At 42.3% G+C, this 63501-nt stretch overlaps 4 protein-coding genes across 5 annotated transcripts; 1 reads left to right on the top strand and 3 right to left on the bottom strand.

Moving 5' to 3' along the window:
• Positions 1-2904: 2904 nt before the first annotated feature.
• Positions 2905-13621, bottom strand: LOC115777780 (beta-1,3-glucosyltransferase-like; the record flags this gene model as incomplete). Its single annotated transcript, XM_030725766.1, has 9 exons — positions 13468-13621; positions 12308-12434; positions 11759-11796; positions 11626-11665; positions 10380-10489; positions 4132-4208; positions 3901-4012; positions 3614-3747; positions 2905-2968 (listed from the first exon to the last, which is right to left on the bottom strand). Coding segments are annotated over exons 1-9 (753 nt in total), but the record flags the coding sequence as incomplete, so codon positions are not given.
• A 12321-nt stretch (positions 13622-25942) lies between these two features.
• Positions 25943-27675, top strand: LOC115777784 (mesenteric estrogen-dependent adipogenesis protein-like). 2 transcript variants are annotated; one of them, XM_030725772.1, is made up of 5 exons: positions 25943-26236; positions 26349-26452; positions 26751-26866; positions 26963-27130; positions 27220-27675. In XM_030725772.1, exons 1-5 carry the CDS (start codon positions 26037-26039, stop codon positions 27232-27234), a joined length of 603 nt encoding a protein of 200 aa, XP_030581632.1. In that variant the 5' UTR covers positions 25943-26036; the 3' UTR covers positions 27235-27675. The 2 variants fall into 2 exon arrangements, with proteins under 2 accessions (XP_030581632.1, XP_030581631.1); XM_030725771.1 differs by having other exon boundaries at positions 26316-26452; positions 27220-27669.
• On the bottom strand, positions 27595-30616 carry LOC115777785 (arachidonate 5-lipoxygenase-activating protein-like). The gene is made up of 5 exons (XM_030725773.1): positions 30496-30616; positions 30342-30423; positions 28913-28983; positions 28010-28091; positions 27595-27931 (listed from the first exon to the last, which is right to left on the bottom strand). The coding sequence occupies exons 1-5, from the start codon at positions 30566-30568 to the stop codon at positions 27769-27771; spliced, it is 471 nt and encodes a 156-aa protein (XP_030581633.1). The 5' UTR covers positions 30569-30616; the 3' UTR covers positions 27595-27768.
• Positions 30617-33525: 2909 nt separating this feature from the next.
• LOC115777779 (uncharacterized) lies at positions 33526-36406 on the bottom strand. Its single transcript, XM_030725765.1, has 6 exons — positions 36234-36406; positions 36016-36152; positions 35604-35697; positions 35103-35432; positions 34910-35023; positions 33526-33810 (listed from the first exon to the last, which is right to left on the bottom strand). Exons 1-6 carry the CDS (start codon positions 36243-36245, stop codon positions 33526-33528), a joined length of 972 nt encoding a protein of 323 aa, XP_030581625.1. The 5' UTR covers positions 36246-36406.
• Between the last annotated feature and the right edge of the window lie 27095 nt (positions 36407-63501).

Raw genomic sequence — 63501 nt, 5'->3', positions numbered from 1 at the left:
CAGACCTCATACAAAATTAGAAGAACTGAAATGCAAGTTTTAACGCAGTATAATTGCACAAGTAAAGTTGTACATACGCAGTGGGGCAGGTAGGTTGTAAACGTGTTGGTAGCACAGTTGTCTCAGCTCTGTGCAAAACTCTGGAACTGCTGTCAGCTTTGGGCCATTTCCTTCCTCCCAAATAAACAAAAGCAATCTGGAAAAGCCGACACACATGAAGAATCCACAGTTAAAACCTTCTTTTAACTACATTTTATTAGTAACAGTACTTGTCACTTAAAAAGTAAAAAGGTGGAAAAATTCCGTGTTAGGAAGACAGTAATTACTATAAAACCTGTTCAACTTTAAATGTGTTTGGAAGTAAAACATATTTAAAGTTTGAGGACCTGGATGAGCTTGTTAATATCTTTGGAATGTTCTGGATCCTTTAATAATTTATCTCTCACAGACATGCACATAAACTTTAAATAACAAACACTTAAATGGAAAATGATGCATTCTTCATTGTCCTTGAATGTGTGAAAAGGGACGCACATTTCAAAGTTTCCTAAGCGCAGCTGCACGTGCTCATTCAAATGTTCAGAATGCAGCAGGCAGGCCTCTGACCTAAACTAAACACAGAGAACACACCAGGCTGCCTGCCACCGCTTTCTGATATGCTTCAGAATTTAATTCAAGATCCTTCTGGTAACATTCAAATCATTCTACTGCATGGCACCACGCAGATCACTTATTGTACCAGGCAGCCGTGCTTTTGCTGTTTCAGCTTCTTACTCTTGTTATTATGGCAGCTGAGTCGGTACCAAAAACTCACATTAAAGACGGGCATGTTTTATGATTGACTCTCTGTAATAGCTTTAGTTTTATTATTTTTTATTTTTATTATTCTTGTTTTCCATCTTGTTAAAGAATATTATTACTTGCTGTTTCTAATTAACTTTAAAGCACTGTCTCTGGAGCTTGAAAAGGCGACTGGACTTCTTTTGTTTCTTGAAGACGTTTCACCTCTCATCCGAAAGGCTTCTTCAGTTCTCAACCAAATGGTGGAGAGACCCAGGTATTTAAACCCCTGTGGCGGTAGTCCCCTGGAGGTGGTTATGACCCTCTATTGATCATGTGCTTGAACACATGTGCCCAGGTGTGAAGGGGGCGGGGTCATATTTAATCAGTGGTTTCAGTTGAAACCAACTTAGGACTCCGCTCCATTGTTTCTGTGGCCTATTGAGGTCACTGGAACAAAGGTGTGAATGGGGGTGAGACGTCTGGGAAGGGAGCTCAGGACAGCACTGTAAGCGGGGGAAAGTTGGTGACGTAATCCACCTCCTCTGTTCAATGATGGTTGTTCACAGTGGACATAGATGGCTTCTTTCACTCCTCTTTCAAACCATCTGTTTTCCCTGTCCAAAATGTGGACATTGGCATCCTCAAAAGAGTGCCCTTTTCCTTCAGATGCAGATGTACTGCTGAATCTTGTCCTGTCGAAGTGGCTCTTCTATGTTGTGCCATTCGTTTGTGAAGAGGCTGTTTGGTTTCACCAATGTAGAGGTCCGAGCAGTGAAAGAAGAGGAGTGAAAGGAGTGAAAGAAGCCATCTATGTCCACTGTGAACAACCATCATTGAACAGAGGAGGTGGATTACGTCACCAACTTTCCCCCGCTTACAGTGCTGTCCTGAGCTCCCTTCCCAGACGTCTCAACCCCCATTCACACCTTTGTTCCAGTGACCTCAATAGGCCACAGGAAACAATGGAGCGGAGTCCTAAGTTGGTTTCAACTGAAACCACTGATTAAATATGACCCACGCCCCCTTCACACCTGGGCACATGTGTTCAAGCACATGATCAATAGAGGGTCATAACCACCTCCAGGGGACTACGCCCACAGGGGTTTAAATACCTGGGTCTCGCCACCATTTGGTTGAGAACTGAAGAAGCCTTTCGGATGAGAGGTGAAACGTCTTCAAGAAACAAAAAGAAGTCCAGTCGCCTTTTTCAAGCTCCAGAGACTACTATGACTGGATAACTGAGAATCTACACAGACTTTAAAGCACTGTGTAACTACAGTTTTGTAAAGATGGAAACTGACATTTCTTCCTTTTGTTTTTTTTACTTTTATTGCAAAAAAGTATAATTTAATCGTGTGGAAATGAACCTTTTCACAGGACTCTGTGCAATCCTGTGAAAAAATGAAGTACAACCAATGATTCACCAGCCTGTAGAACCAGCGTTAGCAGCAATAACCTGAAGTAATCGATTTCTGTATGACTATCAGTGTCTCGCATTATTCTGGAGATATTTGGCCCACTCTTCTTTACAGCATTGCTTCAGTTCATTGAATTTGTGGTTATTCGCATATATGCACAGCTCTCTTCACTTTGGTCTTGACATTCTCCCAGAACTCATATGGTTTCTTTGGACGCAACATTGCAAAGCTAAGCTGCGCTGCCACATTCACATGAGATGGAGCTTTTGTTTTTTGTTTTTTGCAGTTTCTCGTACTTCTTATCAAAGCAGTAAGGGTGTACGTAGTTTTTCACAGGACTGCACTGAGTCCTGTGCTTTTTTCACATGACTGTAAATGCTGATTGCTCCATTGTATATATTCACCTCCCTGATACAAATACAGGAGCAGAGCTGAGGCATTGAAAAATAATAAAAAGAGCTGCAGAACCAAAGCTGCAGAATAGAAAGCTAAGGGGAATTACTGGAGCTTCTGAGCCAGGTGGTGAGGAAATGCTATTACTGTTATAATGTCTAAGGACTTCAGCTCAGCAGGCAGCCTGAAACACACTGACGTCGTTTTTCACAGAAGTTGTAAAGGCACAAAGTAGAACGGATCTAGAGCAGGTCAGAACAGTGGTTATCTTATAATTGATTCACAAAACTCCAAGAAAGTCTCAAAGTACCTCGTGCTTCAGATCGATGGTAAAATCTGACTTCAGTTTCTCATACTGTATCCGCTCAGTGAGTCTGAAACACATACAAGTTCAAGAAAGAAGGGGAAGAAGCAGAGATGAAATAGGTCCTTTACTATATACTGAAATGCACAATAGGGAGTCAAAGTTATCCTCTTAGAGCGTATGTTTTCAGTTTTTGTGTGATCAGATTACACAGGAATTGAAAATTAACTAAAGCTCCAGACATCTATCAATTAAACATAACCAAAGTTTCTGCTTGTGAGGTTATCAGATATGCCAGTAATTTCAGTGAGTCCAAAGCCTAATACAAGATATATAAGACTTAATTAAAACTGTGACTGAAGCAACACCACACTAGTCCAAGAGTCCAAGAAATAAATATGGAGTATGAAATTAACATGACAGGGGCATTTCTTTCTTTTTTGGCATTTTTAGGGGGGATGACACGCATGTGGTCATATGGGTCGCCAACTCAACCAGGTGAGCAAGAGCAGCACCTGGACAGTTCTAGAGCTGTATAAAAAATGACAGCATGTCATCCTTTTTTTTTTTTTTTAACTGTCAACTCTGACCTTCATTCCCATTGGTCCTTATTTTTATTGGCTGAAACTAGGTTCGCTTTTACACTATGGTCTGCTACATGTGTCAAAGAAGAGAGGCGAGCACCACGGTGACATATTTTCCTTCTCACACTCACCTGTGCAGCGGTGCACTGAGAGCCCAGCCTGCTGCGGTTTCAGGGTAACCGAAGGAACCGGGGTCCTCAGAGAAGGCATAGTGGTGAATGATGGAGGCCTCATTGTCATGGAGACGCTTACCCAAAAACCATTCCTGTGAATTACAAAAGGTAATTTTGTTGCCACTGCTGTTTACAACATCAATTATCATCATTATATGCATACACCAAGTGTAAACAGTCAGCACTGTTAGGGACGTGCTTTCGTGTGTGCGTGGTGTGTGTGTGTGTGTGTGTGTGTATCTCACCTCTTGAACTGAATACCTGTTGAGGACCTTCAGCAGAGCAGACAGTGTGACCTTTGTTTCCTCCTCTATGAAGAATAACCAGGAAGCAGAATGGCCATAGCTGGCAAAGAGCCTGGGAATATCGACAGGGAGCCGTTGGGTTTTTAGGGTTTACCAACATGAAATCATTAAGGTTAAATGAACTACTTAATTTTCTTGGTCTTAATCTTCATATGTGTGCTCAACACTTGCCGAGGAAGTGCAGGGAGGATACTCCAATCCCCTTCATACTGTGACAGCTCGTGGAGAAGAACAACCACCGGAACGCCCTGCATGAAACATAACAGCTGAATTTGATCCTCCATTTCCCAGTCACATGAAAAATACAGCACTAAAACCTCTTAGTTATTCATTTAATATGATTTCAATTTCTCTGCATGTGCATCTGTGTATGTGTGTACCTGAGTATTTGTTACTCCAATCTATCAGTGGTTTCCTAGTATGGACAGTACACGATCCCATAGATATAACATGTTTCACATACATATGACAACCTAATTCTTAAAAAGTCCAAACACTTCAAAGGTGTTATTAAATGCAAATTTTAACATCTATTGTAAAACAACAACATTTTATCAAATGCGGATTAAAATAAATGAACAAGTGAGGTTTAAACCCAATGGCTCTGATTTATTAGTTCTATTTATTCTTTAAAACATACATGTCAACTTTAAACTTAATTACAAAATGTATAATTAAACTTTTGATTTATTTATTGTAAGACACACCTTGTGGCCTACCCTGCAGTACCTTTGGACCCCACCAGGGGGATGCAGCCCACAATAACAAAATTACGTGTTTTTGGACGTTTTTCTTTTATTTGTTTTTTTTTTTAGACATGAATTTTATTTGTTTGGACCTTAAAAGGCAAATTCTATTATCTGAAAACACAAAGACATCTGAAACATGACAAGAGGCCCAACTTCACCTGAAGAGAAGCGACATGTAGGTCAATTGTTAGGTTTTTATGGGGTTTTGAGTGTAGTAAAATACCCTTCTGTAAGTATTGGGGAAATCACAGTCACTTTATGGCATTTGCCATTTTATTTCACACTTCAAAAGATCAGCAGCAGCAGAGCTGGGGAGCTACTATCTGATATCAGTGCTTTATACAACCAGAACAAGCTGCTTCTTATACACATCCATAACCAAGTTCTGGTTTAGATTTTACTGCTCTTAACTCAATCTGTTCTAGTTTTGGTTTGCTGCCATCAAGGCAGTATGTTCTGTAGTAAATCCTAATCAGATTACATTGGGTTTACAGGGTTTTATAGGAAAAAAAAAGATTTAATTTAAAAAAGGAAATTAGTACAATTTCATTTTAATTTGGACATATAAACAGCATTTTGTTCCTGTTTTGCTGTTTTTTTTTCTTTTTTGGGGGGGGGGGGGGGGGGCAGTTGTAAATCATTATTTCAGCAATTTACTTCCATGCGCTCCTCTTCACTAAGGACCACCTTGCAAACACCCTCTGATAAATAGCAGGATATAGAATATGAACAGTGCCTATAGTGTAGATCAGGGCTCTTCAACTCCAGGCCTCGAGAGCCGGTGTCCTGCAGCTTTTAGATGTCCCTGATCCAACACACCTGAATAATGGCTGAATTACCTCCTCAGTACGCAGTCAAGTTCTCTAGAGTCCTGCTAATGACTTCTATATTTGACTCAGGTGTGTTGAAGCAGAGACACATCTAAAACCTGCAGGACACCGGCTCTCGAGGCCTGGAGTTGAAGAGCCCTGGTGTAGATGATTACAACCTCAAAATGAGACTAAAAAGAGGAAAAGAGTTGATTGAGAGGCTTCCCTCTTATAGGGGTTCCTCTTCACCAAGTGACTCATGCAAAAGAAGTCATGAGACTCTTTCATGTAATTGCAAAAATGCAACTGGGAGGAATAAATGGGGCATGGACAAAAACAACTGAAGTCAAAGTCAGTGAGGAGATTAAGTCCATCAAGTTACAAATATTATTACAGAACCAAGACTAAAAGGCCTTTCAATGCCTGCCAGCAAGGAAAGTATTTCAGGCCTGCCTGCAAGCCTGAAAATCACAGTTACATCAGCATGTGTAAACGAACTAATGCAAGTACTGCTGCAGAACATGATCTATGACCAAAAGGCTTCATTTTGATATAATTCAGTGTTCAATCACATAATGTTCTTTGCTAGTGTATTAAATAAAGCCATTATCTGATCTGTTGCCTCTCCTTCTCCTTTATTTTGTACAATTGAGTGCTGTGTTGGGAATTTTTATCACTTTGATATCGGTATTTACTGTTATTATTTTTATCACATATTAAAGTATATTAGTCGCACACACACTGCATTAATGAACACTGTATTCTTCAAGGTAATTGGGGGGTAAAGGTAAGGCCTGTTATATCTGTTACTCATACATGCTCAAGGCCTTGGTGGGATGCAGGAACATCCCCCCAATGCAGTGTAATCTCTACAGTCACAGGGTCGTGACTCCTGAAAGCGACAGTTTCTGCAGCACTGAAAATCAGAGAGGGGGATATATTTTTAGCAGAGGCAGGGATTTAGAGACCAGGAATGACAACATAAAACAGGAAATATTTATACAGAGACCCAGAGTCATGATAACAAACACAAATCTTGTTTTTTTTTTTTTTTGGGGGGGGGGGGGCTATAGTCTTGCTGTTGTGAGATGTGGATGAAAAGGAGAGAACAGGTCAAATGATGGTTGAATGGTTGATAAGATTAAAAGGACAAAGCCCTGCCAATGACATAATGGAATAAAAGTGTGCCAGCCATTACTAAACTTTTATCTCTCTTCATAAATGTTAAGTCATGACATGAAAAATGTGCTGAAATAAATCAAAACTAAGATGCTGATGATGATAATTTAGTGCCATTGTGACCACAGCTGTGTAAATATGAATTACTGCATGAAGATAAAAACTAAGTGTAAAAACAGACATTTTGTGAGAAAAGCTGGCAAAATGTCAGAATCAGGGTTATAATAGTTTTGGATTTTACATTATAGTTTAGTTTTAGTTAGTTTTTACTTTTTTTCTCTAATTCAGTTAGTTTTAATTAGTTTCAGAGTGGTTTTGCTCGTTTTATTAGTTTTATTTTTGGTTTTATGCTTAGTTTTAGTTAGTTTCAGTATTAGTTTTAGTATTTTCATACTTAATCAGGTACGCTTTAAAGATACCCTTTAAAGAAATAAATTCAGCAACCAACTGTTCACAGACAGCAGAACTACATGCTAAATGTGTGTAATATTAAGGACACACATGAATATCAACAGGGAGAAACTGCTAACAATATGAACTCCAAAACTCGAAATTCTACAATAAACTCCCAATAAAGTTCAGCCTCAGTGCAGCAGATTAACAACAGCTACATGTGGTGTTGACAAAAACAAACTCCTTGAAGGAGTCAAAGCTCAAATCCAGCTGCATCCTGATGTTCTCTCCACTGATGCTGCTTCTGTTTGGAGCTAGCTTGGTTAGATGCTCGCTGATTAGACTTGCAGGGTCTTTGCGGCCTATGTAGCCTACGGAAGTGTCCGACCTCATGTCCGCATTTATGCATGTATAGCTGGATTGCGTGTGTTAATTACCTTGTGGTTGTGTGCTGGGGGTTTTTTGGTCCTCGCTCTTTGTGCTCAGTTTTTAGGGTGCAAACATATTTGTCCCTGTTTTTTCACTTCTTCATTTCTTCACGTCCATTCCCATAGTTTCAGCAGCTCCCTCCAGGAATTTGCTGACATTTGTGAGTCCTTATATGATGCTTTGATTATTAGTCCTGATTGTTATTATCTGACTGATAAAGTAGCCGGAAACGCACAAAGACTAAACACAACGTTGTGGGCTGCGTTGACCCGACGAGTAGTCACGTTTCTCTGGAGGTGCAGGCCGGGTTGTCTTGTAGGATGAGAGCGGTTTCCGTAGCTGCCTTGTGTGCGCTTCTCAGGTCTACTTTGATGTTGGTGTTTTTTTCCTGACTAAGAAGTGTTCCGTACATCATCCACAACATCATCCACAACAAGACACTCGCTGCTATCTGTGCTATCATAGTAAAAAAAAAAAAAAAAAACACCACATGGGACTCTCTGAGGAGCAGCGCGGTGTGCGCACGCACGCACATGCGCACCCATTTGCCCGACGGCGTTCCGAGCTTAAACTCGGAGAGAGGAAAAAAATGATTTCATATCAATCCACAAGACTTTTGAAAAAATAACAATATCTATAATTTCAGTTAGTTTTAGTTAGTTTTGTAAACTCACAATTCAGTTTTAGTTAGTTGTCGTTTCTTCCTTTTAATTTTAGTTTTATTTATTTCAGTTAACGACAATGTTTTTTCAATTTCAGTTTTCGTTATTTCGTTCGTTTTCGTTAACTATAATAACCCTGGTCAGAATCAGCATTTAACCCCTTTAAACAGAGAAAATCAGCATTGGAGTAAAAGTCACTCTAAACACGCACTACACACAATCTGCCCTCAAACATCCTCTTTAATTCAACTTCTATCTCCCTGCAATAAACATCACATCTAGAAAGAAGCTTCTGCTTTATGCACTCATCTACCTCTCTAAGACACAGGCCTCATTTCCAACCACTTTCACAGAACCTTAGAAGAAACGTTATCGAGATGCACAAAGCTTTAAAAGCCTTTCCGCAGACCTGTGTGTTCACTGAGCCACAAAAAGATCAACTGGTTACAAAAGGTGAAAAAAAAAAAAATCACACTCACTAAGAGTTTCAAGATCATACCCACACCTGGTGACAAAGTTAGAGGGGCAAGGTTGAGATGGTTTGGACATGTGCAGAGGAGGGAGAGTGGATATACTGAATAAAGGATGTTGAAGATGGAGCTGCCAGGCAGGAGGAAAAGAGGAAGACTCATGAATGTTGTGAAGGAGGATATACAGAAGGTTTGGCGTAAAAAAAGAGAGAGAGAGTAAAAGTACAGCTGAGGTGAAAAGAACTAAGAACAACAGCAAAACACCTGCAAAAATCTATTCAACCTCCTAAATTTATGTGATCAAAAAAAAAGAAAAACATTGAAAACAATTTCAACAGAATGACAAAGGAAAGGCTAACACACTCTCACCTACACCTACAGCCACTTCAGAATCACCAATCAACCTGGGAGGAAGCCACAGTACCAGGAGAAAGAGAAGGCTCCAACCAACCAACAAGGTTCAAACTCAGAATGCCAACCACTGCTCCACTATGCTGCCAAACACACACACACACACACACACACACACTGTGGTGTTAATTAATCACCAACATACCAAAAACATTTCAGGTTTTTAAGATGTAACTTTAGAAATCTGTTCACAGAGCCCCTACTGCCTGCTTTTGCCATTTATTGCTTCAGGGAGTCTTTCCTTGATTGAAAATGCAGTTGGGGAAAGAATCAAAGACTCATGCATGACTGTCGATTTCACAGTTCCACTTCCCTTCAAAGGAAAATAAACAACTGTGGCTACAGCACCCCATCATGTCCACAAACTTGTCATCTCATTCCACTGGTAACAATTTGCTTTTCAGAGCCACCCTGCAGGCACATACTATTAAACACCTACTGCATGAAAACAGCATGCCTGGCTTCCATCAGAGGCTCCATGGAAAGGAGGACACCTATTGGTGCCAGCTTAATACCACAACAAAGTAAAAATCTGTTTTAAAATTTACTGACATCCAATAAAAACTAAACTACTTACAGCATTACTGTCTTGCTCTTGCTGACACATTAAAATGCAGGCATAAGAACAATTATAAAAATCTGCCAGAGAAACCAGAGTAACTCATTTATGCACTTTAAACTAAGGAACCATGGAGATGGCTTCATTCTTTGCCCAATAACATCAGCGATGCTTACTAATACCAAACACAAACTGAGAAATGAATCATTATTCTAATCAGAAAAAAAAAATGACCATTAAATCATTCATAATGATTATGTTAAAAGGAAGTGAACCACTGGATTTAATGACCGCGTATGGCAGCAATAACCACCAAACTGTGTTTCAATTATCTGCGGATTAGACCTGCGTGGTGCTCAGGAGGACCACTGCGTCCTGCAGTACTGCTTTGGCTCAGCCATAATGGGGTCAATATATCAGCATCTGCATTTGATTAAGGTCTGAGCTCTGACTGCATTTAGTTTTACTTTGTTTGTCCACCTGCAATCACTCAGCTGTGCTACAGGCCGGCAGGCTGCCGACCTGACACTGGCTGCTCTGCAATTTGATAAACGGGTGAATCAATGTTTCACCTTATGATTACAAATGATTTCACATGATTAACTTCCTTTATTCACTGTCAGTGTGAATAAAGGAAGATTATAAGGAGAATGTTGATATTTTCTTATGAAGGATGTATCCGAGTACCTTCTGTAAGACACATGTCTGAAAATGTACGGAACACTAGGAAGATCAAGACAAATCCCGCTAGATGTTACCTGCCCAAGTTGAGCTGCCTGCTGCAGGATCTCCAACTTCCTTTGACCACTGCGATGAGCATGGTAGGAGTTCCTCTGACTCTGGATCACTATCACTATCTCCTCCAACCCTGTGAAAAGTCATGCATAGAATATGTATACTGACGGCCAGACAGGAAGGCAAAGAGAAAGTGTTAGGCTAAGAACTGCGCTAGTGTTTTCTTCAAATTTCATATAATCAAACTGTCAACAATATTTATGTACACCAATCAAGCAAAACATATGACCACCTGTCTAATATTGTGTTGGACGTGTCAAAGTAACTTCCACATGGATGGCAGGACCCAAGTTTTTCCAGCAGAACATTGCCCAAAGCGTCACACTGCCTCTGCCAACCTGCGTCCTTCCCATATGCAACCTGATGCTGCACATGTACCCGCCCATCCACGTGATATAAAGAAAATGTGAGCCATCTTCCTCCATTGCTCCGTGGTCGAGTTCTGATGCTTACGTGCCCATTGTTGGTGCTTTCGTGGTGGACAGGGGTCAGCATGGGCACCCTGACTCATCTGTGGCTTTGCATTGTGTAGTTTGAAACCTTTGTATCAGAACCAGCATTAACATTTTCAGCGATCTGAGCTACAGTAGCTCGTCTGTTGGATTGGACCACATGGGCCAGCCTTCGTTCCCCATGTGCACTGATGAACCTTGGCCACCCATGACCCTGTTACTGGTTCACCCCTGTTCCTTCCTTGGACCACTTTTGGTAGATACTGACCCCTGCTCAGCAGGAATGACCCACAAGAGCTGCAGTTTTGGAAATGCTCTGACCCAGTCATGTAGCCATCACAGTTTGGCCCTTGGCAAACTCGCTCAAATCCTTACACCTGCCTGTTTTTCTTCTTCTTCTAACACATCAACTTTGAGGACAAAACGTTCCCTTGCTCCCTAATATATCCCACCCACTAACAGGTGTCATGATGAAGAGATGATCTTTGTTATCCACTTCACCAGTCAGTGGTCATAATGTTATGCTTGATCGGCGTAAGTATGCTCTAAGCCCTCCTCACATTAGATTTAATTGTTGTAATGAATTCAGTTGAGATTTTCATTCTTACTCTACAAGTACACAGCAGTAACAGTAATTGAGATTTCATGTTAGACATAAGAAAAAAAGAATATGACAGATGCATCCTTCTAATATGCACTATAAAACTGATTTACTTTCCTTAATCGTATAGTACAAAAATGATCACCCCTCACTCACCAACAGAGCTCTGAGCCGAGTGTTTCCTGTGCTCTGCTGCCTGTGAACATTGTCAGAGAGATTCACATAAACACACTGCTGTGGCACATGACAAAGCATTAATTACAGCAAGAATCGAAAGGGTAGCACTCACATTAGCAGGTCCTGCGTGTTTTTCTCCAGCAAAGGCACCTTAGTGTGGAAAGAAAAAAGACACACTATCAAGAAGACCCAGCAATTATTTGAGAGTAGACAAATAATACTTTTTGAGTTTAAATTAAACCAGTATCTACACTCAAGAGCCAGTTTATTTGGCGCACCTGTTATGCTGTTCATCCATATAAATATTAATCAGCCAATCACATGGCAGCAATTCAATTTATTTATTTAAACACGTAAACATGGTCAAGATGACCTGTTTAAGTTTAAACTGAGTATCAGAATGAGGAAGGTGGCATGGGTGGGCTTTTCTGAGCATTTCAGAAACTGCTGATCCACTGGGATTTTCCCACATAAAACATCTCCAAGGTTTTTACTTTGAATGATGTGATAAGGAGAAAATATCCAGTGAGCAGCAGTTCTTTGAGAGAAAATGCCTTGCTGGTGTCAGAAAAGAATGGCCAGACTGCTACGAGCTGATAGGAAGGCAACTCAAATAACCACCTGTTAGAATCTATGTACGCAGAAAAGCACACGGACTCACCAAAATTGAGCCACAGAACACTGGAAAAATGGATGGATGGATGGATGGACATGAAACACAGATCCATTGTGCCTTGGATGTAAAGGATGCACCCCCTCCTAATAGTTAGAGGCCATGCATTTGTCCCCTTGATCAAAAGAGGAAGCAAGAAACAAAATGACTCAGCTCAATCACTGAATCCTTTGTAGTAAACATATTATACCTGCCAAACACATGTGCAGGCAGGTTGATCACAGTGAAGGAGCCATTTTATCCTGGCCACAACCTTTTCACACTACTGCCCTCTGGAAGGTGCTACAAAGGAACAAGGGCCTGTACTTCCAGACTACAGAAAACCGTCGATCTAAATGATGTCCAAGTGGGAACTCTTTCTCATAACATTGTGCACTGCTTCCACTCAGAGCATCCTGTGCAATATCACTAAGCACTGTACAAGGGATATGTAATTCCTGTGTGTGTGTATTGTGTATATTTATACTTTACATTAAAATTATTTTATATATATATATATATATATATATATATATATAGATATATATATATATAATATATATATATATATATATATATTTGCTATCAAAAGACACATTTTGAATAAATCTGCATATCTGAGTCCAAAAATAAAGGTGTTACCAAATATTAAGTATAAAATGTTCAAAAATTAAAACTTTCGTGCCACATGAATGCAGGGGTATTACTAAATAATAATACCAAGGTTTTGTTACATTTATTTGTTTTATAGAAATAAACTAAAACTGTTGATGTATTTATTTATTTATCGACAACAAAACAAACATTTATGAAGTGGAGGGAAAAATAATAATCAGCATTTAGCAGCCTGGTATCTTTGAAAATATAAACGCTAGCTTCTGTTTCATTTGAAGTCCTGTCCTTTCCGCTTCTGAATTTCAAAATAAAGCTGTGCAATCTATTTCCCATTTTTTATTCTTAAAAAGCCATTATGATTTTGCTAACTTAACAGGTGACAAGCTGAAAAAATTGCTTTTCCAAAAATTTAACGCACTGCTTCGTAACGTTATATTTCACTAACTACAATTCGAAAAGACAAATTAAACTCACTTCCGGCCGCAGTCGCAGTGTATCCAGCTTTGTGTAGCGGGTAAGCTAACACTACGTCTTCCTCGGTTCCCTTCACTTACCGAGACAAATAAGAAGCACAGCGACCAGTTTGCATGCGTAAACCACATCATGGTGTGACATGTCTCCCAGTGCTGCTGCTTTAATCACCGTGTTTTCATGGCGAACTGGAGAAATCAGGTTTGCTACATCCCTGTACTGAATGTGTGAGCGTTCAAGGAGTGCGAGTTAGTGCGGTGCTATAGCGACCTCTAGCGGACAATGAATGAGTAATTTGTAGAAACAAGATGTAAATGATTTTATATTTGGCCATAATAAATATTAATTTTGCCCAAATAATTGTACTTTTTACTCAACTACAGTTATTTGACAGCTATACTACAGTCGTGGGGAAAAAAGAAAGTATGCCCTCTTTCAATCTAAGGTTTTACCTGTCAGGATCTAATCCGGTCCTCTGCTTCCATAGGAATCGAGAGAAAGTAGCAGCCAGATGCTGCTAATCAATTGCTGTTTATTAAACAAGTGTGACCACCTTTTGGCAGGTTGCGGGTCTGGTGCATTCAGGTGTGTGTTAACACAATGCAGAGAAGGAAAGAGGTCAACATCGATTTTAGATATGCAATTGTTGCTCGCCATCAATGTGGGAAGGGTGATAAGGTCATTTCCAAACACTCTGAAGTCCATCATTCTACAGTGAGAAAGTGTCATGATCCTCCTGTGCTGGCTCACCCTTTATCTCCCTCTCCTCTCCTCTCTTTTCTCTCTCTCTCCTCTGTGTGTGTGTGTGTGTCTGTGTGTATGTGTGCCTGTGTGTGATATAACCCCCACCTTGTATTTTAGTGGTGAGCCTTCCTCTGTTTCCTGCCCTTGGAGTCCTTAAGTCTGCACCAGAGGTTGTGACAGATTATTCACAAGAGGAAAACATTCAAGACATTGGCCAGTCTTTTTAGGAGTGGATGTCTCAACAAATTCACCCCAAGGTGAGGTTATGAAATGCTCAAGAAATTGCAAAAAAAAATTTAATTAAAAAAAAAAAGTTACATGTCAGACTCTACAGGCCTCAGCATGTTAAAGTGTCAAAGTCCATGGCAGCACGATTGGAGCAAAGACTGAACAAGTATGGCTTGTTTTACCTGAAAAAAGTCTCTTCTCTCTCAAAGGAACGCGGCAGCACAGCTTAGGTTTACAAAGCTGCATCTGAACAAACCACAAGTTTTCTGAAACAAAGTCCTTTGGACAGATGAGACCAAAGATGTTTGGCCATAATACATAGCACCATGTTTGGAGAAAACCAAACACAGCATATCAGCACAATGATATCAAGCACGGTGGTGGAGGGGTGATGAATTGGGCTTGTTTTGCAGCCACTGAATCAACCACGAACTCCTCGGTACACCAAAGTATTCTAGAATCAAACCTGACAGCTAAGCTTAGCCAAAATGGGGTCATGCAAAGAACAATGATCCCAAACACAGCAGCAAATCTACAACAAAATGGCTTAAAAAGAAAAGTGTCAAAGTCTAGACCTCAACCTGACTGAAGTACAGGGCCTTAAGAGAGCTGTATATGAACAAATGCCCACAATCCTCAATGATCTGAAACAATGTTGTAAAGAAGAGTAGGCCAAAGAGACTGATGAAGTCACACAGAAATCAATTCAATCCCTCAATCTCAATGTACATTCTGTACAATGACAAGTAAAGACATTCTGTTCTGTTCTATTATTTAACATTATTGCTGTTAAATGTGATTCTAAGATATTGAATCAGTGTACTTTGTTCTTCACACACTGTTTCTGCATAATTTTTGCTACATAAGTAATAATATGATGTAATATATCATGCTGCGTTTCAGTTGTATTTACCTAATTTTAGAACCTGGAAGGTACCAGATGTATTTTTTCCCCTGTGTCTCATAATACATAAAACTGTAGAAATGAAAGAGTGTGAACAGGACTGTAAATATCAGAAATTAATGGTTTCCACAGAAAATCCTCTGATTGATTGATACAGCATAAAGTTAATCTCTCTTTAACAGTTACAACCTTAAATGGTATTTAGCATTTTGCAATATTCCACAATAATTCATGATCCGTTTAAGCACACTATAAGAGCAAGGAAAATCAATCAAATTAAACTGATACCAGTGCCATTATTGATTATCTCGTGACTGAGTAGATCAACATTGTTTTTTGCATTACTCTGAGTCAGAGGAATGGAGTAGAAAACAAGGTCAAGGTGTGCAAAATGGCCATGGCTTTGAGTTTATTGACATTATTTTTGCAACCAACTGTCAGAAAAAGATACCAGCATTGATAGGAAGAAGTGATAAGCTTCAGGGCGTTGATTGGTTGGGCAATTTTGAATAGTTTCTGCACTGGGAATATAAGTCCGTCCCATTTGATAATGCCAGTGGAGTTTTACTTGAATGCAAGGAGTAAGTGAACATTTGCCCTCAAAGTTGATGTGTTAGAAGCAGGAAAAATGGGCATGTGCAAGGATTTGAGCAAGTTTGCCGAGAGACGAATTGTGATGGCTAGACGACTGGGACAGAGCATCTCCAAAACTGCAGCTCTCGTGGGGTGTTCCCGGTCTGCAATGGTCAGTATCTATCAGAAAGAAGGAACATCTGTGGCATGTGCTGGACAAATGAGTCCGATCCATGGAGGCCCCACCGTGAAACTTACAGGACTTGAAGGATTTAAGGACCAACACAATATTAGGTACGTGGTCACAATGTGATGCTTGATCGGTGTACACTCGCTGATCATTTTGTTAGATACACCGGCAGCAGCCTGAACTGTTAATACAAGACAAGATGGACCCATGCTTTCATGTTGTTCATGCCAAACTCTGACCGTACCATCCAAAGCACAAATTGAGACTCATCAGACCAGGCAACATATTTCCAGTCTTCTATTGTACAATTTTTGGTGAGCCTGTGTGAACTGTGGCCTCCGTTTCATGTTCTTAGCTGACAGGAGTAGCACCTGCTGCTGTAGCCCATCTGCATCAAGGTCTGATATGTTTTGTATTCAGAAAGGCTCTTCTGCACACCTCGGTTGCTCGAGTTACTGTTGCCTTCCTATCAGGTCAAAGCAGTCTGACCATTCTCCTCTGACCTCTGTCATCAACAAGACATTATCTCCCAGAGAACTGCAGCTCACTGGATATTTTCTCTTTTTCAGATCATTCTCTGTAAACTCTAGAGATGGCTGTTTGGGAAAATCCCAGTAGCAGTTTCTGGAATACTCAAACCAGCCAGTCATGGCACGGCATCAACAACCCGTTCAGTCACCATTCTTCCCCATTCTGATGCTCAGACTGAATTTAAGTAGGTTGTCTTTATCATGTCTGCATAAGTTGTGATTGACACAAAAATATTCACTCCCCCTTCCAAATAATTGAATCCAGGTGGTCCAATCACTTTCATGGCCACAGGTATATAAACCAAGCACCTAGGCATGCAGACTGCAAACATTTGTGAAAGAATGGGTCGCTCTCAGTAGCTCAGTGAATTCCAGTGCGGTACAGTCATGAATTTCCTTGCTACTAAATATTCCACAGTGAACTGTTGTGGTATTATAACAAAGTGGAAGCGACTGAGAACGACAGCATTTCTGCTGCGATGGATGTCACTTAAATTCATCTGCGTGTGAAGGCAGACAAGCAAGTACTTTTGGCAATACAGTGTAAGTGAGCAACTGAACAGGTGTATCTAATGAATTGGCCTGTGTGTGTATATTATATCTCATCTTATATGATTTACTTACATATGATTAAATCATGTGAGACTTTTCCCCCCTCATTCAACATTATTGGAAGAATTAAGTAGGAGTTAAATAAACAGTATGTTGTTTGAGAAAACTGAGGAAGAGCTCACCTCCAGCAAATATAAGTCTTATAAGACTTGAAACTGAAGCTTTCACACGTGGAATGAGAGATGTCTCTTCCTGCCCTCCACAGAGGTAATGAACAAATAAAAATCAAGTACTGTGAGCATCACAACTGGAATGTAGGTCAAACCACTTTCACTTTTTATTTTCCAGAACTTGACGGGATTGTTTAAAGCCTCATCTGAGGACATGTAGAGAAAACAGGCTGACAGTTTTTTTCTGTTGCAGCCCATGCAGACTGGTGGAGACATCAAGAACAAATGAGTCAACAGACTCCTGACCGCAGAGGCTAAAAGTGAACTGCTGAGCCACAAACATTAAAATAGGCTGTTTCTTTTAGGTGTTCACTTTTTTTGTGCATAGTGAACTGTAAAAAGAAATCCAAAGCAGGAAAAAAAGCTTTAAAAATCTAGGAATTGTAGGCCTAAATATTGTTATTCATGGGGACAGGCTGTTGTTCTGAGATAAATACACAGTGTGTCACTTTATCACTTACAGGCAGAAATAAAATGTGTGATTTATGGGTGTGTTTTGAAGTCAGATAAAGCAATACGAAACACTTTTATTTGCAAGGTCAGCCAAAGTTTGAGTACACATTAAGCCTAATGATAAGAAAACAGCAATGTGATCAGAAATTCCTGCAAGAGGAACAAAAGTGGGTCACATTAATGGTGTTAGTGGACAACAAAAGCTTGTAGGTGACTAATTTCAAGTGTTTGTAGCTTCCTTCTCACTTCAGTAGTCTACCTGCTGTTATTTTCAAACAGAACAAATGCTGCTTTGCTTACAGTTACAGATTCCACCATTATTAACAGCTCTATGATTGCCTTTTTTTTTCACTTGTATTTATTATGTACAGCTGTCACGGTATGGCAGTGTGGCAGGCAAGATGTGGACCCAAATGTAGACTCTGGCATAAACTCAGAAAGGCAGCTTTATTCCTGGGCTCACTCACAAAGTACAAAAGCAGAGTGAGGGCGAGGCTTTACAGGGCGAATTATCAAGAGAACTAGAAAACTCAGGGACACGCGAAACAAGGAAGCACACTATCTGGAGGGGTGACTAAACAAAGGAAGGCACAGACAATAAATACATGACATAGCTGGGCAAGATGTGACACAGTGCAAGGAACAAGAAGTCACAAAATAAAACAGGAAGTGATAACAAAACAGGGAAAACATGGACACATGAATGAACTTGACACATGAGGAGGGAACTAAACAAAAACTAAAGCACCAGGAACTGAGAACATAATTAAGTATATTTAAATGGAAAACATACAAGAAAACAATATAAGCACAATGCAAACCAAGAATAATTAAATAAAAAAACTTCTAATTTAAAAAAAACTCAAAATGCTGTGCAATTGACCCAAGAACAGGACTGTGAAAACGTCTTGGGCCATCCCTCATTTCTTTATATGAAAAAAATGAAAGGAACACTTTGTAATCCAATTAAAGCATCACGTCAGTTAAACTTCTGGGATATTTTTCTGGTGTGTATTCATTTTGTTTTCTTTGTTCTTTTCAAATGTACTTTAGAAGTTTGTAGTGCAGTAACAACAAGCAGCGGACAGCAGGATGAGAGCGACAGAAGTGGAGGAGAAAACCACCGCCAGGTTTCTCCGTGGAGACTCAGATCGGGTTACCGAGTACTCGGCAACTTGGAGAAGAGCCTGGTGCTCATCAACGATGACTTTGAGTCAAAAGATCGTTTTCCAGAAGTCAGAATCAGGAATACTTTTTGATCTCAGAGGGAAATTTCAGTTGGTACAGCTGCAACCATTTCACATATTAAAAATAATAAAACACGCTAATAATTTAAAAAACAAAAAGTTACATTTGTAATGTGTACATGAGCATTCTTATGAATACAATAAAGGCAGTGGCTGTGATAATAAATCTGGAACATACTGTGTAAGCAGTTCAGATTATTGCACCTCTGAGTTATTGCACACATAATAAGTTGCACTGATGAACCACAGTGTCACCTACTAAAGGAGGAGTTATAGAGTTTGATGGCGACAGGGAGGAATGACTTCCTGTAGTGCATTTTGAAGGGATGAGCCTTGCACTGAATGTGCTCCTGTGTCTCATCGCTGTGTCGTAGAGTGGGTGGGAGCCATTGGCTGTAATGGCCTGCAGCTTACGCAGCATCCTCCTCTCCGACACTGCCATCAGCGAGTCCAGCTCCACTCCCGCAACATTACTGGGCTTGTGGTTCGGTTTATTGAGTCTGTTGGCATCTGCCGCCCTCAACCTGCTGCCCCAGCATGCAACAGCATAGAGGATAGCACTCACCTCTACAGACTCATAGAAGATCCTGAGCATAGTCCATAAGATGGTGAAGGACCTCAGGTGCCTCATAAAATAGAGACAACTTTGGCCCTTCCTGTATAGGACATCAGTGTTCTTAGCCCAGTCACTGGTGCCTTGTCCCTCCTCAGGTCCACCACCAGTTCCTTTGTCTTTGTCATGTTGAGCCCTAGACGGTTCCGCTCGCAGCAAGTGACAAAGTCCTTCACCGTTGCCCTGTACTCATCCTCATCACCCCTGCTGATACATCCAACTATTGCAGTCATCAGAAAACTTCTGAAGATGGCAGGTCTCTGTGCAGTAACTGAAGTCTGTGGTGTAGAGGGTGAAGAGGAAGGGAGAGAGGACTGTTCCCTGTGGGGCTCCGATGTTGCTAACTACTCTGCCAGACACACATTGCTGCAGGCTGAATACTGTGGTCTGCCAGTCAGGTAGTCAACAATCCAGGACACAAGGGGGGCGTCTACTTGCATCACTGTCAACTTGTCGCCCAGAAGAGCAGACCAAACGCTGCTGAATGCACTCAAGAAGTCAATAAACATGAACCTCACAGTGTTGGCTGGCTTGTCCAGGCGAGCATAGACTCAGTTTAGCAGGTAGATGATGGCGTCCAGGTGGGGCTGATAGGCAAACTGTGAACTGTAGGGGTCTTGTGAGGAGTCTCAGTTGTCTTCTCACCTGGTCAGCAGTGAGACTAACTGTCAGGTGACAGGTGGGGGAGGGGTGGAGGTCTGAGGTGGGCTATCACAGGAGGAGGAAGGAGGAGTGGGGTGGACTGCTGAACAGCAGAGGTGTCAGGGAAGGTAAGAAAACATGGAAACACACATATATTTCACCGAGATGCGTACGTAATGGATAAGAAAGTCTTTGTTTTATTTTTCACCACAGAAAAGTTAAAATGCACAACTTGTGGGATTATAGCAGCATGAGGACGAGTCTGCTGTCCAAGAAATTCTACCTGCTGACTTCTGCCTGCGAAAACAAAATCTCTGAGAGCAACAAAAAGGCTGCCAGAGAAATCAGAGGTAACGGTCTCCCTGCACATCAGCTGTCATTCACAGTGATCACACTGAAACAATCCCGCAGTAAAAAGAGGTGTGGTGGTGCAAACACGGCTTGTATTGTTAGTGCACATATAGCAGTCAGTATGTTACAGTATGTGGGCTGCTCTCTGCATGCAGCCTTATTGGGACAGCTCATGCAGGCCTCCAGACTTGGGTGGAGTACACATTACAGTGGCAGCATGCTTCTTAAGTCACATTACACCATGATTTTCTCCTCTCATGTCTTTCTTACTGTTTTCCTCGTGAATTTTTCAGTGCTCAAGCAGTTTGTGGTGTGCATTGATGGCAGCGACCCGTTCATCAAGTGGCAGTTGGAGAGAGGCATGGAGGGGACGATCTCCTCTGTTGCCGGAGAAAGCTACAGGGTGGATGTAAGCAGGGCTTTGTGGCACTTCTGTTGCATGAGCCCCCTTTGTTTAGACTCACTCAAGGCTTATAGATTAAAGTGAAGTGGGAGAACAGTTTATAATCACCCCCTCTAATATCAGTACAGCATGTGTACCAACATTTAGATGCCACTGGAACTGGTAAGTGTGTCTTGTGCAATACTAGTACAATGTAAAATCAAAGGACTCTGAGTTGATATGTTTTAGTTAAGAGATGTCATGTTGCAGCTGAAGGACATGCCAGTGAATCTGAAAATGAATGTTTTATGTCAGTAAATTCTGCTGACATTGACCTGAACCCTGCTCTGCCACTTCGGACCTGCAACTGCAACATTTTGAGAGAGGCTCAAGATTTAGCCACAGACTGTATATAAAAGATGTACAGCATCCGTTTGTTTTCTGGACTCCATATTTTGCAGCCTCAACACTAAGTGGCATGCTAGGTTTCTTTTTTTACACCCAGAGTGGCCCTATTTGCACAAGAAGGTGGTGCGCTCTTTTAAGAATTCATGCTCACAAAGATGGTTTGTCAGCTACATCTATAAATTGTATGGTGAGCACACAGACTAATTAAATATTACAACTGACAAAAAACAAAACTATAGTTTAACTCACTTAAACTAATGCACAAACTTCTTGGGCCTTCTGTACCACAAAATGGGACATAGTAGTCAATTAATTTAATCAGAAATGCTCCAAAGGGTAGCTATGGATGAATGTGTGTCTTTGTGTATTTGTCACCGTCTCCGTGAGTATGGGTGGGTGAGTGAATGTGTATGTATGGCATATCTGTGTGTGGGTAAGTATGTATGGGCATGTATGAGTATCTGTGTATAAATGTGTACACGGGTGTCTGGGTGTGTTTGTATGTATGGCTGGACCTGGGTCTGGGCCTTGTGCCTTGCCTCCTGGCCGCTCCATGCTGGTTGCCTCCTCCCCCTACCCCCCTGGGATGGGGGTGCCTCGGGGTTCCTGGGTGGGGCGGGGTGTTCTGGCGTGGGTACTGGCCTGCCCCCTTGGGGGTGCGGTGCGGGGCTGCGTTGGCTTCTTCGGCGTGGGGGGGGGCGCTGTGGAGGGTCGGGCGGTCCTTGGGTGCCGGGGGGAGCCCTGCCGCCGGCCAGTGCAGGGGGCTGGCCGCTGGGGGCGGGCTGGCTTCTCATCGCCTTGGGTTCCCTGGAGCCCTCGCTCCTCGACTGGGGGGGCTCCGTCTGAGACCACCCTCTCCCGTCTGCTGGGGCAGGTGTGCGGTTGTCTTTGGACTGAGTGGCCGGGGGTCTTCCTGGCTCTTGGTGGGCTGCTGGTGGCCTGGGGTTCCGGGGGCTTTCCGTACCTGCCTCTGGCTTCTGATGGGTGGAGCTGCAGCGTTTTGCCCTCATTGGTAAGTACGTTCCATGACACAGACACAAACATGACACAGACACAAACGCCCACTCAATCACAACTCAACAAAATTGTTGGTGTGCGTAACATGCTTTGTTAGTTTTGTTTTTCACACACAAATTTATTTTTTTGCAAGTATTGATAGTATTTTTTTATATGTTAAAGTGATGAAGTATCTGATTAATAGACTTGTGCTCTTTCCCCTTTTTTTTTTTTTTTTTTTGCTCCCTTTCTCTCTCCCTTTTTCTTCTCTTTATTTTCCTCTTCTTCAGCCTGTCAGCTCTGGCTGTTACATAGTATGTGGAAAAAAAACTCAGATAAATAAAATAAAGGGTTAAAACATCAACAAGAAGAGCCTATTGAGAACCTATAGAGCTCATCTTGAAATAGCAAATATGTTTGGCACAACAACGCATTCAGATCACAGTTCTGCTTGCAAGATCTACCAGACATGACAGGCTAAAAAAAAAAAAAAAAAAAAAAAAAAAAGAAATGCTCCAAAGGGCAACAACAGAGTGGGTGAGAGGACCACCTTACTGCCTCTAGTTTGTGGAGGTGAGGCTACAGCTGCTTATCATACAGCGCAAACATGCAGAAGTAGAAGAAGATGGATGGATGGATGGATGGATGGATGGATGGATGGATGGATGACCCACCATCATATCAAAAGCGGGAAACTATCCTTAGAGAGCAGAACCACTTTTTGTATCATGTGTAAATTGTGCTTAAAGGCTTTTTAGTTGGGGATTTTAACATCTGTAGTGTAGTGGTTTACACATACATCAGGAGAGCAAAATCCCTTTCAGGCTGTGTCAGGAAAAATATCCACTATAAAAAGTAACATTTCAACATAGGAGCCTGGGGGGATTGACTCAATTTTGGATCCAACCCTAAGTGGCCACTCTGCTGAACTGCTGTTTTTGGCACTTCTTTGTTGGCTTTATATTTCAGCCACAGATCCTGCAGCTTAGTTGTAGGACTATATTATTCTTACCTATCATTTTGGAATGAAATGTGTAACCTTTTTACACAGAGCTGTAATATTCAAGTGTCCACAAATGTCACTAAGTTCAGAAGCAGATCTGAGTTTGTGCCTCTCAGAAACATATTGTATTCTATAAGGAGAGCACAAACACTTCTCTTGAATGTTTACCTTTGCGTCTGTGAAATGCTCTGTGTGGGTGTGTGATGTTTACCGTCTCTTTTACATTCATTAGCTTGAGTGAGACACCATATCACTGCCAAGAAAGTGAGATAAACATCCATGCAGTTGCAGCCAGAACAAGTGTAAACAAAAGCTGTTATTAGCACATTTCAAAGTCACCTGCAATGAGAAGCTATGAAGCAATCACAGAGCAGTTACAGACAGCAGAGCTGAAGTGGCTGTACGGTACATTTGACAAAGCCAGTCTCGCATGACAGGACAGATATTAAAAAACACAACATACTTCACAGATGAGCTGTTTATATTTTCGATGTGTTACTTAAAGTTTCCTCCAGTTTTCTTTTAATAAAAAATAAAAGGATATACAATCAGAGAATAACCCATTACTCTATGGCTGATGCTGTACTTCAAAGAATGTCAAAAACCTTTATTTCACATTTGCCTTAGCTCACCAGAGACCGACAGGAAACGTGGGGACAGAGCAGGAAATGACACGCAGCAAAGGGACGGCCAGGGAGGAGCTGCTATTGGCAGTGTTGGGAAAATGACAACTAATGGAAGTGCCTGAAAATATGAATTTAGTTGAAGTACAAGCAAATAATTGCAAATGCAGTTCACTGCTCCCCAACAATAGGCACACTGTAGCCTGTGATAATGCACCCTAAGCATTTTTTTAACCAAGTAATCCTGATCCATAATCTTTGAAAGGGTCCACAAATGGTGTTGCAGCATTTAGGGAAATTATCAACCATTATTGTGAATCAGTCGATAGTTGCAATCAGTTTCAGGAAGCAATGATACATTTCTTGCTTGTCAAACATGAGATCAGTTTGTTTTTCTGTCATATATGATAGAAAATGTTGAGTAGTTGCTCTGACAAATGAGACAGTGATGATGACAGACGGTCTTTTCCCTGCTTTTCGTCTTTTCATTAACAGGACTTCAGACTCAGTCATTATCTAAGTTACAAATATTAGCTCTGACTTTCTGGCTGCAGCGTACCTGTCCACACTCCTCTAAGGGATGATGTGTAGAGTATCAGATATTATTTTTTTTCATACTGCAACTATTCACTGTATTCATTACAGGTTGATTTGATTAGTATACCTGCTGTCTTACAGACTTCAGATTTTCTTCATGATGACGGAACGTACTTAAGTATCTTTTCTTTCAGCACTGCAGTGTTTTTACTTTTGTTTTTCTGAAATCATATATTGTGTTGTTTTTCTTGTGGTCATACACGAATCCATCGAGATCAAGCTAGCGTTTGCCTTTCTACTCCATGGAAAGTTTCTGTCCCGCCTGGGCTCGCCTTAGGACACCTGCGTTACAGTTGGTCAGGTGTACCGCAACAAACTGCCCGCCCGCCCGCCTGCCGCTGTCCCCGGTGCGGGTCATGCACGGTGGGCGCGTGTTAGATTACCTTCTAAACTTCCACAGTTTTCATATGAATATAGAGCCTGTCCACAGTGCACCCCGTTACATTACAGAACTCCAAAACGTGTGTAATATGTAACTTGTGGGTTAACTAAAGCATCAACAAACCCGTGTATTCACAGAGGCACACGGAGCTCGAGCACACATCAGGCCTGCTTAGGGGGAAAACACTGTCACGTGATCAAAAATTTCCCTACGCGGGTCAGGCCGTTGGAATGAAACGCAAACACGTTAATCGTGTTGTGTACTACAGAGTCTTGCAGGTGACTCACTGAACGCACTGTTAGATTTTTCCTATTTCCAAACACAAGACTGAATGCTGCTTTCCACGATCACGGCAAATTTAGCTCTGCCGTATCCTCGAGTCTCTCTTTGCTATGTAGGCCTATACGTGTGCATGTATATGTAAGTCATCTGTTAAGACCTTTAGCGAGACGTTGAATCGATCCTGATAGGTCATGTCAGGCACAAAGTGATAGAAAGTAAATATATGTGCCTTCAAAATAAAAGCATGATCACATGATTTTCTCAGATGGCTTGAGGACTGCGCATGACCTATTAAACTAAATTAAAAAAAAAAAAATTAAAGATGACGTCTTCAGGATGTCTAAGTATTCAGCCAACAGTTCAAAATCCAAAGTTATTCCCTCTATAACAATTTACAGATAGACAAACTAGTCATATTTGTCTTATATTTCGGCTGTGATGTCACCAATCAGGAAAGCGCAAACAAATCTTTCCTTTAGAGCAGCTGGAAAAAGCCGCTGGTGTTTTCTTTCAGTCTTTGAACACATGAAGGATGAGTTTAAAAAGCTGAATCATAGATCAGGCAGCTATGAATCACTGCCTCAGTGCGGTTGCTAAAGGCTTTTATTGTGTCTCGAAGAGAGCGGAAATTGCACAAGTCAAACTTGACATTAGGCAGGCGTAACCAAAGACTCACAAGTCCGTGGACTAGATTATAAACACCAGGAGCCGCTGGTGACAGTATGCCGATAAACAGGCAGTCGGACAGCAGGATGAGAGTGACAGAAGTGGAGGAGTTTCTGAGAAAGCCGCCGCCAGGTTTCTCCGTGGAGACTCTCGGATCGGGTTACCGAGTCCGCAGCAACGAGGAGAAGAGCCTGGTGCTCATCGACGACTTCGAGTACCGTGGGAAGAAGATAGTTTTCCAGAACTCACTGGGAAGGTGAGGAAACACACATATATTTCACTGAGATGCGTATGCAATGGATAAGAAAGTCTTTATGTTTTATTTTTCACCACAGAAAAGTTAAAATGCACAACTTGTGGGATTATAGCAGCATGAGGACGAGTCTGCTGTCCAAGAAATTCTACCTGCTGACTTCTGCCTGCGAAAACAAAATCTCTGAGAGCAACAAAAAGGCTGCCAGAGAAATCAGAGGTAACGGTCTCCCTGCACATCAGCTGTCATTCACAGTGATCACACTGAAACAATCACGCAGTAAAAAGAGGTGTGGTGGTGCAAACACGGCTTGTATTGTTAGTGCACATATAGCAGTCAGTATGTTGCAGTACGTGGGCTGCTCTCTGCATGCAGCCTTATTGGGACAGCTGACTCATGCAGGCCTCCAGACTTGGGTGGAGTACACATTACAGTGGCAGCATGCTTCTTAAGTCACATTACACCATGATTTTCTCCTCTTATGTCTTTCTTACTGTTTTCCTCGTGAATTTTTCAGTGCTCAAGCAGTTTGTGGTGTGCATTGATGGCAGCGACCCGTTCATCAAGTGGCAGTTGGAGAGAGGCATGGATGGGACGATCTCTTCTGTTGCCGGAGAAAGCTACAGGGTGGATGTAAGCAGGGCTTTGTGGCACTTCTGTTGCATGAGCCCCCTTTGTTTAGACTCACTCAAGGCTTATAGATTAAATGCTACCTTTCCCTTCATACAGATTGACTTGACTGAAGAAATGGAGAGCTGGGCAGCAACAAACCTGCCATCAGACAACCTCATGAAAGTCAGGCCTGTGTGGAGAGACGCCTCCTTCACCCTCAAATATTATTCTGACGCCCTGTTTGACTTCCCACACTGGCTTGGCTTCAGCAGAAGAAAATTTAAGGTAGGTTTCTTATTCTTCCTACATTTGAGTCTCTTTAGGTGAAAACATTTGTCTAACTGGCTCTGTTCTTGCATCTTTTCCAACTACAGCTGAGAATGACATGAGCCAGCTGAGGATCACAAACAAGGCAAAGTTGAGTTAAACTGGAGCCTCTCTGGTTCTTCGGTAAAGTAGATGAATGGTTAAAATACCAGGCTGCCAGGTGAAGGACTCTCCTACCTCTGGAGATTGCAGGATCTGGTCTGTATTTGCTGCTGGGCCCAGATTTTTCTTCTGTTGAGTGGGTGGAAACCACTGACAGGGACTGAAAAGGAAATTCTGAATGGCACAAAGATTGTTTTGACAAAATAAGTGTATAAACACATTTTGTGTGTGTAAATATTTATTTTCCTAACATGATTTTCAGCTGTTGTACTGTATGAAGGTTTTAAAGGGGTCAAATCTGTGCTGCTGCAAAATGAAATGTTTGTAAACTTTTGTACTTGGTAATTATTTCTTCATGAGAATTACTTTATTTTTTTTTCAATCAAATGCAATAAATGCTTTAAAAACAAAGAATACAGTGTTTTAATGCAACAAAAATTCAGGAGCTGAATGGTGAATGTGGATTGAGGAAAGGTTAAATTACACAAACTGATCTAAGGGATAAGTAGAAGAGCAGATGCAGCATTAGTGATGGTTTCCACGTGCTCCTTGTAGTCGCTGCCGTAGAATCGCACCAGCAGGTAGTTGGCGATGCCCACAATGCACATCAGAAAGAGGAAGGTGATGACCCGTTTTCCAAACAAGTACCCCGGGGTGCTGCACAAATACGAAGAATTAGTAAGATACTGATTCTAAACACATGGAGAGCATACCATCATGTTTGTAGGAATTTACCTTTGAGAGGTTTGTCCCAAGTATCCAACAAAGTACTTCTGCCTGATGACAAGATAGATGATCCCAGCAAAAGCAGCAGGAGCTTCAAACAGGACAGAAAAGAAAAAAAAGATCCTGTATGTGGATTCATAATACATTATACAGTTTATACCAGGGCTCTTCAACTCCAGGCCTCGAGAGCCCCTGTCCTGCAGGTTTTTAGATGTGTCCCTGATCCAACACACCTGAATCAAATGGCTGAATTACCTCCTCAGTATGCAGTCAAGTTCTCCAGACCTGCTAATGACTTCTGTATTTGACTCAGATGTGTTGAAGCAGAGACACATCTAAAACCTGCAGGACAGGGGGTCTCGAGGCCTGGAGTTGAAGAGCCCTGGTCTATACGGACAGCCATGTCAGCCGTGGGTCTTAAATGGTTTCGGTCTATTTTTTTTTTCCATCTTTGCTCTGCAGCAGAAACAGCGGTAGTTCAGTCAATAGCGTGCGTCTTTCGACATCTGGATCCAAACTGATTGCAACCAGATTTTGCATGTTGTTGCAGAGACTTGCTTTTGTATCCAGCCTCAAGTGGCCACTAGAGGAACTGCAGTGTTTTCTTCACTCAGGCTTTGGCTTTTATTTTTAGGCCTGCAGGTTGCCACTTAATTGCAGCAACATCATGAAATGTGTAACAATTACATAGAAATGCAACACTGGAGAATCCACAACCCTTTGGCCACAGAACGCTAATGTCCGTAAAGTCACGTAAGGCGCAGATCTGAAAATACCTGTGTTTCAAGCATATTGTATTCAATAAAGAGAGAGGAAACACTCTTCTAAATGTTTGCCTTTGCTTCCTCGGTTACGTTTGCTCTGGGGGGAGTGTACTGTGTACAGCCTGCTTTTGCATTCATGAATGATTACCTTGACTGAGACACAGACCAGCACACCACATCACTGCCAAGAAAGTGGGGTAAGCATCCATGCAGTTGCGACTAGAAGAAGTGTAAACAAAGGCTGTTATTAGCACATTTCAAGGAAACCGCCTGCAACGAGGAACTATGAAGCAACGGCAGATTGGTTCTTTTCTTTTCTTGAGTGTTTGAGGTGCAAAGTTGGAAAAAAAAATGCCGTTATGGGCAGTGTTGGGGAAAACACACTGAAATTATAGTTCCCAAGTACTTCACAATGGAAGAGAGGCTGAAACACATCAAAACGACCTTACTGGGAAGTTCAGTTTGCTAAACTAAAGCTGCTTAGAAAATGTAGTTTAACACTACTTTACAAAAAAAAAAGGGTGGTGGTGGTGGTGGTGGTGGTGGGGGGGTTTGACTATGTAGAGTGCTTAACAAATCAATTAGATCACCTGTCATAAAAACAAGGACCACAGACTTTTTAGAAATCTGTCAAAAGATGTGTTTAAAACTGAAAATGATGTTATTTATTAGGATAATAAACTGAAAATCGAGCTGGCACATGAGACTTCTCCCAGAATTCAGAAATTAATCAAGCATAACATTCAGGAATGCAAGTAAATAATTGTAATCTGGTGTCTTAATTTTGAAGAAAAAAAAAAAAAGCACTTTAGTATTTATTTCTGCTTTTTTGTAAAACATTAAATTTGAACATTCATGAATAGCAACAACAGCAATTCTATTTTAGAGGTTCAGATCACCTTAAAGCCAGAAGTGGCTCAGATATTTCCTTTTAAACGCGGGAAATGAGCTGTTGCTTCAGACTGAGGCATTTTTTCAGTTACAGATAGTAGAGTTGGTATTTCTGGCTGGAGCGTACTTGTCAAAACTCATTTAAGTGATGAACTGAGTGGAACATCAAGCATCATTAACTGGCTCCAACTGACGAGTATGTTAATTAAAGATTTATTCCTGCTCTCTTACAGGCTTCAAATTTTGGTCCGAGAATATTTATCAGAATCAGAGTATCACAACATACAGTTTATAGATATATATATAAAAAAAAGCTTTTCACCAACCACATCTGATGCTATCAAGGTGCCATTTTCATATCATCTGATTCTGATTTATATTAAATGCGAATGCATTTTCAATTCACTTATAAAGTGCCAGTTTACAGCAACAGATACAGCAGACAAATAAATACACTGAACATTTGTTTCACCGGCAGCTATTCAAATAAGGTCAGTGCCAGACAGCTTTTTCCCCTGCCTGGGAAATGAGGATCAGGCAAATGAGGACCACCTCTGAATAGAATTAATATTCAGTGGCTCATAAGGGCGAATGGAAAGCTTATTAGGAAACAAATATAATATTGTTTCATTGCACTGGTGTTGATGTTACAATAGTGAACAAAGTGTTGAAGAAAGGGCACTTACTTGGCACAAGACACTCTCTCAAAAGCCGATGTGCGGATATTTTGGTTCTTGCATTCCCTCTCTACCTTCTGTGCAAAAGAAACTTAAAACCAGAGAGCCGAGGTTCAACATCTACCACATCTACAATATTTAAGTTTCTCTTTGAGTTTCTCACCATTCTGAAGCACGCTGATGAGGGTGACGATGACCAGGAGGTAGATGTTTTCCACCACTTTGCTGGAGTCCATGATTATCGCGTGAGCTGTAGGAGCAGGTGGCTGCTGGGGCTGAGGGAGACAGAGCTTCTCTTTCACATTAAAATGGGCGTATTTAAAGTCACTACACAGTAAAAATTCCAGTGTTAATTTAACACCCACAGTGTTAATTTCAACACCGACAAAGTGTCTATATGTGTCCACACTACCTGGTGTTAAATAACATTTGTGAAAGTGTTAAAAGATTGACACCCATTTTTTTGTTAAATTAACACCAGACATTGTTTACTATTCAACAATACCAGGTGTCACATTAACATTACAGTGGTGTTGGTGTTAAAACGTAATGTTAAAAGTAACACCAGTATAGTGTTACTCACAAAACAAAATGTGGTGTTAAAAAGGTAAATTATGCACATCACAAGGTGTCAATACGAACCAAATCCAGTGGAAAAATATCTAATAAATATTCAAAACATTACACAGAAATGGAAAGTTTAACTTTTATTAAACCCATTTAAATATTAAAGACCTTCAATGCACAGCTCATATAAAACAGCAGCGGGGCACAATATATGTTATTTCATCACTGTCAGCTGAAAACTGCCTGTCGTAAGGCTGATAATATATCAGATCAGAGATACAGATAACAGCAAACACATCATCCACAATCTCTATTCTGAAAGCATTCAGATGATCATCAAAATACTCTGTAATGACTTTAGCAGTCAAAAGAAATGCTTTATCATCCTTGACTATGATGTTAACAATTTTTTGAAAAACAGGCATTTCATTTTCAGTACTTGTACAGACAATCATTCCAATATGGTATTCTGTTCCAAAGTTTTTCACCCATGAAGCTGTTGATACACAAGGCACATTCAACCTGGGGCAAGACCTTAAGACCTCACTGAAATCTAGTTCACTTATTGGGTAATCTTTAAGAGGACCAAACTGAAACCTTTGAAAGTAAAAATTCTCCCAATGAAAAGCCAGCTGCCTCTGGTGCTTCTTTACCAGTGTTTTGGTTATGTTCTTAAAGTTCTTCACAGATTTCTTGAAGAAATTGTGTTTACCTTCAAATCTCATACACCACACATGGATGAGTGGTCCTATTTTTCTGATGCATCTGGGGTAATGAATCATCAGATGATGTTTTGGAATCAGCTTCTTGTCTGTAAATACAGACTTAAAGAGTTTATGATGGTCAGAAATCAAATGCTTTAAGAAATAAGTCATACCATCTGTGATTTTTGGTGAGAACACAATATTGACGATTTGAATCAAGAGAAGAATTACCCTCCAGTAGCTGTTATTCCTATTAATTATATCTCCAAAAATCAAGGGTGTATTGCGTAAGAGGCACCATGACTAAATAGCATTGAGGCCAAGGTCATTGCTACCATCAATTTTGACTGCACTAGGTCTGTTGTTTCTCTCAAGGTATCCATAGTTAAAGCTCTGTATCCTTTCTGAAAGGGTGTTTAAATCTATGGAAGTCCTAACCATGTACTGAAAAAGAAGCTGAAGTTCATACTGCACAACACCTTCCAAAAGGTCATGCATAATATCAACTGCGTAATTGTTTGAACAATGAAAATACTGCAGTGCATTAAGAGGACATTCTCTTTTTCCACCTAAAGAATGGACAAGAATGGGATTTTGTGCCACAGCATTGAAATGTTCTGAATAGAGCTCTTTTGTGCGAAAAATTAGGTCTTGGTCATCCTCACTGAATACTGACTGAAGCTTTGTTTTATCAGTTAAACAAAATCGACAACAGTAAGTTGCACTGAACGATTCAACCAAGCCAAAAAGGCTATGCAATGCCAAATTATCACCAGTAACCTGAACAATTGAACCCCTTAATGGTGTATCAGAAAATGGGACCTTAATACCTTCTGTCTCGAGACATTTCAAGTCATTAACAAGAGGCTGCAAGACTGGACCAAAACCGTACTTCTTTAAGTCCTCGGCATGGAAAAGAGAAGCTAGATGAATGTTCATCAAAACTGAATTGAGTTTAGCTGGCAAATTTCTTAAAATAAAATAAATACAGCCAAGTTTATGTGAACCCCTTTTGGGTCCCAGTGGATTTGCCGTTTCAAAATCATCGTAATACAGCTGTATTTGGAGTGCATGTTCTTGCTCTGAAAATAATGAGTGATTTCTGAGATAGGAACCATCATTGATGTCTCTATATATCCCATCTTCATGAAACTTTACCTGTTGAAAGCAGGTACTGAGTTCTTGGTTGGTGAACAATGAATCAAGAGTTCCTAAAATAGGTACATACATAAATTTGTCATTAACAGGAATTTGACTGTATACACCTGTGGTTTTATCCAAACGTGTATCATAACGTACTCCAAGAACATGCTCTACTGGTTCAACAATTTTCCATTTTTTTCAAAATACTTTTGCCTCTTTCTTTCAGTGTTAAGGTGTGTGAATGGATTTTCTATGTTCTCAAAACATTCTCTGACTTTGTTTAAGGTTTGTTCATTCACCTCAGATGAAAGACACTTAAGAACGGCATCTTGTGCTTGAATATGGACATCATTAACAACCTCCTCCATTGAACAAGTTAAAGACTGCACAATATTTTCAGAAACTCCAGCTGCTTGAACTTGGGCAATAACAGAGCTACACATATCCATTAACTGCTTCTTTTTAGCATGACTTTGTTGACCAACAGAAGAGCTACTCAATGGGTCATGAGCAGAAACATCATCTGTCTCAACACTATCTGTACCAACATTGTCCTTATAAACAGAATCTGTGGCAAATGTGTCTCCATGTGCTTTCAGCAAGTGCTTCTTGAACCCAGAATACGTGTAAAAAAAAGATGAACAGCCATGTTCCCCACATTTCAAACGCAATTTGTGCCCTGGATACAAAGCATGACTAAATTTCAAATGCTGGAAAAGAGTTGAACAATTTCTGTGCTGAACCTTACAAATGTAACATGTTAGCATATTCAAGTGTTGTTAATCCTCACTCTCCTTTGTTGTTGCAACATCAATGCCATAAACCGTTGTTTGGATGAATGTGTAGAAGTTGAGGAGGGTTGCATCATAGGACACAGCAAACACAAAGTGTGCCTTAAACAGTTCATCGAAGGCAGCCACTGCAGTCTGTGCAACACAGGGAATGGGCTTCTGATCCAGGATGATGTAGAATTTCTGTATCCTGCTCTTCTTTTCTCCAACGCAGAGGAGGAAGGGCTGTGCAGATCCAACTTTGGCAAGGAAGGTCGCCATGCTTGTCCCCACCTAAGATTGAGAGACAGCATGTTAGAAATGATTGCTCTTATTCCCTCACAAGCAACAAATTAAGGACATTTTATTATTATTTTTTTTTGGGGGGGGGGGGCACAGTGGTTAGCACTGCTGCCTCAGTTAGAATACCATCTGGAAGGCCTGGGTTCGATTCCACCTTGGCCCAGGCCCCTCCCTCTCTCCCTGTGTCGAGTTTGCATGTTCTCCCCGTGTCTGCGTGGGTTTCCTCCCACAGTCCAAACACATGCACTTACTGGGGTTAGGTTAATTGGAAACTCTAAATTACCCATAGGTGTGAATGTGAGTGTGGATGTTGTCTGTCTCCCTGTTTTGGCCCTGCAACAGGCTGGCGACCTGTACAGGGTGTACCCTGCCTCTCGCCCTATGTCAGCTGGGATAGACTCCAGCCCCCCCCCCCCCCCCCCCCCCCCCACCCCCCCCACCCCCACCCCCCACCCCCCGCAACCCTGAATAGGATAAGCAGAAGTGAATGGATGGGTGGATATTTCACTTTTTAAATTTAGTTTTAGAAAAGTGAGACCTATTTACTGTAAGTGAAGCAAAGTAATTCATGCCAAAAACATACCTTCATGAACTTGATAACACGGTCAGCAGCCTCAGGTGCACTAATTTTTCCCTGTCTTTTCCCCTTCGCGGTTGGAGGCAAGAGATGAACCAGCAGGAGAATAGCTGCCAGGTCACTATCCCATTCTAATGAAATAACACACACCATCTTAAGAATCACAGCATGCAAATGCATATGTAGAGAGATCTATTAATACCTACCATAATCACTTGATTCCTCCTGAGTGGACAGAAGGTCATCCAGATGAGCACTCTGTCAATCAGTCAGTCAGAATACTTTATTGATCCCAAAGGGAAATTACTACTGTTACAGCTGCAAACCGTTTCATTTAAACGAGTAAACCTAAAACACAATAACATACACTAAAGGCATAAAAGTATAAAGACTAAAGAGATATATTGACTATATACACATCTAAATCTATACACATATGAAAATTGTGAGTGCAAAAATTTTTAAATAGGTGTCATTATATATATATGCACAGTCCTTTTTTGTACAATGTACAAATCGAAGGCTTTTGCTGACAGTGGTGACCCTCGGTTTATAGAATGTTGGCCATCTTGCGATGAACTTCCCCGAGATGTCTTCTCCAAAGAGCATGATGAAGTCCTGCTCAATCTAGCACAGAGAAAAAAAATGCCATCACAATCCAATTCAACAAATCAATCAGTTAATTAAATCTGTCTGAGTTTCTTACTAAGCCTGGTGTATCCAAGAATCTTGGGAAGTGATCCAAGATGAGTGATGACTGGTCCAGATCATGAAGCATATTCTGTCTATGCTTAAATGTTGCCTTCATTTTCTCCTTGACAACTTCCTGGTCTGATGAATGTTTCATCATGGACATTGCTTCTTTGCATCCATCACCAAACAGCTGTTTAGATGTTAAGGTCTCCCTCAGAGTTCTCGGGCCGCCTTGATGAGCAGACTTGGAGCTCCTCTTGAAGTCACTTGCAGTGTTACGCTGAACTGTTTTCAATCGATAGGCCAGATAGCCCTGTCCACTGAGAGGATCATAGTAATGTTCCTATCACAGAACAGAACAGACAAGACAAACTGTCTATTACATTCAATTCAAAAGGACAATTACAGCTGGGCTGCAACGGTTAATCGACATTCCCCCCCAAAATTAATAAAAGTCCAAACAGATTTTGACCCAAGAAGAGAACATTCAGGGTTCTTGCAAATTAATACTCACATAGCCAGTCGGTGAGCCATTATCTTTCAAACTGGGGAAGAGGGTGACAATTCCCAGGGCGTAGGTAATGCGAACGTTGACAGGAGGGACTCTCCTAAAAAACAATTCAATAAAAATATTGCCATTTCACATAGGGATTAAACAAACACACCAACTGTGCAAAGGGTTATGAATAGAAATTATATATTTAATGTCTTCAATAAGTAAACTTAAAACCTCTTAAGCCCCTTCTCAGCAATTACAAACTATTTGAATAATCATTATGTTAATTGTTTTTCAAATAATTCTGACATTTCTGTGGATTTCATACATGTATGTGTTTAACTAAGATTAAATTACAGTGCAACCAGTTGAAAAAATAAAGGTTAAATTCTGCCCCCATACAGATGGCTGAGACTTATTGATTACATACCCATGACTTTCAATCATATCCGCCACTAAAATGTTGACAAGTTTCTTTCTTGTTGGATCAGAGAGACTTCTGGTCTTGTTGTACTCTTTTATTACATCTTCTCCCCCTGGTTTTTGGTGCAGAGCTACATAGACAATCTGCAACAGATTTCACATGTCATCCTGCTATGAATTTTAAAAATGGATCAACGTTCTATTTCCAACCTTGAACCAACTCACATTTTTTGCCATCTCACTGTCAGGTGGTCCTTCAACCAGTCGTCTTCTCTGTGCTTTGGTGTTCTCTGTAATCACTGTAGAAGATGAGCTTGCTGAGCTTGGAGACTCGACTGACGAGAATGAGCCATCTTCAGAACTGAAGGAAGCATCTGTGACCTCACTCTGATCAACAGGGGCCACTGTATAAAATTTAGAAACTTCATTAGTAAACAAATTAAAATAACTTTCGCTTTATATATATTTTTAAATGCATTAGAAGTAACACTTGTTTTAATGCTTTTATGTCTTACCAAAGCAATCAGTGACTACTTTGAAAGATACTGTAGCAGACCTCAGGAGTTCATCAAAGATATCAGCATCCACATCGACTCCAGATGAGTCCTTCAGGTCTACAGAGACTCCACTTGCCAAGTTGAATTTAGCATGAACTGGAAGGGAACAAAAATACTTATCTTAACCTGCTAATTTAAAACATGGTTAGAACTGTAAAGGGACAATCACATTTATAATTAAAATATATTTCAAATAACATTTTCAGACAATGAGCTGCTGGTTAAAATAGTAAATTTTATCATGAAGTGTTGCCTCTATTGTTGAACACAGTTCACCAAAATTTTACATAACCATTTTTATGAACAATAATGAATGAATTATTACTCCAACAAAGCTCATTACTTCAATAAAGAGAGGGGAATTAATAAATAGGCTGGACATGAGGAACACATAGATGGGCCTAAATCTTTCTACTAAGAATTGTTAGACAAATCCACATCTTCTTTTTTGGGCAACATAAATTATCCCTGTCCAAGTTTTGACATGCCATCCTCCAAACCAATAATTATTTATGCAGTGACCATATTTTATCCTTTAGGTCCAACATGCAATTACACTTAGCAGAACCCAGCAACATATTTTGAAATTGGTTAAGAGTTGTTCATTTTTCAACTCCATTACATGACTTCCCAGAGTTTATGTCCCAGACTGTTGGCAAAGGCACGGCACTGGTGCTGATTAAAATGCAGATTCCTAAAGGCCAAAAACTATCTTTATGATGGGGAAAGACATTTGAGTTAGAAAAACTAAGCTTGCTTTATTTATGGCAGCTGCCATATCAACATAATTAGCACTGAACTTACCCTCTTGAATGAATTTCAAGTAATCATAGCAGTCATCTGTCACTGGAACCCGAACCCATTTCTGGACTGCCTGATGCTCCACCTGCACCAGCATTTCTCCAGAACAAAAATGGACACATTCCAAGCTTTGACAACACATTACAGATATTTTAAAGAAGCACTGGTGCTGAAAACTAATGTTTGACTATAGCTTTCTGAACACAAGTAGCGCTGCAACTATGGATTATTTTTGTAATCAAGTATTTTATTGATTACTTCATCCATTAATCAAGTAATCGGATAAGAAATTATTTTTCATATTAACAGTTCATCTGCATATTTTAACTTCCATACTGCTCATTTTTCCCTGTGTCTCTGTAAGTCTGTAACTGTGTTTACAGGAACAAGCCCTGCTGTTTTGGACTAGAAAAACGTTTCCTTTCAGGCCACCTGAGCTCACCATCTCAGTAATGGCTGCGCAAGTGCAGACAGCACTTAAAACAGCTGCTGAAAAGAAAATAAATAAATAAATAAACTAACATTCTCTGCACAGCAAGTACAACGCACATGCGCACACTCACAGCACAGCGCAGTGGGGGCGTGGAAAAACCTGTCAGCGAATATCCACTCCAGTTAAAGGGTCCCTAATGTCAATGAAATGCTCCGCTTACACGGAGACACCTAAGCTGCAGCATTAAAAGGAAACATCGAAGCAACAAATTTGTATCAAAGATTTTTAGGAATATTTGAGTTACTCGAGGAATTGTTGCAGCCCTAAATTTTGCATTAAATGTTCAATTTGTGTATCAAAATACATGAAGGTTGGTATTTACCTTTCATGCTTTGATTTTTTTTTTTTTAAATAGAAAGCCTGAAATTTTCCTTTGCTCTTCCCTTTTCCTCTAACTTCTCCCGTTTATGCCGGTTGTCATTTTGATTTCTGTAGCCCACGAAATCAAGCGTGCGCACACCCGTTGTGAATGAAACTGCCCCTGCTCTGTGGTAGATGGCAAATTTTGTTTAAATGATATAAGCGCAAACGGCGATGATAGCGAGCTAGCCCAGACGGAGTCCACTCCTGTTTGTTAAATGCAGTGACAGCAGAGGTCCAAAAGTAAAACCATTAAATCCTCAGCCGTGCGCGAGGGCGCCTCAGCAAGGTTCAGAGCCTGGCGATCAATGGCTAGCTAGCATGGTTTTTGGAGGGAACGTCCCCCACGTCCTCTTGAAGGCTCATTAGCAGTTTGTATTGCTAGCTTTGTAAATGCACACATCGACAATATTTAAGGCAATACCGCCAGACGTGTCATATTTACGCTGTAAAATGACTACTAGAACTGACCAAATATAACATTAGAATTCAAATTTACCGCTCCCTAGATTTGGTAAAATGGCGGGACCTGGATGGGGAGGCGGCGAGGAGATGCGTCACTGCTGAGATCACGCGAGAGCTGTGCGTAAGTAATATGGCGGTATATTAAACAAACCGGTGCAACTCAGGTAAATCAAACCAATATATTTATACCAAAATAGAATTATTCCTAATACTAACCTCGGCCTATTAATTCTTTCAATATAACAAACTGGACGAGGAAACATTGGACAGCCTGGAGAGCTACGTCAACGAGTGCTTTGTCAACTTCGTGATGGGCAAACCACAAAAAAATCCCGCTACCACGGCCACACCAACTTCTAAAGGCACTCGTTCCGAGTGCTCAACAAGCACATCCACATTATCCCCAGAGAAAAGCTTCACTGATGTCCTGGACTCCATCGACAAGAAGCTAACTAGCCTAGATGCCCGACTTGCCTTGGTGGAGGTTCTCCACAAGGAATTCCAACAACTGAGGGTGTCGTTGGAGTTTAGCCAAGAGCAGGTGGCGTCGCTCGCTGTCGAGAACCAAACGCTGAGGGATACCGTGAAACAACTCACCGATGGGATGACACAGCTGACCGGGGAAAACAAGAAAATGAGGGAGACCATTCTGGACATCCAGGCTCGGAGCATGCGGGACAACCTCGTCTTCTCCAGGATCCCAGAGCAAGCAGAGGAGGATGCCGAAGCCTTGGTTCGTGAATTCCTCCAACATCAGCTGAAACTCCCGAGTGAAGCGGTAAAAAATATAACTTTCCATCGTGTTCACCAGCTCAGAGGTAAGAAGCCCGATAACAAATGGCCTCAGCCAATTGTAGCTAAATTTGAACATTACAAGCAAAAAGAGCAGGTCAGGAGTCGGGGCAGAGAGCTGCGTGGAACACACTACAGTGTTAATGAACAATTTCCAAAAGAGATTCTCGATCGGAGGCGAGTATTATTTCCAATAAGGAAGAAATACATCACTGAGGGCGTCAGAGCTACGGTAGCTGTAGATAAGCTTTATGTTAACGGTCAGCTGTACAGGAACCGGGAGGTTACCCCATGGCTTTATTAGGAGCAACTTCATGTTAATTTAAAGCATGTAATTGATTAGATAAGAGGTAAACTTAAACCGCGGCCGGTCTACAGGTCTGTATATAACAATTAATGCACAGCTCTTTGTTTTGTTATCATGTTGTTTTTTTTTGTTTTTTTTATGCTTGGCTCTTTGGTGTTTGCACTGTTTCATTTCTCTCTCACTTTACACTCCTTTTTCTTCTTCTTTTTTTGCACCCAACATGTTTGCCACACGGACATACAGCACACACACGGCCATACAGGATACACAGTCGTGCAGGACATGTACACATGCGCACACAAGGTCATGGAGGACACATGAGAGGACACGCGCACACATCTTTAGTAAACACACAACACTTCACCGGTTAATCTAAACATGAGCACACTCAAGTTTGTCTCATGGAATGTACGCGGAGTTGGTTCAAGGGAAAAGAGAGTGAAAATTATTAATCGGTTAAATGATTTACAGGCTGACGTTGTGTTTCTACAGGAGACACATGTGTCCAGAACATCTGCGCACACACTCTCCTCTCCACAGTTCCCTCACATGTACTCAGCCTGCTACAACTCCAAACAAAGAGGTGTAGCCATATTGATTAACAAAAAGATAAACTGCATCATTAGAAATACTACATCAGACCCAGAAGGTAGATTTATAATACTCAATTTAACTATTCAAAATATAGATTTATGCATTGCTAGTATATATGGGCCAAATGTTGATGACCCCTCCTTCTTTCATACCTTCTTCACTTTGCTGTCCGATCACTCTGACACCACACTTATAATAGGAGGAGACTTCAACCTGGTACTTAATGCAGATATTGACAGGCTCAGTACAGCAGTGAGTCAGAGGAACTGGCAGTCTGCAGACATTCTTAAACAGTACATGAAGGATTTTGGTCTTTGCGATGCTTGGCGTTCACATCACCCCACTCTGAAAGATTATAGTTTCTTCTCACCAGTACACAAGTCTCACTCCCGCTTAGATTACTTTTTAGTTAGCAGCTCCATGATGATGGATATCACAGACACTCAGATTCACCCTATCACTATCAGTGATCATGCACCGGTGTCTATGTCTCTGACACAGAAAAGAGTCACACCACCAACCAGGAACTGGAGATTTAATACATCATTACTTAAAGAACAAGATTTCATTAATTATTTCAAAAAGGAGTGGTCAGCATATTTAGAAAATAATGATCAACCTGGAATATCACCATGTGTTCTTTGGGAAGCAGGAAAAGCAGTAATGAGGGGCAAAATAATATCTTACTGCTCGCATAAGAAAAATAAAGAAAAAGCACTTGTGTTAGAATTAGAACAGAAAATTAAATCTTTAGAAACTGCCTATGCCGCTTCACCACAAGAACATATAATTAACAACATGAGGAAACTAAAACTGGAGTTAAATGAAATAATTGATAAAAGGACACAATTCATGTTGAAGAGGCTGCGTTTAGAAAACTTCGAACATGGAAATAAATCTGGAAAATTTTTGGCTAACCAGTTAAAACTAAATAAAGAAAAAACAGCCATTTATTCTATTAAAGACTCAACTGGTAATATTACCCACGACCCACAGCAAATAAATAACTCTTTTAGAGACTTCTATGAAGCCTTATACTCATCGCAGATTAATCCATCTGATGCTGAAATTGAAGAATATCTTAATAACATTAATCTACCTAAACTAAATGATGAACAGGCCGCGACTCTTGATTCGCCTCTTTCATCATCTGAATTTTACGAAGCAATACAGCATCTCCCAAATAATAAAGCCCCAGGCCCAGATGGTTTTACAGCAGAGATTTATAAAGAATTTTGGTCTGTACTAAGACCCTCTTTTCTCAGAATGGTGGCTCAGATTCAGAGCAATCATGCGGTCTCTCCAAACATGAACTCTGCTAACATTAGTCTACTTCTTAAACCAGGCAAAGACCCCACACTCCCATCCAGCTACAGGCCAATCTCTCTGATTAATGTAGACCTTAAAATAATTTGCAAAGTCCTTGCCAGAAGGTTAGAAAAAATCACTCCATCTATTATACATCCAGACCAAACAGGTTTTATCAAGGGTCGGCACTCTGCCAATAATACACGCAGACTGATAAATATAATAGATTACTGTTCTATTAATAAATTAGAAACCACAGTTGTCTCTTTAGATGCAGAGAAGGCATTTGATAGGGTAAATTGGAAATTTCTGTTAGCAGTTCTACACAAATTTGGATTTGGTTCATCCTTCAAAAACTGGATCAGAACATTATACAGCTCTCCAAATGCACGTGTTAGAACAAATGATCTTATTTCCCAAAGCTTCAGTCTGCAGAGAGGCACCAGACAGGGCTGCCCACTTTCTCCTTCACTCTTTGTCATTTTCATTGAACCACTAGCAGCAACAATCCGACAAAATGTAGATATTAAAGGAATTCAAACAGAAAACACAGACCATAAGATAAGCCTTTATGCTGATGATGTATTACTTTTCCTTGAGAACTCACAAACTTCTCTTCTAAAAACAATCACACTTATAGATAAGTTCTCATCTATATCAGACTACTCCATCAATTGGAGTAAATCAAACGTTTTACCTCTAAATTGTAATTTTCAGAACACCACGACCACCTCACTACAATCTGGCAATATTAAATATTTAGGTGTTAATTTTTCCCCCAGGCTGTCAGACCTGGTACGGTTGAATCATATTCCTCTATTAAAAACAGTAGAGGATGATCTCACACGTTGGAACTCTCTACCTATATCTATCATGGGGAGAGTTGCCACAGTAAAAATGATGATTTTGCCTAAAATCAATTATTTGTTTTCACTGATCCCTAATAAACCTTCTGTTGCCTGGTTTAAATCTCTAGACTCAAACATTTCAAAATTTTTGTGGAAAAATAAAACCTCAAGAATAAGTTTAAAAACTTTACAAAAGCTAAAATGCAGTGGTGGTCTAGAACTCCCAAACTTTTATCACTATTTCTTAGCCAATAGATTACAGTATATTTCAAGATGGATCAAATCAAGCCCTTTAGACAGCCCATGGCTGGATTTAGAACAAACACTCTGTGGAAAAGTGAAAATCTCTGACTTACCTTTCATTAGCGTCAGTATTAAACATCATAGCGGTTTTAAAAGTCTTAACATAAACACCTCTCTGACAGCCTGGTGGGAATTCTTAAAGATAACAAAGTCTTCACTTATCCCATGTGAACTGACACCCATTTGGAACAATCCAGATATATGTCAGAAAAAAACAGTACTGAACTTCTCAACATGGCAAGAGAAAGGAATAAAGAACTTAGAACATGTTATTCACGATGGGACCTTTATTTCATTTGAAGAACTTATTTCCAAATATGAAATTAGCAATAGCAAATTTCTCGAATACCAGCAGTTGAGGTCTATCATACAGGCAAGGTTTAATTTAAATAATTTAAAATTAGAAACCCCTGTACTGGTAACAGAATTTCTAAATCTTTATACCCCTAAATTACTATCAAAAATATATAAGTTATTATTAAAAATTAATGATTCAATATCCCTCCCAACTACAAAATGGGAGCGAGATCTTTCCATTAACCCAGAGGAAAACTTCTGGACACAGATATGTTTAAACACTTTCAAAATGACTAAAAGTCCGAATTTACAACTTATACAATACAAAACACTCCACAGAATACATTATACAGGACACAGGATGTTCCAAATGGGCCTCAGAGACACAAATATATGCACCCACTGTTCAGGCAACCATACTGAAAACTATATGCATGCAGTTTGGTCTTGTACACCTGTTCAGAGGTTCTGGCAGAGGATATGTGAGGAATTATCCACATGTTTTAATTGCGATATCCCAACATCACCAAAACTGTGCATTCTAGGTGATTTAAGTGAATTAAACATGGAAACAAATATATCACACATAGTTCTTACTACCTTATGCATCGCTAAGAAAACTATCCTCATGAATTGGAAATCAAAAAATGATTTATGCATTACTCACTATAAGAATCTACTTTTAGACCACATTAGTTTGGAAAGAATGTCTGCCACCTCTAAAAATCAACTAGCAAAATTTGAATCTCTCTGGTACCCACTGATCAGCTCCATCGCATGATGGGGGTGACGAGCTGTGGTCTAGTTTCACGGCGCACCCGGTAGGTGGCTGAGGGTGGGCCGGGGGGGCCTGGGTGTCTGATGGCTCTGGCCTGGAGGCGGTGGCTACCGTTTTGTGGTTTCTGTGTCCGGGCCCTGGTTGTTGGTGGTGGGGACTTGGATGGTGCTCTTATGGTCGTGGGGTGTGGGGCTCGGGGTCCCGTGGTGGCGGTGCTGGCCCCGTCCGGGTGGCCGGCTTCCTCTGTGGGGGCCGGGGTGCGGGGGTCGGGGCCCTGGTGCCCGGGGTTGCCCGTTTCCTGGCTGGGCCCCTCCCTGCGCTGGAGGGGTCTGTGCCCCCTTGGGCGCGCCGCCAGGTGGGGTGGGTTGGCTGTGTCGGGGTGTCTGGCTGGCATTCCGGGATTCTGGGTGCCCTCCCCCATGGGGTGGTGGGGCGCTCAGGTGAGGGAGCAGCAGTTGCCCCACACGGGGCCGGTTGGTTCTGACTCAGGACCACTGTGTGCGTGTGTGTGTATGTGTGAGTATGTGTGTGGGGGTGTGTGTCTGTGTGTGTGTGCGTGTGTGTGCGTGCGTGTGTATGTGTGCGTACGTGCGTGTGTGTGTGTGTGTGTACGATATTTGTTGTCCTTTGTATGCATGTGGGGTGTGTGTTGTGTCCTGTTCGCAGTGGGGGCAGTGGGTGCCGGCCTGGAGTACGGTGGCGTCCTGGGGGTGCGGTCACTTCAGGCCCTGGACCTGCCTTCCCTGGGCTGCGGGGGGGGGTGTAGGGAACTGGGGTGCCTAGTGAGCCAGTAGCTAGCTGGCTCTCTTCCTCCGGGGGGTAGTCCTCTGCCTCCCGGTCATATTTATCCTGGCCCCTCCCCTCCTCCCACTCAGTTTAACATCACATTATGCACACATAGGTTCTCGGGGGAGGGGGGCTCGTGCTGCAGTGAGTAGGGCCATCACCTCGGCTCTGCTCGCTGTGCTGCGTGATGTCCCACTCCTCCTTTTTTAATTGCATTATACAGCTCACAACACATCATAGTACATATAGGGCCTTGGGGGGCAGGTGTGTCACACAGTGGTTAGTGGGTGGCACTGCTGAGGTGGCCCCACTTGTCTGTTCACTGCTGCCTGCACCTCAATTTTATTTACATTTTAGACATTGAGGGCCTTGGGGGGACAGTGTGGATGGGCGCTGTTATTCAGTGCTCATATTACATCTGTCCCTCCAATTTTAAAAGCACTGTAGTTTTCACACAGCCATACACATTCTTCTCAGTACATACACTCACATCACCCCCCCAACACGCTGAGTGGGAGGAGGGGGCGGGCGGGCCTTCTCACACCCCGCCTGGGATGGGGACTGGCTCATTGTTCGGGGCTGGGTTGACTGCTTCCCTGGGTTGCCGCTGGCTTGGTGCTGGTACCCGCTCTCCCACATTAGGTGTCCATGTATGTTACATGTGCGTATGCATGAGTGTGTGACTGGTGCATGCGAATGTGCGTGCGTGTGTACGTGCGTGTGTGTACATGAGGGAATGACTGGTACGTGTGTGTGTGTGTGTGTACGTGCGTGCTTGTGAGAGTGTGTATGTGTGGACAGCTGGGCCTGGGTTGGTGGCTTGCCAAGCCTTGGCACCTGTGGGACACGGAGGGTAGGAGTTACCCCTCCCTGCCGCTCCTCGCTGCTCCCCACTGGTCGTCACTGCCGCCCCTGGGGTGTGGGTGCCCGTGGGTCCCCGGGTGTGTGGCCGGATGACTCGGCATGGTTTTTGGCCTGCTCCCTTGGCGGCCGTGACCTGGGGGTGGCTTGGGCCTCTTTGGTGTGTGGGGGGGCTCTGCCGGGTGTCGGGCTGCTCTCGGGCGCTTGGGGCCTCGGGGGCCGCATGCCTGGCTCGTGCTGGGGGTGCCGGCCTGCCGGGGGGGGTGGGCTGCCCGTCGCCTCTGGCTCTCTGGAATCTAGCCCCTGGATTGTGGGGGTTCCGTCTGTAGCCTCCCTCCTTCCTCTTCTGGGGAGTGTACGCGGTTGCCATCGGGATGTGTGGCCCCAAGTCTTCTGAGCTCCTGTGCTGTGGATGGCCTGGGTCCCCTGGGTCCTTCCCTATCTGCCTCTGGATCGCGGGGGGCATGGTTGCAGTTTCTCGCCCTCATTATCGAATACATTGCATGACAAAGGCGCATACACACACATTACTACAAACAATAAACTTGTGTGTGTGTGTGTGTGTGTGTATATGTAGGTGCATATGGGTGTGTGTATGGATGTGTGTGTGTGTGTGTGTGTGAGTATATCAACCCCTTTTATTTATTTATTTATTTATTTTTTTTTCTCCTTCTTCTATCTCCTTTCTTCCTTTTCTCTCCCCCCTTCCTTTTCTCCCCCCCCACCTCTTGTTCTTGCCCCTTGCTTGTTGCCTGTCAGACTTGGCATGAATAACTAAATAAAAAGATAAATAAATAAAAATAAAATTGCAAAGATTAACAAGAAGAGCCTATAGGAAACATATAGAGCTGTTCTTGTCAAAGCAAATATGTTTGGTATATCAGTGCATTCGGATCATCATTCCGATTGTGAAAGATGCCAGACATGACAGGCTAAAAAAAAAAAAAAAAAAATGGCGGGACCTTGAATTTGGTGAACTTTCCATTCAAAATAGGTTAAATATAGTATATTTTTTGATGTCACAAACTAAAAAGCACATTTCTATCAAAACATTAATCAAGTCTGGACATTTAGCTTACCTTTAGGAAGTAATTTTGTCTTCTGCAGGTTAAAAGAAACGGTAATGTCCGACCAAGCGACTGCTGGCAACCGACAGAAAGCAGACGGCACTTTGCAGCCGTAAAGCAAAGGCGTGGCTTAAGCAACACCAACCAATTAACGCTTGAATTTAACAACTTAAATATGTAAGAACTTACACTGGCAGTGTTATTTTACAGCTGTGTGTTGTTAATACAACACCAACACTTTTTATTTAACACTACACCTAAGATTTTAACACTGGCATTTTTACTGTGTACTTTGTTACTGTACTTAAGTACATTTTTCAGGTATCTGTACTTTACTTGAGTATTTATTTTTCTGACTACCTTTTACTTTTACTCCCTACATTGTTTACACAAGTATCTGTACTTTCTACTTTTTACATTTTTCAAAACAGACTTGTTACTTTTTAACATGTCTGAGAAATGTTTGCATTTCCGTCAAACATCAAATGATCTGAGCCTAAACGGAGGAATAATAACATATAAGAGACAATCGTACTGGTGTATCCTCCATCACCGGGGCTTATCGGGTACAAAGGGATTAAATACACAAACCCATATTATTTATATATCATTTATAACGCTATAATAAGGAGTTACAGCGGGCTGGACCGAGAAGGTCAGAAAGGAAAGGCAAGGAAAAAAAAACAACAAGAGGAGGAGCCTACAGCAAATCTGTTTGGCAAAACAGAGCATGCAGACAATAATTTTGCCTGCTTAAGCTGCTGGACAGGGCAAGTTAAATTAAAAAAAAGAAAGAAAGATAGATAGAAAAAAAAAGAAAGGAAAGGCAGATTAATTTGATGAAATATTAAAAAAACAGCTGTCAATCAACAGGTCATTAATGAATGATTTATTAATTTGTTATTATTACCTGTAACTATGTCTCTCTATAAAGACATGAGGAGAGTTGAGATGAAGTATGGACAGAAGACCACCATATAGCACATCAGTGTAAAGTCGCAGTACAGGGGCACTGAGGCAAGGGGTGAAGCTCCAGAAGAGATGGGGGTGGTGGTTGCAGGGCTAACTGTAGAGACTCTCCTATCTGTTCAGGTGAATGTATGGAAGCAATAAGAGATTAAACTAGATGAACCATTTCCTGAAGAAAATACACTATGAATGCTTCCAGCTGAAGGTTTTAATCTGAACTGGTGTCATTGCTGACATATTTGGGACGCTCCTACACATTGAAATCCACCAATTTGTATAAGCGCTTTGAGTGCTCAGTCAGAGTAGAAAAGCGTTATATAAGAACTAGTCCATTTACCATCACCAATTGAAAACAGCTGCCAGGTGCACCGCCAACCTGCTCAATTGCAGGCACTCTGTGGCCAAATCTCTGTTAAATTTGCCTCAACAAACCTGTCAAACAACTGCTTCTAAAACAAAAAACCATAACTCCTATCAAAATAATTTTTGAACTGTGAGTATCAGAAGGACCTGCTCTATACAGCGGTGTATTTTTTTTAAATTTTCCTGGGATCAAAAATGTGGCCATGGGAGCAGTTTAAAACGGGGCTCTTTTTTAGTTTGGACAAAATCACTTCCCTAAAATTACTATGGGGGTTAATGTAGGAGCTCGAAGGTACTCCCTCTGCTTGAACCCTCAATTTAAAATATTTACATTTTACATTGTTTGAAAGTAGAACAGCGGCTCTACATTTTGATGGTAAAACGATGACTGTAGATTGAACAGTGTGAACACAGTGGCAGTTTAAAAATGAATTTTCCAGATGAGGCCTCCCACTCTAATAATTAGGCTCCGACTCTAGCCAATGCAATGCACACGCATTTTAAATTTTGAAAAGGGTGAAAAAGTATATCAGACTTAAACTGAAGAAAAACTATAATCAGAATCAGAATCAGAATCAGAAGGTTTTTATTGCCATATGGGTGAACAGGTTCACAGCATTAGGAAATTGCTGCGGTACTTCGTGCTTAGAGAAAAAAAAAAAAAAAAAAAAAAAACAAATAAGTATAAAAACTGTAAGACAATATACAAGTATACAAATTGCAAATATACAGAGATATTAGAGCTTACAAAATATACAGTGCAGAGACTAATTAAAAGATAAAGAATGTAAACTATATTCCACTAATATGTACATCAGTGCAAACAGACAGGTGCATAAACATAGGGTCATCAGCGTTTGTGGAGGGTGTTGGTAACAGTCTTAGGGTAATTGTTCATGAGTCCAACAGCAGAGGGGAAGAAACTGTTCTTATGGCGGGAGGTTCTGGTCCGTATGGACCGTAGCCTCCTGCCTGAGGGGAGAGGGTCAAAAAGTCTGTGCCCAGGGTGAGAGTGGTCGGCTGTGATCCGACCTGCACGCCCCAGTGTCCTGGAGGTGTACAGGTCCTGGAGAGATGGGAGGTTACAGCCAATCACCTTCTCAGCAGAGTGCACAACGCGCTGTAGTCTCGGTTTGTCCCTAGTGGTGGCTCCAGCGTACCACACAGTGATGGAGGAGGTAAGGATGGACTCAATGATGGCAGTATAGAACTGCACCATGGTCCTTTCTGGCAAGTTGAATTTCTTCAACTGCCGCAGGAAGTACATCCTCTGCTGGGCCTTTTTGACGACAGAGGTGATGTTGGGCTCCCACTTGAGGTCCTGGGTGATGGTAGTTCCCAGGAAGCGAAAAGAGTCCACTGTGGTGATGGGGGTGTCAGTCAGGATGATGGAGGGTAGAGGGGCTGTGTGCTTCCTAAAGTCCACTATAATCTCCACTGTCTTCTGGGCGTTCAGTACCAGGTTATTGTGGCTGCACCAGGACACCAGACGTTTGACCTCCATCCTGTAGGCCGACTCGTCCCCGTCTGAGATGAGTCCGATGAGAGTCATGTCGTCTGCAAACTTAATAAGCTTGACAGACTGGTGGTCAGAGGTGCAGCAGTTGGTATACAGGGAGAAGAGCAGAGGAGAGAGGACACAGCCCTGAGGAGTGCCAGTGCTGATGGTCCGGGAGTCCGAGACATTCTTCCCCAGCCTCACGTGCTGCTTCCTGTTCATCAGGAAGTCAATGATCCACCTGCAGATGGGATCTGGCACGTTCATCTGGGACAGCTTGTCTTGGAGGAGATCAGGGATGATGGTGTTGAAGGCAGAGCTGAAGTCCACAAACAGGATCCTGGCGTAGGTTCCCTGTAAGTCCAGATGCTGTAGGATGAAGTGCAGAGTCAGGTTGATGGCGTCGTCCACAGACCTGTTGGCTCTGTAGGAAAACTGCAGGGGGTCCAGAAGGGGGGCTGTGAGGGACTTGAGGTGGGACAGCACCAGACGATCAAATGACTTCATGACCACAGAAGTCAGTGCCACAGGTCTGTAGTCATTTAGTCCAGTGATCCTTGGCTTCTTGGGGACAGGAACAATGGTAGCGGTTTTAAAGCAGACAGGCACGTGGCAAGCCTCCAGTGAGGAGTTGAAGATGTTCGTGAACAATGGGGCAAGCTCGTTAGCTCAGTGTGGCAGGTGAGACACCATCTGGACCTGGAGCTTTGCGAGCTTTGACACTCCTGAACTGCTTTAGCACCTGGTCCTCCTGAATACAAAAGACTGTGGGGGTGGGGGATGAGGGGGACTCTGGGGTGGGAGTCCTTGATGATGTGGGCTTCTCTGAGGTGTGGGGAGTGGGGGAGGTTGGGGGGTGAATATTTGTGTTGGCTGTATTGTAGTTGGGACTGGTGGAGGTGTGAAGGCTGCTGAACTGACCATCAAAACGACAATAGAACTCGTTCAGTCTATTTGCAGTTTGTAGGTCGTCTGGGGAGTGGGGGGTTTTAGGCTTGTAGTTGGTAATCTGCCTAAAGCTTTTCCATACAGAGGCCGCGTCGTTCTCTGAGATCTGCTGCTGTATATTCTCAGAGTGATGTGATCTAGCAGTGGCCACTTCCTTGCTAAACCTGTACTTGGCCTCTTTGTAGCAGTCTTTGTCCCCACTTTTAAAAGCCTCCCTCTTCTCTATCCACAGCTGCTTCAGTCTGGGAGTAAACCAGGGTTTGTCACTGTTATAACTCACCCTGGTGCGTGATGGCACAATGCTGTCCTCGCAGAAGTGGATATACGAGGTTACAGTGTCCGTGTAGTCATCCAGACTGTCACAGGCAGCTCTCATTGAGTCCCAGTCTGTAGTTTCGAAGCATGTGCGGAGCTCCTCCACAGCCTCACGGGTCCACTGCTTTGTTGTCCTCACCACAGGTTTTGAGAGCTTCAGCCTCTGTCTGTACGCGGGGATCAGGTGGATCATGTCGTGGTCAGAGAGGCCGAGTGCAGCGCGGGGCACTGCGTGATAAGCCCCGCTTATCGTGCTGTAGCAGTGGTCTAGTGTCTTCTCCTCTCTGGTCGGACATGTGATATATTGTTTATATTTGGGAAGTTCCTGTCTCAGGCTGGCTTTATTAAAGTCCCCAAGTACGATGATAAGAGAGTCCGGGTATGTCCGCTCCATGCACAGAATCTGCTCTGTGAGCGCGCACTGGGCCTCGTGCACGTCCGCGTCCGGCGGGATGTAAACAGCAGCCAGTATGAATGAAGCGAACTCCCGCGGAGAGTAGAACGGTTTACAGTGAATGAAAAGATATTCCAGTGAGGGAGAGCAGTGCTTAACAATCACTGTCACATCCGTACACCAGCCACTGTTTATGTAGAAGCAGACTCCTCCACCTGTAGCCTTGCCGGAAAGCGCAGCTTGCCGGTCTGCGCGGAGGAGATGAAATCCCTCCAACTGGAGCGCGCAGTCCGGTATCTCCTCACACAGCCATGACTCCGTGAAGCATAACACACAGGATATGGAAAAGTCTCTATTCATGCTCCTCATCAGTGTCAGTTCGTCCATTTTGTTCCTAAGTGAACGCACGTTGGAGAGGAAAATCCCAGGTAAGGCTGTGCGTAATCCACGTCTCCTTAGCCTCACAAGCACGCCAGCGCGCTTCCCTCTCTTTCGGCGTCTCACTTTCTGGGCCAGAGTGTGTAATAAATCCGCCGCAGATGCGACAAAAACAGGAAATAAATCCGAAGGTGTTGTGGACCTAATGTTGAAAAGCTCTTCTCTGGTGTAAGAATACTCAGAAGAGTGTCCAGACACAGAAATAACGCACAAAAACAAACAAAACAGAGCGCACCGAAGTACCAGGGCATCCATTCGTGGCGCCATCTTGGAGTATCATTATAAATTTTCATAGATTTTAGATTTTATAGATTTTCATTATAAAAGATAATGAAAAGAAAAATACACCATGAATAGGTCAGTGTCTTGCCTCTGCTTTAAAGTTTAAATGGTGTCTGTAGGTGAAAGTATGTGGAAGTACGTAGAGCTCAAAAAGGAGGATGCTGAAAAAGGATCTGAAGACTCTCCATTCAAATGAATGGGAAAAATTATTAGAAAATCCTTAATAATTTAATAATTATAATTATAATCAATGTGAAAAATACAGTCATCTCCTGAAGGAGAGGAATAAAACGGTGTTTGAATTTTTATTCTACGTCGAACAGTGTCATTTGATGCTAAAAATGTATGGAACAGATAATAATAAAGAAAGAAAACAACAACAATACTGTGAATGTTTGAAGCATTCACAGTAATGAGTGAAGCTCTTCACCTGTAACAGCAATCCAGCTGGATGGAGACTCTCCATGACCGCTGATGTCACACTTGTAGAGGCCTTCCTCAGACCTGGAAACATGCTGGATGGTCATGTGACCTGTAGGCTGCTTCCCAATGAAGACGCTGTCTTTGAAGAAAGCAGCTGGGAGGTTGGAGGGAGTGGTCTTTGTTTGACAGAGCAGAGTGACGTCATCTCCCTCCATCACAGGGAGGACAGGACCTTGCAGGATCACTGATCCACCTCAACACAGAGACAAACTACAGCATTTCATCCATTTACACACAGCTTCATCAACACTAACTCCACACACTCAGCTTACCAGGGACTGTGAGGTTAACCATGTTACTGATGGCACCCTCTCTGGACTCACACCAGTAAACTCCACTGTCCAGTGGATCAATGTAGCTGATGTTACAGGAAGAACCAGCTGGTTGTCCAAACTCAGCTCCACACTCAGCTCTGGTGTCTGTGCTTGTGTTTCTCCTCAGAGTCCATCCAGCAGAGCTGTCGTCCTCCTCACAGCTCAGAGTCGCAAAGTCATCTTTAAAGAACTGAGATCTGCTGGGACTCACAGTCAGACGAGCTGTGAGGAAGAGGAGATGATATTAAATTATTTACAGTATAGTAAATACTTTAGTGATAGGTCGGTTGCAAACGATCCGGCTCTAAGAGCCGGAGCTTAGAGAAGTGAATGACAGATGCAGCCCCCTGAATTTGGGCACAGCCAGGAAAGAGCTAGAGGAAGTTGCACTTTACATAGAGGCTACACGTGGAAAAGGTGAGGAAAATGAGTGATGGAAAACAGTAAAATTTGGACACATTTTAACCTTATACCTCCAAACATGTCAAACGACACACAGCATACTTCAAAAGTGCAACTGTTTGCAGACTTCCAGGAACAAATAATTAATAGCCCTACATGGCTGTGAAGTGCAATTTCTGAGCTATCAGGAACCATTTGAATTTTTTTCCCAGTTCCAATCTTTTGTTTTATAAAAGAAACATTTGATATAATACATGTTTTTACATTAGTAATTCATTTTACACTTTTTTAAAATTAAAATCTGAGGAGACACTTTGGAGCCAAAAGAGCCGACTCTTCTTGGGAGCCGAGCCTAAAGAGACAGCTCTCTGAAAAGAGAGCTGCCCATCAATTCCCATCACTAGAATACTTTGAAATTTTACTTAAATTACTTTCATCTATCCAGTATACACAGTGTCATCTTTGGGCCTGTCCAGAATGAGTGATGTCTTCATGCTTGCTCTTCTTGGAAGTTTTTCTTTTTCCATAATGAGTCTCTAATGAAAGAGGATATAAAAGGCCTGTAAGATTAACCAGTATTAGTAGATTGTACTTAATATCTCCAGACTTTACAATTTTGTGTGGTAGTTAAAAATCCTAATACAGTCTGTAAGAGGCTGACCAGTTATGGGTGTAAAGGTCTGGAAGAAAAGACCATAGGTGCTGACATTCCACAACTGTATTTCCAGCGTGGGCTTACAGTATCAATTATGGAAAACACCTTAATCATGATAATTTTAGTCAATGATTGTAATCTGAAATGTTTAACACAGTTATTCACTAAAATAACAAACATGCATTTTTACATTTGAGATCTCAAATTTTGAATGCAATTTCAATATAAAGCAACAAAAACATGCACATAGAAGACAGTGGTTAGAACAATACAAGCAATAAGAGCCAAAAATAAAATAAAACTGCAGTTAAAATAAAGAATAAGAGCCAGTATCTCAGACTGAATTACAGTATTTCACAATCATTAAAAGACTAAACCCCATTCCCTAAATCAAATCCACAGTAGCCTAAATGAACTTCTTGAATCACACCCTCTTTACGCCAAACCGCAAACACAGTTCAGGCACTTAGCTACATCTGGTGCAACTCGATCATTCTTTTGTGCACAACAGCAAACACATTCTCAGTCGCTAAACACACTTCAGACGTGTTGCTTAACGTTAAACACAGTATCAGTCATGGAACACATTTTTGTGTTTCCCAGTGAGGCATGGATTAAAAATTCAGAGTAATGCAGAGAAAGAGATGCCTTCACCTTGGACGGTTGTCTTAACTGATAAAAACAGGAGCTGACTACTGATTTAATCTGTGCATCAAGTTTAAGATCCCTGTCCAGTTTTACACCCAGTTTGTTGCTGTCAGTGTTGACTCAAAGGACCAAGATCAACATTCATTTTGGAGGCGTCACTAGATGTACTTCATGGCCAATGGACTTTTGTTTAGGAATGAGAAAAAAAAGTGGGAAATGCCTTGTTTCCTGATTACCGTTTCAAAATTGGGAAACAACTTTCCATTTTTTGTTTTGTTAAAATCAAACAGAAAAGAAAAAGAACTGTTATCTAAATTTAAAGTGCTTAAATGTTAAACTATGGATTTTTAAAAATCTGGTGCTGAAATCTTATTTCTCATTTTGTGGTGAATTTTTTGTATCCTGATCCTGAAAAGATCAAACTCTCGCAGCATACATCGACATTAACTATATATATATATATATATATGTATATATATATATATATATATATATATATATATACATATATATATATATATATATGTAGAAGTTTGAACTATGACAAATAAATTTTTAAGATGTTTTCAGGTAAGATGTGTAAACCTCAAATATCTGCCTGATTTATCAAGATATCGCTTAATTGCTAAAGTGCTCCGACTACCAACTATGTCACCAGGTTTCAGCTGACTTATTATTATTATTATGTTATTGAGGCTTGCTATACCCGACGAGAACGCCTGACTCCTGGTACATTCTTTTTTTGTTTTTGGCCTGTCATGTCTGGCAGTTTTTGCAATCAGAATGATGAACTGAATGCACTGTTGTACCACACCTATTTGGTTTTACAAGAAGAGCTCTATAGGTTTTCTATAGGCTATTCTTGTTAATGTTTGTATGAGTATTTTTATTTTATTTATTCATGCCATGTCTGACAGACAGGAAGGAATTGGTAAGAAGAAGAGAGCCAGAGAGAGAAAGAAAAAAAGGGGGAGAATAGAGTAGTAGAGAGAGGTAGATATACATACATACACATATGCACATATACATACATGCATATACATATACACACATCATGCTGTGGTTTGTAGTAATGTGTGTGTGTGTGTGTGTGCGCCTCTGACATGGAACGTACTCAATAATGAGGGCAAGAAGCCGCAACCATGCACGTCAGGATGCAAAGGCAAACATTGAAGGACCCCCGGCACATTCTTTCAAACCCACCGCTGGCTTTCACCACTGAGTGGAAGTTAAACACAGATATAATTCACTCAGATGATCTCTAACAGCTGATGTTTCGTTTATTACAGTGTTTCATTTGTTCCTGAGCAAATCAGTTAGGCTGAGATTAAAGTTAAGCTTCATAACTAGATAATTTAAAACTTTAATGTCTAACTAGAGAGCTGCCAATACATTTGGAAATTAATCACTATGTATTCCTTGATGTAAAAACATGTTGTTGCTTATTTTTAATTAAGAGTTGACATTAATTAAACAAACAAAAAAAAGATAAAGTTTGGGCTTCAACAGCTTCTTTTCCACAGCTGTCATGGTTGCTAGGCAACAGTAGCTATGCTGAGGTAAGGGCAACCAATGCAGAAATGAAGACTAGACTGTCCAATTTCACAGCAGCTCACATCCGGCCTTTGTGTTTTTCATGGGCTTTTTAGGACCTGGCCTATGTAGACTGGGTCCTTTGAGGGATGCAGCCCCAGAATTTGGACACAGCTACTACTGTCAAATGTATGGGGACAACTTCTGGGTGAGAATTAAGGAAAAAAAAAAAGAAAAGAAAAGAAAAGAAAAGAAAAAATTGGCACAAAACTCGGGAATAAGAATTCCATGCCAGATTTTTAAAATTCAGAGTATAATTTTTAAGCTCTTAAATAAAAATCAGATAATGGTTTTTATTTGATAGTTCTTCCACAGGTACTATACGGCAATCAAACATGCCACATCATAACCCATTAAATACCCATCTCTGAGTAGTCTGAATTATCAAAAGCCTCCAAACGCAATTTCCCATTGCCCTTAAAATCCTCCATGTCTCCATGCCTGTGGTGGTGGGTGATGGCCTCCTCTGCGGGGGTTGGGGTGGGGACTCGGGACTACTGTGTTTGTGCATATGGGTGTGGGTGGGATGTTTGCTGTTGTCTTTTGTGTGTGTGTGTGTGTGTGTACACCGCTGGCCTGGGGGTGTGGCCGCTTCAGGCCCTGGACCTGCCTTCCCTGCACTGCAGTTGGGTGTAGGGAACTGGGGTGTTTAGTGAGCCAGTAGTTTACTGGCTCTCTCCCTCAGGGGGTAGTCCTCTACCTCTCAGTCATATATACATCCTGACCCTTCTCCTCCTCCCACTCAGTCAAACATCACATTACACACACGTAGGGTCTTGGGGGGGCAGGTGGGTCACCTGGTGGAGAGTGGGTGGAGCTGCTGAGGTGGCCCCACTTATCTGTTCACTGGTGCCTGCTCCTCAATTTTATTTACATCTTAGACATAGTGGGCCTCCCCACTTTCACTCTCCTCTCCTAATTCCATTTTAAATCCTGTAGTGAAATATTCACTGAGAATATGGGGCCAGTTTAGGAAATATTTTAAACTCCATGATTTTTCCTCTTTAAGCCCCATTGTGCCTAACAATTTCTTTATACCATCTGTTCAGGACGGGGTATTTTTAGAATGGAACAGGAGGAGACTCACCCATTTCAAGGAGCTTTTCATAGGGAAGAAACTAGCATCATTTGAACAACTCAGCAATAAATATGGTCTACCACAATCCCACTTTTTAGATATTTACAAGCCAGAAGTTTTATTCAATCATTTCTTACAGGCTCAGTTTCTTTACCAGAGTTTACTTTTTTAGAAACCATCTTATCATTGAACCCGACTTGTAAAGGCCTGATTTTGTCGTTGTACAATAAAATGCTAAATATGACAGACACCTCCTCATCTAAACTTAAAACTTTATGGGAAGAAGACTTGAACATTACCATTCTAGATGAGACATGGGCCTCCATACTTAAACTTGTTAATACATCTTCTTTATGTGCACGTCACTGTCTTATTCAATTTAAAGTGGTACATAGAGCCCACTTTTCTAAAAGCAAACTGTCTCGTACCTATCAGGAAATCACCCCATACTGTGACAAATGCAAAACTGCTGAGGCCACATTGGTTCATATGTACTTGTCCTGTCCCAGTCTGCGTTAGTTCTGGACAGATGCTTTTCACACACTGTCCAGATCCCTCAGAATTGCAATAACACCTAGTCCTCTCCTGGCTCTTTTTGGCACTAGTGACGAGGAGTTGCCCATACCAGCCTCTAAAAGACAGGCACTGTCATTTTGTTCTTTGCTAGCCAGACGTACAATCTTAATCAGATGGAAGGGCGCTACCCCTCCAACACATAAGCAGTGGTTATATGACCTCATGTCATGCTTAAAACTGGAAAAAATAAGGTGCTCTCTTCAGCACTCTATTGGGAAATTCAAAAACATATGGGGCCCCTTTCTTGATGCTTTTCAAATTGTATAGTGATTTTTCAGATGAATTCATTTTTTGAATACAAGCCCCGCTTATGTTAGAGGTAAGGTTGAAATGTGTGTGCGGCGATCGAGTGAAGCAGTGACAGCGATTCAGCATTCATTCATGCCTGTACAGTTTTGGCGTGGTTACGGCCAACAGTAACCGCTGAATTATAAATTAAAGGCGATTTTTGCTGGCAACCTCTCGCCGATCCTTTCACCGTCCTCAGGGACGCTGCCGTATCAAGATTAACGCAGAAGCGTATGTACTAATCTTGAAAAGTTTTGCGAGATCTCCCAAAAGTAACTCGGGAACTCACAAAACTTTTACAAGATCTCGCAAAAGTGCCTCTTTTTTTCTCTCTCTCATTTTTTTTTCCCCGTGTCCCTTGCGGGGTTCCATAATTCTAGGCTCAGCAACTGAGACGAGAGAATCCCCCACCTGCCCATTTCCTTCTGTTACAACCTGTCTGTCAGGCCATGGCAGAAAGCTACATGCACCACACAGCAGGCAGAGGGCGCCCATTACTCCTCAAGTGGAGTAGTGGGGTAGACGCTGCTGTGGCGATCGCAATGCGTTGGGGGGAGGGTGGCCATGCCGCCCTAGATGAAAAGCCGCCCTGGGCAGCTGCCCATGTCGCCCATATCAGAAACCGTTACTGGGGGAGGAGAACCTGGGGCCGTGGAGACAGCATCACGGAGCACTGCAGCATCTGAGACCGCTGTCACCACCCCCACAGCAGAGGGTAGCCTGGGCAACACTAGACACCCGTTCACTCAACAATAGGCACAAACAAGAGACAGGACAAACTGGTCTGAGTTGGAAACACAGTGCCCCGACCCCCCAACCACCCCAGATAATTCTCCTCTGAATTGCTTGTACAGTGGGTGCATATGTTTGAGTCTGTAAGGCCCATTTGGAACATCCATTGTTCAGTATAGTGTGTTCTATGGAGAATTTTATATTGTATATGTTGTACTTGGGGACTTTTAGTCATTTTGAAGGTTGTTAAACATATTTCTGTCCATGAGTTTTGATCCAGGTTGACAGAAAGATCACTGTCATGGGCTGGATTCCAATCAGTTCAATCAGCCTCCATCTGCTCCAGAACGTGTCTGCCAAACTCTGAATTCCCTTCCACCCCTCCCGGAAAAGATCTACATCCTCCATGCTGTTTGACAGGGGAGGGGGAGCAGTGTGTGTCTTGAGGGTTAGGAGCATTGTTGGGGTGAGTATGAGTGGCGAATCCGGATCCGATGACACTGGGATGAGCGGTCTCGCATTCATGATCGCTGCTACCTTAGCCATGAGCATGGTCAAGACCTCGTGCGTCAAGGGAGACCTATTCTGCTCGAGCAGCATGTAGTCCAGAATACGATGGGCGATGCCAATCATTCGCTCCCATGCACCACCCATATGAGACGCATGGGGTGGATTAAAGACCCACGTGCAGTTCTGAGTCTCCAAGAACTTCTGCACACTGTTGAAGTTTGGATTCCCTCTGTTCATGTTCAACTCATGAGAGGTGCCAATGAAGTTAGATCTGCAGTCCGAGCGAATCTGCCTTGCAGGCCCCCTGATCATGAAGAGCCTCCTCAAAGCATTGATGAAGCTGCTGGAACTCATTGTTTCAATCAGCTCGATATGAACTGCTCTCGAACACATGCACGAGAACATCACAGCCCAGCCTTTGGAGTTGGAGATTCCTCCTCTTGTGTGGCGTGCGACAATGTCCCAAGGTCCAAACATATCTACACCTACATAGGTGAAAGGGGGTGAAACTTGTAGGCGTTCTGCTGGCAGGGCTGCCATCTGCTGATACTCAGTTTTCCCTCTCAGCTTCCTACAAGTGACGCATTTAAAGAGTAGGCGCCCACTAGCCAGAAACCTGCCGCTCGGATAGCACCTTCAGTCATATGTTTCCCTTGGTGTTTCACTGCTTGGTGGTAAAGCAACACAAAGTTGCAAGATGATGCTGGCGAGGTATAATGATAGGGGGAGACTCGCTCACGCTCAGGCCTGCCTGCCCAATCCGGCCTCCTATTCTGAGAAGTCGATCTTGGTCTAATGTGGGGTGCAGCTTCCACAGGCTACTGGAAGATTGGATGTTGGCTCCTGAACCAATGCATGCCAGCTCTTCTGCATAGCACTCGCTCTGGACACTTCTCACTATGCATACTTTGGCTCTCACCAGCTCTTCCTTTGAAGGACAACAAATGTGCCACCCTCAGCATTCATTCTGGGTGGAGTGGGCAAAGGAACGAGCTACGTGGATGAGATGTGCTACGGCGGTGAGAAGAGATCTGAACCTGGAAAAGCGTTCAAACCGCCGTGGGTGTATCACATCTTTGGCGACGTGCGTGAAGTTTGTGAGCACGCAGACGCAGAGAATCAAGGTCAGGCTCGACCATGTCGTACGTCTCCTGACAATTAGACGAATGTGAAGTTGCATCGTGGAGAAAGGCTGGTCCCTAGAGCCATGCCGTGCTGCTCAGCAAAGCTGGTGTTACAGTTCTCGACCCAATATCAGCTGGGTTGAGGTGTGTTGGAACGTACCTCCACTGGCCGAAGCAAGGTGACTGGCAGATACGCTGGACCCTGTTGTGCACGTAGACATAGAATCTCCTGGATTGGTTGTAGATGTATCCCAGTACGACCTTGGTGTCTGTATAGTAGATAATGTTTTCAAATATGACGTCCATCTCTGCAACTACCATCTCGGCGATCTCAACTGCGAGCACAGCGGCACAGAGCTCGAGTCTTGGCACAGTCAGGCCAGACTGAGGGGCTAACTTTGCCTTCCCAAAGACGAACCCAATCTCGATCTGTCCTTGGTGGCTTGTCACCCTGATGTAGGCCACAGCTGCTATTGCTTTGATTGATGTGTCTGTAAAAACACAGAGTTCTCTACTTAACGCACCCGCAGCAGAAAAGGGCGTGTAAGGACGTGGTATCTGCAACCCATCTATGTCCTGAAGTGACTGTTTCCATCCAGTCCATTCGATCTCCTTGTCTTTGTGGAGAGGCGCATCCCAATCTTCTCCTTGGATAGTGAGTTGTCTAAGCATCAATCTCCCATTGATCGTGATGGGTGCAAGGAACCCTAGAGGATCGTAAAGACTATTCACAGTTGAAAGCACTCCTCTGTGAGTGAACGGTTTCTGATCATCTTCAATCTGAAACTTGAAGGTGTCTGCAAGCATGTTCCAGAGCAATCCAAGACTGCGTTGGATGGGCAGATCATCCGCAAAAAGACTGAGGCTGTTAACCTCCTTAGCGCAATCCTCATGTGGGAATGCTTCAATGACTGCAGTTCTGTTTGATGCAATTTTATGCAGCCTGAGGTTAGAGGCTGCGAGCATCTTCTGAGCCCATCCGAGGATGCTGATGGCTTCTTCCTCAGTACTGAAGGACATTAAAGCGTCATCCACATAGACCTCACGTTCGATGAATCTCCTTGCGTCGCTGCCATAGTCGGCTTCTGCTTCCTTAGCTGATCGCCTCAAACCATACACTGCAACGGCGGGCGAGGTGCTGTTACCAAAAAGGTGAACGCGCATTCTCACCACGCGGATCTTATCTGGCTTCCTTGGATGGTACACACCAAACAAAAGCAGGCTCTTGTCCTGGCCTCACTGGTGGAGCAATTTCTGTATGTGCTTTCTTGAGCATCTTTTCCATAAACTCCAAGAAATCTGCTTTCATTTGCGGCCGTTTCTCCAGCGAGCGCTGCAGTGAGGTGAGGCGGTCAAGAGCCTGTTGCCTGTTGTTGGGAAGCCGTCGTCTGGGCGTCTGAAAGGGTAACGGCGCAACCCAACTTTTAGAGCTGTCCTGGTAGCACTCAACCTCCATCAGCTCGAGGAACTCTAGATCCTCGCTGGATGGAGCATGTCTATGATCTTCAGGTGTACGGGCAAAGACAGTCTGCCCCAGGCTGTCCCCAATTGGTACGCTTGAGCTATACGCAAAGGTAGCTGCTGGATTGCACTGCTGGTAATGACCTAGATGAAACTTCTCTTTCACTCTAACCTGGTTGTCACATGGCTGAAGATGACTTTCTATTCCGTTCTCAAGGATGGCTGTCTTGCAACTTCTCACCTCCAATGGTCTGTGAGCACCTCTAAAGGCCCTTTCACACCGGATGCGTTGCGTAAAAACGACACGAAATTCCGAATCTTTCGGATGCGAACCTGTCGTGTCACCTATATACACACCGGACGCATTGCGTTTTTCCTCATATAACGCACGGTGGAAAAAAAATGCAGTCGACATCAAGCGATGATGTAATGAGGCCCTGATGTTTCTAAACAAGAGAAGGAAGAAGGAGTTTATGGGTTCATCCAACTCATAAGAAAGCAGCAGCAGGGAGAGTTTCATGGTTTGTTTCTGGAGCTGAAGCTGCATCACGGATGCGTTCACACATATTTCAGGATGTCAGTGGGACAGTTTGAGCTCTTGTTGGCAGAGTTGGGATCACATGTGAGGAGGCAGAGGATAATATCAGAGAGCCGACTGACCCGGAGCAGCATGTAGCTGTGTGTCTGAGGTAAAATATTATGATTTTATTGTTCCCACATCACTGTATATTCAGTAGATCGGTACGCGTTTTGAGCTATGACCTCGCATGCAGCTAAATGCAGCGCTCTGATTGGTCAGTCCTGTTTGTTCGCATGCAAAAGTCAGAAAAATCGAACTTGATCCGAAAAAATAAATGCCGCAAATTCGTCCTGTGAAATGACGCGGTCTGTGTGAACGGCTGCATTAAGAACAGGAGAGTCCGAAAAATGTTTTTAACGCACGAAACATTCGCACGTAAATTTACGCATCCGGTGTGAAAGGGCCTTAAGGCACACATCACCAACGACGACCCAGCCCAGATCGAGCCTTTGGGCAAACGGTGTGTCTCCTGGGCCACTTATATGTTCTCGGACCTTGTGTACTCGCAAGATGTCTCTGCCCAGCAGGAGGAGTATCTCAGCCTTTGGGTCCAAAGGTGGTATCTTCTTGCCGATGCATTTCAGATGAGGGTGATAGTAGGCTGCATCTGGTGTAGGAATCTCAGTGGGGACATTAGGAATTTGGTTGCATTTGAGGAGCATAGGTAGCGGAATGCTTAATTTCCAGTCCACTGACTCTACAGTGTAGCCCCAAGCTCTTCTGCCTGCCGTGTCCGTCTGCCCTTCACATGTCTTGAGCGTGTACGAGAAGGAGGATCCAGATATCTGGAAAATGTCGAAGAACTCTGATCGTATGAGAGATCGGTTGCTCTGCTCGTCTAGTATGGCATACATTCTCATGGCCTTCTCCCTGCGTCCATTCGCGAACACGCTGACCAAGCAAATCTTAGCACATGCTCTAGCGCTCAGGCCTTCCCCACATACCTGTGTGCAAGTTGACTTGACTTCTCTTTTCCCTGCTTCATCTTCCTCCCCACCATCCATTGTGTAGGGGGTAGATGACTTAGCTTTCCAAGCAAATGGGTTAGGGTGCAGTGCTGACACATGAGCAGTGCTCCCACACTCTGCGCATTCCACCTCTACATCACAGTTCTTGGCAAGGTGTTCTGTGGAGGAGCAACAGCAAAAGCAGATGCAATGTTCTCTCAAGAGCTGTTTACGATCTTCTATACTTTTTTCTCGGAAGCCTCTGCATTTCCTCAGAG

Source organism: Archocentrus centrarchus, unplaced genomic scaffold (genome assembly GCF_007364275.1).
Source record: "Archocentrus centrarchus isolate MPI-CPG fArcCen1 unplaced genomic scaffold, fArcCen1 scaffold_72_ctg1, whole genome shotgun sequence".
Taxonomy (NCBI): domain Eukaryota; kingdom Metazoa; phylum Chordata; class Actinopteri; order Cichliformes; family Cichlidae; genus Archocentrus; species Archocentrus centrarchus.
This window is presented reverse-complemented; position numbering and strand designations above follow the sequence as displayed.

Excerpts from the sequence above, each read along its gene's own strand:
- LOC115777784 (XM_030725771.1), top strand. The coding sequence starts at position 26,037 with ATGCCGATAAACAGGCAGTCGGACAGCAGGATGAGAGTGACAGAAGTG. Across the intron at positions 26,237-26,315 it reads TTCCAGAACTCACTGGGAAG|AAAAGTTAAAATGCACAACT; the intron begins GTGAGGAAACAC and ends TTTTCACCACAG. Across the intron at positions 26,453-26,750 it reads GGCTGCCAGAGAAATCAGAG|TGCTCAAGCAGTTTGTGGTG; the intron begins GTAACGGTCTCC and ends TGAATTTTTCAG.
- LOC115777785 (XM_030725773.1), bottom strand. The coding sequence starts at position 30,568 with ATGGACTCCAGCAAAGTGGTGGAAAACATCTACCTCCTGGTCATCGTC. Across the intron at positions 30,424-30,495 it reads CATCAGCGTGCTTCAGAATG|TTTCTTTTGCACAGAAGGTA; the intron begins GTGAGAAACTCA and ends TCTGGTTTTAAG. Across the intron at positions 28,092-28,912 it reads TGGTCTGTGTCTCAGTCAAG|CTCCTGCTGCTTTTGCTGGG; the intron begins GTAATCATTCAT and ends TCCTGTTTGAAG.
- LOC115777779 (XM_030725765.1), bottom strand. Across the intron at positions 35,698-36,015 it reads GATATGATTGAAAGTCATGG|GAGAGTCCCTCCTGTCAACG; the intron begins GTATGTAATCAA and ends ATTGTTTTTTAG. Across the intron at positions 35,024-35,102 it reads TCTTGGATACACCAGGCTTA|ATTGAGCAGGACTTCATCAT; the intron begins GTAAGAAACTCA and ends TCTCTGTGCTAG.